The 72,089-nt window shown below is 33.3% G+C and overlaps 1 protein-coding gene across 1 annotated transcript; it reads right to left on the reverse strand.

The window, feature by feature from the left end:
- Positions 1-29,896: 29,896 nt before the first annotated feature.
- Positions 29,897-31,964, reverse strand: LOC120213545 (transcription factor MYB53-like). Its single transcript, XM_039211656.1, has 4 exons — positions 31,932-31,964; positions 31,525-31,800; positions 30,729-31,454; positions 29,897-30,002 (listed from the first exon to the last, which is right to left on the reverse strand). Exons 2-4 carry the CDS (start codon positions 31,788-31,790, stop codon positions 29,969-29,971), a joined length of 1,026 nt encoding a protein of 341 aa, XP_039067587.1. The 5' UTR covers positions 31,791-31,800; positions 31,932-31,964; the 3' UTR covers positions 29,897-29,968.
- Between the last annotated feature and the right edge of the window lie 40,125 nt (positions 31,965-72,089).

A 72,089-nucleotide genomic window follows, 5' to 3' on the forward strand; every position in this document is an offset into this window, starting at 1 on the left:
GTGATTTGATTGATGCTCCTTACTAATGAATTGAATATATGTTTTTTAGATGTTTGAAGCTAAGAGGAAAGATAAGGAATTCAAATTGTTAATAAGATTGAGATTTTAGTTGTCCCAAACCGACTGGAAAAGACTTTTGTATTCCATCCTTGAAAGGTTAGTTGTGTAAGAGATTTTCCTCTATTTTTTGGAAGGAATACCTCGCCTCTTATTGATGAAGAGGATGATATTTGGTTACAGCTTAATCATGAGCAAAACAAGGACAATATTCTAGAGAATTCTGTTTTTATTGTCTCAAGAAGACAAAGATGACCCAGAGAATTTGAATACGAAGATGACTCAAAAACATTTATGGTATACTTTATCTTTTGACAAACCTGTATTTTTTTAACTTGATTCTGATTCTACGCACTTGTACATAAACATTAAGTAAATTAAAGGAAGACAGATCCAATTAGAGTCTATCTCTAGTGATATAATAGCGATTAACCCTTAGGTCAGAGTTCTAGGGTAAGTCATATTTGTAGAGGATGTTCACTAGTGATTCAAAGAATTGAGTTTCCAGTAAATTCAATGGAATTACCTTTTGAGGAATTTGAGATAATCTTGGGAATGGATTGGTTATTTCTCCACGTCCATTTTGAACTGTTGCTTAAAGCGATTGATTTTGAAAGACTCGAAAGGTTTGAAATCATAAGTATTAGAAAAAGGGTAAATGTAAATCTATTAATTGATGTGATTTCAATAGTAATTGTTAAGAAGTTATTACTGCAAGGTGTGTCAAGCCTTCCTAGCTAATGTGGTAAATTCTTAAACCTTGAAGAATAAGTGAGAAGATATCCTGACTATATGTGAGAGTTCAAATGTAATTCCAGAGGAATTACTAGGTTTACTTCCAAATTGAGAAGTGGAATTTAAAATTGAATTGCTATCGGGTACTGTGCTTATATCCATAGCCTCGTATAAAATGGCTTATATTGAACTTAGGGAATTAAAAGCAAATTTTCAGAAATCGTTAGATCAAAGTTTTATAAGACCTAGGATGTCACCTTGGAGTGTACTAGTGTTATTTGGTTTGTGAAATAGAAGGACGGGTCTATGTGATTATGCATAGATTATCATCAATTGAATAAGGTGAGAGTGATGAATAAGTATTCTTTTCTAAGGATCAAATATCAATGATATTTTGGTCTATTCTAAGACAAAAGAAGAACATGATCATGATGCACATCTTCGTATCTTTCTTCAGACTCTTTGAGAGAAAAACTATATGTTAAGCTCTTTAAGTATGGATTTGGTTGTCCAAAGTTGCTTTTATTGACTATGTAGTTTTAGTAGAGGGGATTAAAGTGGATCCTAAGAAAGTAAAAACTATTGAGGAATGGAATACTCTGAAGAATATCCTTGAAGTATGGAGTATATCAATTGTGATATTAATAAGTGTCAAGAAAGTTTCGATACACTAAAGAAGATTTAAAAAAAAAACCTAGTGCTGGTGCAATCCGAATCAGGAAAGGATTATATAGTTTATAGAGGTGCATCTCATAATGGTTTGGGATGCGTATTGATGCAATAAGGAAAAGTTGAAGCTTATGATTCAAGGCACATGAAAGGAATTATCCTATTCATGGTTTAAAATTAGTAGTAATCGTATTTGTTTTGAAAATATAGTGATGTTATCTATATGGTAAAAGATGTTATATCTATACCATTCATAAAAGTTTGAAGTATTCGTTGACGCAAAAGAGTTAAACTCGAGGTAAAGAAGATGGATTGAGTTCTTAAGGATTATGATGTGATCATTGATCATCGTATAGGAAAAAGCTAATATAGTAGTCGATGATTTAAGTTGAAAGATATTTACTATCCTACGAGCTTTGGGTACACGACTGTCCTCAAACGAGAATGGTTTGCTAATTCCAGAGTTGAGATTAAAATACCTTATTAGAGGGATAAAGTATCTTCAAAGAAAGGATGAAAGTGCATATTAAGAATCGAGCAAGTAGAAAAGGGGGACCAAAGACTTTGAAGTTAAGTTTAATGGATGATTGTACTACGAGAAAGAATTTATATTCTAAATGATGTGAAATTGAAGAAGGAACTCCTCTCTGAGGTGTATTATAGTCATTCGACGATGCATCTTGGAGGAAACAAGATGTATCGTGACTTGAAGAGCCGATATTGGTGGCCAAATGGATGAACAGTTAAAGCGAACTATTCAAATTTGAAAATATGTTGGGCGTGCATAATTGAATTTAAAGATCATGGGAAAATATTTGCCTTAAGTATAATTTGCTTATAATAATAGTTATCAGTCAAGTATCAAGATGGTTTTTTATGAAGCATTATATGGAAGAAATTGTCGAATGCCCTTAAATTGGTATGAACTCAAGGATTGAAACATAGTTGTCCCTAATCTAATTAAGGAAATAGAATAAAGTGTAGATTATACGAGATAATCTTAAGATTACTGCTAAGCGATAGTAATCTTATTCAGATTTAAGAGAAAAGAAAAAAAATGAATATCAATTCGGTAATAAAAGATTTCTTAAAACATTACTTTAGGAAAAAGATTCTACGATTTGGATGAAAAGGGAAGACATGTCTAATACTTATTCTATATGTGATAGTGAAAGAGCTGGTCTGGTGATTTAGCACCTAACATATGTCCGGAAATGGATAAGATTCATAATGTGTTTCATGTATCGATGCTTCGAAGATACGTTCAGATTCTTCACATGTCATCACTCTAGAGAAAATTAAGATTCAATTGGATTTAATATACAAGAAAGATACGGTAAAGATACTAAAGCATGGAGAAAGAACTAAAAATAAAACAACTCCACTTACTATGTTAAGTTTCTTTGGAGGAATCATTAGGTCGAGAAAGTTATACGGAAAAGTAAATGAGATATGAAAAAGTAGTAGCCTCATCTTTTTGCATCAAGTACGTAATAAAATCTGATTTTTCAAAAGGAGGAGAATTGTCATATCCCAAATTGTTGATTAGTGACCAAAATAAAAATTTTGAAAGTTTAGTGGCCAAAGTATAAACTTAGAAAAGTTCAAGGACCAAAGTGTAGTTTTAAAAAGTTATGTAATATAGTCCCATAGATGAATGTTTACCCCAAGAATGACGTTTCTGTTGGTTTCAGATTTTTCGTACGGATTTTGTATTAAAAGCTATAAACGTAAAGTTCAGGAAAAAATTGAATATTCGAATCAATTAGTTTTTTAGATATTTTGGAGGCTGATAATGCAGGGTCAATAATTTCATTTCCATATCTTAATTTGGAAGGATTTAATATGGATCATTGGATTTAAGATAATTTATCCATGTTAAATATGAACCATTGGATTTAAGTGACTATATTGTAATTTTTGGAATATTTAAGGCAAAATTGGAAGATGAGAAATTTTTGGTCATGTTTAACTATGATAATGTAAGGGATGATGAAAGCTTGGTAATTTAGTAATTATCATGAAATTCAAGGGTAAAATGGTAAGGATGTTGAAAATTTGAGGGTAAAATGGTCATTGAGCATTTAATGAAATTTTAATTCCTTTATTTAATAAAGAAAGATGAAGAAATTTCAAGAATTTTGCTTCATATTCTCCCTTGGTTCCGTGAACTCCATACTAAGATCGTAATCAAAATCGAGATTTTAGAAAGCTTAAAGCCAAAGAAAAAGTTTAAGAGTGAAGCTTGAATCGCTAAGTAAGGTTACTAGTGAGGCATTTCTAGGTGAGTGCATTTTACTTACACTATTATAAGATGACATGAGGAAGACTTGCGATGAGTCAACCTCGAATAATTTGAAAGGAAAAATGATTTCAAATTGTTTATTATATTTTATGATATTTTACTAAATAATTTCTTTTAAATGATTTTGGGTATGAATTACCCATTGTACTATTATATGATACTTGATTTTGTTGATACTTAAAGTGATTATGATAAATGAATGATATATGATTTGATGAAAATGTCCATTTTAAATGCATTGAGAGTCATAGGTATAACGGGCATGCCATAGAGGTGGAGCATTTAGCACGTCTAACGCCACTTATGTGACGGTGGTGCTACTAGTAGTTGCATTGTAGTTAGCACGTCTGACGTCACCTTTGAGACGGTGGTGCTAGTATCAATTACATGGGACCTAGCATGTTTGACGTTACTTATATAATGGTGTTCCTACACATTTATATGCTCACCTAACTCAAATTCCTTGCATTCTCAGTAGTTTACAATGGGCTATGAAATAAATAAAATGAAAGGCACAAGTTTGCTATGAAATGAATAAAGTGAATGATACATGCATTGAAATAAAAAAATGAGTGGTACATGCTAAGAAATAAAAAAATGAGTGGTACATGCTATGAAATAAATAAAATGGAAGGCACAAATTTGTTATGAAATGAATAAAGTGAATGATACATGTTATGAAATAAAAAAAATGAGTGGTACATGCTATGAAATAAATGAAGTTAATGGTACATGCTATGAAATGAATAAAGTGAAAGGCACGGGTTTGATATGAAATGGAAATGTGCTAGTTGATCAATTTGATTGAAAACAAGATACATGGTACTAAAGTGCAAATTGTTTACAAGGTAGTTAAACAGCATATGGTACACTCGTATGTGATTCATGTGCTATGTATTTTCATCCATCATACATTGGACTGCCATATGAAATGATATGTGAACATACAGGTTCTATTGAATTGATAATAATATTTTTATTGACAACTTGGTTTGACGTTAATATTATTATATATATAGTTTTATAAATTACATGTAAGCTTTATATGTATGTTATGTTTTTCTATACACATGTTTTAATTTTACAATTATTAGGTTATAATGCCTCACTAAGTGTATACTTAGCGTGTGATGATTTTCACACGTAGGGAAAGAAGTGCATTCAAAGTAAGGAGCTAGGACTCATATACTATGTGCTTATGATAATTTGAAATAAATATGCTTGAATCTAGTTTAAATATACAATACTTATTATTATTGTTTATGAATAATAGTTTGCTAATTAGTATTTTGGTGAAAGTGATTATTATTGTTATTGAGATGAAATATTTTATGATCTTTGATAATAGTTGAATGATTTTAGAAAGAAATAAAATTTTACTAATTTAAAAAAAAAGGATTGTATTGAAAGTATTATGTGACACCCAGGACTCGTATTCGGTAATGTATACGGGAAATGGGTGTAACCAAGAAAATTCAGGCATTATGTGCTATTCTATTATAGTGACGATCCATATTTATTCAAGCAATGTACCAACCAAATGTTTAGAAGGTGTGTCCCCAATGAGGAGCAAAATGAGATCTTATTCCATTGTCATTCATCCTCGTGTGATGGCCATTTTGGAGGAGCAAGGACTGCTACGAAGGTCCTACAATCTGGATTCTATTGGCCCACAGTCTTCAAGGATGCACACAAAGTCTACAAGACTTGTGATAGATGCTAAAGAATGGGGAATATATCTAGAAGACATGACATGCCATTTCAAAATATCTTAGAGATGGAACTCTTCGATGTATTAGGAATAGACTTCATGGGCCTTTTCCCTTCATTGTTTGGAGATCTCTACATCTTATTGGTCATAGATTACATTTCCAAATGGGTTGAGGCAGTGGCTATACCGAGGAATTACTTCAAAATAGTCCTAAAATTTCTCCAAAAGATCTTTACAAGGTTTGGAGCCTTGAGAGTCATCGTAAGTGATGAAGGAACTGACTTCGACAACAAGGTCATGCTGAAGCACTTCAAAGATATGGGATGAGACACATGATTGCTACAACATACCACCCCAAACTAATAGACTAGTTAATATCTTCAATCGAGAGATTAAATAGATATTGGAGAAGGTTTTCAACCCCAAGAAAAAAGATTGGTCACCAAGGTTAGATGAGGCCTTATGGGCATACCGAACAACTTTCAAAATACCTCTTAGGATATCCTCGTTTAAACTCATTTATGGAAAAGCATGTCACCTTACTGTCGAGCTAGAACATAAGGATTATTGGGCCATTAAAAAGCACAATATGGATGCCTAGCTGACTAGAGAAAGAAGATTATTGGAGCTGAACGAGATGGAGGAATTTCAAGCCCAAACTTATGAGAATGCAAAGTTGTACAAAGAGAAAACAAAGAAGTGGCATGACAAGCATCTTTTTCTACAACATTTCTCTAAAGGTCAATATGTTCTCATCTATAATTCTAGGCTCAAGTTGTTTCTTAGGAAGCTCAATTCATAATGGTAAGGCCCATTCCATGTGCACAAGGTTTATCCCCATGGAGTTGTTGATATCAAGAACCTTGATGATGGGACAATCTTCAAGGCCAACGACCAACGATTGAAAGCTTACAACGAAGCCCTTATCTTGAGAAACAAATCCTCCTTTCTCCTCTATGATGCATAAGAGTTTGAATTTCTTTACTTTTTCTTATTTCGTTATAGTATTTTTCCACTTACTGTGTATATAAATAATGTTAATTATTTTTCTTTCTCTTTGCCCTCGAGTTCTTTATTTCATGTTATTTATTTACTTTTACTTGTTAACTCGTGTCAGATTTCTTTTCTAGTTGTAGGTGTCACGTGGAGGAGTGGTTCAAGAAAGGAAGATGATTCCAATTTGGTATTAGGATTTTGTCCTTACACTAAGAAGAAAGTTGAAATAATCCCACTTTTCCCAAACCTTCTTTTCCCATCCTTTTTACTTTTCATTAACTCCTCCACACAATCATATCATTTTTTTATATTCTCTCTCATCCTTTTTACTTTTCATTAACTCCTCCATCACATCTCTCCTTTTCCCAAAGCCTTACGCTAGCCCATTAATTCCTAACTTTCTTGTTAGTGTTTTTCTCTTAAAAACTCCTCTTGTTTTTAGTTTATTTTTTATTCCTTCAACTCGTTTTCTTCTTCTTCATCCCCAACCTTATAGAAAACCCTAAGCCATACTAAAAAATCTTCTTCTTTCTTTACTATGGTTCATTGTAAAAATGTAACTGGTACATCCAATAGTTCACAAGCCCAATTTCCAACACAAATCAACAAGTTTCAAGATGAGACAACAAAACAAAGGTTCCAACAAATCAAGAAAATGAAGGTTTACCCTGAGCAAGGGCTAATTTTTTTTTTTTTTTTGATAATGAACAAGGCTTTGACAATGAGTTGATGGAAGTTGTCACAAAACAAAACTGAAGAAAGTTCATGGAGCACCCTAAACCTATATTTGTGCCACTAGTGAGGGAATTCTATGCGCACCTTACAAGCCCTACTCAATCTAGTGTGTTTGTGCGCGGGGGGAAATATCAAGTTTACCGCTATAGTGATAAACAAGTTCATTGGGTTGCAGAATATAGTGGATAAACATATCTCTTTCATGGATGAAACCGATGCCAAAACTCATAAAGATATTTTGGAGGATTTATGCTTTAGGGGAACCCAGTGGGATCTAACTAACAAGACAGTGGAGAGGGGGCAGTTAAAACCTAAAGTAAAGTTATGGAACCACTTCTCAAAACCCGTTTGATGCCAACTTTTCACCACATAACTGTATCTCTCAATAGGATGCTCCTCTTGTATTCCATCCTCATGGGTCAGTCGATTGATGTGGTGAAATAATATTTGATGAGGTTTATAATTGCTTGAAAATGAAGTCAACCCCTTGATTTTCTCTAACATGATCATGACCTTCTGTAGGAAAAAGGAGATCTATAAAAACGAGGAAATGAGGTATTTCCATGACAATAAGGGTTGACCCAGAAAAAAATACCAAGGCTGAAGGGCTTTGATGAAGATGCTCTAGACGAGAAGCTTGATGGTGGAGCAAAAAACATTTGTTGCAATAATACTTGCTTCTTTGGTGGCCTAGACTTGACACACAAAGGCCTAGATGGAGGAGATGAGAGGCAACTTGAACATCTTCTTTAAGTATGTCAAGGAAAGAGATGTAATGTTGAACTCTTACTTATAGAAGATGCTACCACAAACTTCAATTGATTTCCCTCCCTTCCTCGAGGCCTTACTCGTGGCCCCAAGAAAGCAGCCTACGCTAAAGGAAGCCCTTACACGGAGCACAACATGTGCACAAAAGGAGTTTACTCTTATTGAAGCTGCAGACAGTAAGCCCCATCCCCCCGACGTTGTAGTTGAGTAAAAAGGAAAGTACCTATGCATGCCCCTCCAAGCTTAGCCCATGAAGAAGAACATGTCACTGTCGAGGGTGACATTAAAGAGATTGTTGACAACACTCCCACTCCTACAACAACACCACCATCGGATGCCACATCAAGGACAAGACATCATATGAAGCGAACAGTCAACCGAGTATGGATCACTCCTAGTGAGGAGGCTGAGGCCTCTTATGAACATGATCCACGACCACCGCCCACTATTGAAGCTAAGCAGCCCATAGTAGCCCTAAGAAAAAACATGTGAATTACATGGTAACAAAGACACCACCACCATCAAAGTAGGACCGTAGTGAGGTACCTCCATTTGCTTTACATGTAGTTTAGTTTTATTTAATTTTCATGCATTGAGGACATTGCATCCTTTAAGTTTGGGGGAGGTTCATTTGCATTTATAATTATAAACATATTTTGCTATGACATTGTGTTTGATTTAAAGATAATTTTATGAATGAATTGATGATGTTCAATGATGAGAATTGTTTACCACTATTGATTGACTGATTGTACATGACTATTGAGATTGGTAGAATTGACTGTAAGACTTGTTTTTTTATTATTAAACTTATACATGATTGTATGCTTTCTATCCTTAAGGGTTTTAGAAATTTTTTATGATGAAACTCTTGCATGCCTTAAAATGAATGATAAACGAATGCTTCAAAGGTTATTGTAGACTCCCCTGTGCATATTGAATATTTTGAATTACGAATAAATGGTACAACATAATTGTAGAGGGACACTTCGTTTTGCCTTGCTTGCTTGGATACTCTTTTAATAAATGACAACAATTGCAAATGAGTGAATAAAAGCATTCACGAGATGAATTTACCTATGAGCTCAGGGATGGAATGTTTTCTTCAATTTATATAAAGTTAAGGACGATAGGGGTGATGAGCTGACACCCCTCGTAGCAATGAAAAAAAAAAGAGAGAAAAGAAAAGAAAAAGAAATGAAAGAAGTTAGAGTAATCAAATAAGTGCAAGTTACTCCTATTACTTTAACGTATTTTCTTTCTTTTTCTTTTCTTTTGTTCTCTTTTTTTTCACTGCTATGAGGGGTGTTAGTTCATCACACCTATCGTCCTTAACTATAGATTAATTGGAGCAAACATTTCATCAACGAGCTAGTAGGTAGAGTCATCTCGTGACTACTTTCATTCACTCAATTTCCATTGCTTCCATTTATTAAATGAGTATCCAGGTAAAAAAGGAAAAGCGAAGTATCCCTCTACAATTATGTCATAGCATTTATTCACAATTCAAAATACTCAATATGCAAATGGAGGTACCTCACTAAAGTCCTTTGATGGTGGTGGTATCTTCTTTGCTATGTATTTGACATATTTTTTCTCAGGGCTGCTCAGCTTCAATAGTGGGCGATGGTGGCTGATCCTGGTAATTAGAGGCCTTAGGATCCTCAGTGGGAGTGATATATACTCGGCCAGCTACTCACTTCAGATGAAGCCTTGTCCTTGCTATGGCATCCGATGGTGGTGTTGGAGCAAGAATGGGAGTGTTATCAGCAATCTCTTCAATGTCACTCTCGACAGCGATAGACTCTTCTACATGGGCTGGACTTGGAGGGGTATGCATGGGTGCTTTCCCTTTGCTCAACTGCACGAGGGGGGAGCTTGCTAACTGCAGGTTTAGTGAGAGTAGGCACTTATTGTGCATGTGTTGTGCTCAATGCAGGGGCTTCCTTTGGCATAGTTTTCTCCCTTGGGGTCACGAGTAGGGCCTCGGGGAAGAGAGGTAAATCGATTGAAGTTTGTGGCACCATCTCCTTGAAGTAGGAGTCTAGGATTACATCCCTTTCCATGACGTACTTAATGAAGATGTTCAAGTTACCTCTCATTTCCTCCACATGGGCCTTTGTACGTTGATTCGAGGCTACCAAATAAGTAAGCCTTACTACAACAAATGTTTTCGCTCCACAATCAAGCTTCTCATTTAGAGCATCTTAATTAAAGCCCTTCAGCCTTGGTATCTTTTTTGGGGTTAATCTTTGTTTTCCTGGCAGTACCTCACTTGCTCATCTTCATGAACTTCATTCTTCCTATAAAAGACCTTAATCAGGTTGGGGTAAATCAAGGGGTTAGACTTCCTTTTCAAGAAACCATAAACCTCACCAACTATTATTTTCCCTACATCAATCGAAAAACCCATGAGGATGGAATGCAAGAAGAGCATCTAATTGAGGGACACGGATGTGTGGTTAGAAGTTAGCATCAAACGGGTTTTGAGGAAGTGGTTCCATAACTTTGAGTTAGGTTTCAACTGTTCCCTCTCAACTGTCTTGTTAGTTGGATCCCAATGGGTTCCCCTAAAGCATAAATCCTCTAAAATATATTTGTGAGTTTGGGTGTCGGCTTTATCCACGAAAGAGGTATGATTATCCATCATATTCTGCAACCCAAAGAACCTATTTATCGCTGTAGTGGTAAACTTGATCTTTTCCCTGCACACAAACACTCTAGACTGAGTATGGCTTGTAAGCTACGCATAGAATTCCATCACCACTGGCACAGAGCTAGGTCTAGGGTACTCCAAGAATATTCTCTAGTTTTGCTTTGTGACAACTTCCATCACCTCACTATCAAAGCCTTGTTCATTCTCAGAAGGAAAAATCATCCTTGCTCAGGGTAAACATTCATTTCCTTGGTTTGTTGGAACCTTTGTTTTAATTCTTTCTTTCTCGGAAGGAAAAATCATCCCTTGCTTTGTGACAACTTCCATCACCTCACTGTCAAAGCCTTGGTTTTGATTATTTCTTTTTCAACAAGTACTTCAAAGTTTCATGATCAGAATACATAACAATTCAAAACCAAGTGAATACGTACAAAAAATTTCTAAAGTAAAAACAATTGACAAAAGTTCTTTTTTGTGGAAGAATATTCGCATTGAGAAACATTCAAAGTACTGGAAGCGTAATAAATGGCATGATTTTTATTGTCAATTGGTTGTCCAAGAACTACTCCTACGACATAATTGCTTGCAACACATATGATCCTAAACAACAAATTCCATTGAGGTCGCCGAATGATAGGTGCACTTGTAAACAAATCTTTGAGCTTATGAAATTCATCTTTGCATTCTTTCCCAAACCCAAACTGAACTTGCTTTTGCAACATGTTTGTCAATGGCTAAGCAATCTTCGAGAAATCCTAAATAAACCTACAATAAAACCCTGCATGCCCTAGAAAAAACGTACTTCCCTAACAATAGTAGGGTAAGGTAAGCTCACAATTATGTCCACCTTTTCTTTATCAATCTCTGTCTTTAGTAGAAATCACATGTCTGCCTTGGGCAACCATTAAATGATACTTTCATAATTTAAAACTAAGTTAGTTTCAATGTATCTCTTCACAACCTTGGTTAAATTATTTATGCATTTGTCAAATGAATCCCCATATACCGTGAAATCATCCATGAAAACTTCAATGCATTTCTCAATATATTCAGAAAAATATACTTATCATGCACCATTAAAATGTACCTATGGCATTACAAAGGTTGAAAGACATCTGTCTATATGCATATGTTCCGAACAGGCAAATGAACAATATCTTTTCTGGATTGCCTTGAGCAATATGAATTTGATAAAAACCTGAAAAGTCGTCAAGAAGAAAAAAATAAAGATTTTCCAGCCAACCTCTTCAACATTTGCTCTATGAAGGTAAAGCAACATATTCTTTCCTAATCACATGATTAAGCTTCCTAAAATTTATACATTCGTAACCATTTTACATATGTATTCGCACAAGTTTATTGTTTCAGTTTCTTACCACAATGGTCACTACCTTATTTGGGACAACATGAATTGAACTAACCTATTTACTATATGAGATTAGATAGATTATGCCTGCATCCAACAGTTTGAGTATCTCCATCATTATCACTTTATTTATAGATGGATTCAACCTCCTTTGAAGTTCCTTGAAGGTTTGGCATCACCTTCAAACAGTATTCCATGCATACAAATCAATGGGCTTATACCTTTGATATCAACCAAGGTCCATCCAACTACTGCTTTATACTCTTTTAAGTTTTGAACCAACTTTTCATCTTGTTCAACTGTGAGACCTTTTGTGATTATGACCGACAATGTCTTATATTCATCTAAATACATGTATTTTAGATGATCATGTAAGTATTTGAGTTCTAACTTTGAGGCCTACACAGTAGAAGGAAATATTTTTTTAGCTTATGAATTTAGTTGTTTAAGAAATAATGCTTAAAACATTTATTCTAAGCCAGTCTCATCATAAATTTCTTCAAGTTCAGCTTGTGCACATAATTTTAGCTCATACTCAATGCTTTCTTCCGCAACGACATCCTACACCATTGAATCAATTAAATCAATTTTGCAAAGAGATTTCATATCATTAGGATACTTCATCGCATTGAGAATATTAATTTCACAATTTCTCCACCAAATTCCATCGAGAGAGTATTAGTTTTATATGTACTCATGAATGGTCTCCCTAAAAATATTGAAGGAGATTTTGATGATAAATTACCATCCATGTCCAAGATATAAAAATCCAAAAAAAAATGCTCATTAATCTGCATCAAAACATCCTCAACAACTCCAAGCGGATGAATTAAGAACAATCGACTAATTGAATTATCACAAAGTCCTTTGCAGGTCATTTAATTTTAATTCTTGGTAAGTAGAAAATGAAATGACATTTATTGAAGCTCTTAAATTTAATATAGATTATAGCATGCTCAATTTTTTTATTACCAATAATGCAAGATAAAGAAAACATACATGGATCCCCCCATTTTCCCAACATATTCCTTTACAAGATGGCTGACACATTCTAACTTACATAAACTCTCCCTTTTTATATCAACCTAATTATTTTATTGTGCACAATTCATTCAAAAATCTTGCATACTTAGGAATTTGTTTAATAGCGTCCACCAATGGTATGTTGATCTCTACTTTCCTAAATGTATCTAGAATCTCTTTGTGCTCATCTTCCTTTGGTTTAGACAACTTGCTAGGAAATGGAGGGAAAAGGATCTGAGATGAAATAGATAAAACATAATCGAATTTTTCCTTTTGTGACACTTAGGATGGAATTTTTTTTCCCTCTTTTTCTTTTCTCTTATCAGCCTTTTTATGTAGAGTTGATCCCGACGAAATTTCTTTTTCGCTTCTCAATGAGATTGCACTATATTTCTCCCATGGATTCATTTCTTTTTGTGAAGGTAATTTTTTGGAATTTTGAGCTTCCAATTTACTAACCGATTGGCCAAGTAATTTGATTACCCAAATTTGAATGCTCGTCCTAATTTCTTGCTAAAGTGCATTAGTTGTTTCCTTTGTTTCCCTCGTTCCCTTTTGAAGTGCATGAATAGAGTTAGCAAGGCTTTTAACAAGAATCCTTGAAAGACATACCTGAATTTGATGATTGTTATTGTGTAGCAGCTTGAATCGGCCTAACAAAATTCAAAGGAGTATATCTTTGTTGTCCTCCTTGATTCTTATAACATAGATTCAAGTGAACCCTCCATGTTGGGTTTTAATGATTAGAAAAAGGATTGTTCTTTCATTGGGGTTGACAAGGGAATCCACCTAAAATGTTAACCTCTTGTATAAAATCATGTTGTAATGTAAGCTACATATATGTTGGATGTCCTTGAATTGAACATATTTCACATGCTTTTGTTGTCTACAATTGTCTTGTTCCAATTTGACAAACCAAAATGGCGAAATCATAAATTTGATCTTTAAGCATGCTTACCTCATTAACTTGGCCAATGAATCTATTTGCTCTTGTACCAAATTTCTGGGAATTTTTGGACATGTTTGAAATTAACTGTTTGGCTACTTCAGGTGTTAGGATCACCAAATATCCTCCACTCTCCGCAACAATCATACTTCTATCCATTGATAACAATCCTTTATAGAAGCATTGGATTAAGAACTAGTCTGGGATTTAACGATGGGAAAAACTAATGTACAATCACTTGAAACTTTCCCAATATCCACACAAAATCTCTCTAGTGAGCAACGTAATGCCATAAATTTCTTTCCTGATGTTAGCATCCTTAGACACAAAAAAAACTTCAAAATAGTTTCTTCATCTCATTCCATGTCGTTATTGATCTGGAGGGTAGATAGTAGAACCAATCTTTTGCTTGATCTTTTAAGAAAAAGGAAAAACTCTTAGATTGATTTGCTCATTGGTGACTCCGTGTTGTTTCATTCCAAAGCATACAATATGGAACTCGTTCAAGTGTTTATGAGGATCTTCACCTGCAAGTCCATGAAAATAAATAAGTGATTTAAACTAGATCTTAATTTAAAATCACCTTCAAATTAGGAAAAGCGGTGCATAATGGTTGTTCATTTAAATCTGTTGCAACTAATTCCTTGAGAGTTCTATTTGACATTCCATCTTCAACTTCTTCAAAAATAGATAAGTGGCCAATAGTCAAATCTATTTTTGCTTCTTCTTTAAGTTGATGTTTCCTCTCTTAGTTTCATTTTCTCAATTTCAATAATATACTGCAAATTAGAAATTTGAGAAGAGTTAATCATAAAAAAATAATATAAAACAATGAGAAACTAAAATAGCTCTCATGTAACCACGCTAATTTTGACAGAATTGTTAAAGTCCTACAAATTAAACTTTATTTTTTATATTAACTACTACAGTAGTAGTGAGATCAAGTTGAATCTCAAGAGAGCTGAATTAATTAAAATATCATAGTATTAAACAATAAAATTAAAAATAGGGGTTTTGGATTCTTGAATTAAAACTAAAGATGAACGATAAAATAATTGAAAACTAAATATTAAATTAACAAAGATCGAATCTTACTGAACTTCCAATTTAAAGGTGTGTTTTTCGTTCGATCATAATTTTGATCATAGGGTTAAAGAACAATCTCTAATGTCTAAATAATTAGTCACTTATTCAGACAAGCCACAAGAAGTATAATTCTCTTTTTATAATTGATTAATCTACTTATTCGAAAAGATCACAATACATATTTAAATCAAAACTTATCATTAAACAATTGAACACGATAGTGTTCCATATTAAATCCAATGATAGCATTAAGAATCATAAGAAGGGCTAAAACAAAATCAATCAATTGAGATAGCTACAATTTAAATTAAGAGAAAATCGCCTCAGTGACCAAAAATGCCTTATAATATACGATTTTAACCAACTTTTTTTGGATTTGCCAAAATGACCAACAAAATCGCAATGCGAAATAAAAATCGCAACGCGATCTCCAGAATCGCAAATCAGTTCCCAGAATCGCAACGCGATTATGAAGAATCGCAATGTGATAGTACAAATTCGCATTGCGATTTTCCATAATCGCAACGCGAATATTAAAATCGCAACGCGAACATATAAATTGCAACGCGATTATGATTATCGTAACGAGTATCCGTAAAATCGCAACGCGTATCCGTAAATCGCAACGACAATACGTAAAATCGCAACGCGTATCCGTAAATCGCAACTAGAATACGTAAATCGCAACGCGTATCTGTAAATCGCAACGAGAATACGTAAATCGCAATGCGTATCCGTAAATCGCAATGTGAATACGTAAATCGCAATGCGAATACGTAAATCGCAATGCGAATCTGTAAATCGCAACGAGATTCTGACTATCGCAATACTGAATTTCAAATTCGCAACTCGATTTCTGAATTCGCAACAGGTTTTAATTTCGCAAAACAAATGTTTTGGGTATATAACTACGCAGCAGCAGCAACTCATAACCTAAATCCCTAAATCGCAACTCATTCCATCTCCATCTATCACTCTCTCCGGTCCGTTCCTATATCCAACGACATCCTTCCCCATCCGGCAACAGGTTTTAGTTTCGCAGCTCGTTTGTTTAGTAACTTAATTTACAATAATGAAATCATCTAATGTTGATCATGTTTGGATAGATTTGTGTTTTGGAGGGTCATGGGAGAATGTTCATGGTGTTTTACAATATATGCCTTTACCCATGAATCTTCAACTAAAACTGTCATTAAAAAATTTAACTTATGAAACTCTAATGTTACGTGTTGCAAATAAATTGAATTTAGAGCCCTTAAGTGGATTTAGGCTATCTTATCAGAGAAATGGTAAAGTTTATTTGTTAACCGACAATGAAGATGTTGAACAATTCATTGCTTACATTAGTGTTTCAAGTGATGATGTTACATTGCATGTTGTTGAACCTAGAAGTAGTGAAGTTGGGTTAGTAGCGGGTAGTAATCAACTAAGTTTTTCAACCCCAGTTTATGGTGCTCAAAATTTAATGGTTCCACCACAATTTCATCACCAAGCAAATATTGTTTCACCACATTTCCAATACCAAACACAATCTCAAAACCCACAACCTTTCCCTAATCCAAATCCCAATCAACTTTCAGCACCAAATTCCGGTTTTCGTATTGACCAGTTAGATGATGATGAGCCAACAGAAAAAATTGTGAGTACTAGTCAGTATTCGAAATTTGATCTTGGTCAATACCCGGACTTTGATCTTGGTCAATACTCGGATTTTGATGATTTTTCAGAAGAAGAAACAGACCCTGCGTGTAAAGATTTTGATATTGGTCAATACCCAAATTTTGATGATGAAACAGTTGTTGCCGAGGAAGATGTTGTTGATGATAATGAGGAGGAAGTTACGACTGTAAATGAACATGTTGAACATCCATTCTGTAATTCATATAACATTGAAGAAGAAAAAGAAGAAGAAGAAGAAATCCCCAAAGAAAAGTCCCCGAAGAAAATACCACGGGAGTATAACTGGAATATGCCAGAATTACTTCAGATACCGGAAGAAGAGTTCGTAGAGATAGCAGTTGATTGTTACACAAAAATTATTCGTATCAAGAAAGATGATTGTTTTGATACAAAGGAATACTTGAAGATAGCTTTGTATACGAAATGTGTGGAAGATGGCTATCAACTAAAAGTTAACAAATCAAGCAAAGATCGTTTCGAAACAAGGTGTATGATTGACAAAAACTGTGTGTGGCGTATGATTGCAAAGAGGATAAAAGATTGCGAAATGTTTCAAGTTAGGACTTTTATTGATAAACATACATGTTCAAGAACCCAAGTTTTTCCTCACCATAGAAAGGCAAACAAAAAGGTGTTGGGTGGTTTTCTGGCTGAGTTAATGTTTTTGAATGGTAGGGTATATCGGGGACATGAAATTATGACTGACATGAATGCTCGGTTCAAGATTAGTATCTCATATTCTCAAGCTTGGAGAGCCAAATGTTATGCCTTGGAATTGTTGAGGGGGTCGCCAGAAGCATCGTTTTCCCAACTGCCGGCTTATTGTCACAATTTAAAGCTGAAAAATCCTGGGTCGGTAACTCATATCAAAATAGATAGAGATGGATGCTTTGAGTTGCTGTTTATCGCCATTGGTGTTGCGGTTAGTAAATCAATATAATTTTGTTGACTCATTTTTGTTAGTTACATGCATTTCACATTTAAATGATTATATTTCTTGTGTATATGATTTTGTAGATTCGTTCGTTTATTAATTGCAAGCGCCCAGTTATTATAGTTGACGGAGCACATTTAAAAGGTCGATACCTTGGAGTAAACTTATTAGCAGTAGCCATGGATGCTAACAATGGGATACTGCCAATAGCTTACGGGGTTGGTAAATCTGAAACCTCTGATTCATGGACATGGTTTATGGGGCATCTTAGGGATTGTATAGGTCCTATTAGCAATCTGACAATCATATCCGATAGGGCAAACTCAATTGACAACGCTGTTAGAAGGTGTTTCCCATATGCTTTTCATGGACTTTGTGGTGTTCATTTGTATAGAAATCTAAAATCAAGGTCTGATGGTATAAAAAATCACAAATGGACATACTGGAAGGCTGTAAAAGCTTATCGGGAAGTGGATTTTAATAAGCATATAAATTGTTTAAGACGTGTTTTGCCTCAGTGTGCTCAAACACTAGAAGATGTCGGGTTTGAAAGATGGTCAAGAGTACATCAACTTGGAGCAAGATATGATTTCATGACGTCTAATAGTGCAGAATCAATCAACACTCTAAGTCGTCATTCCCGAAAATTACCCATTACTATGTTAATGGAGTTTTTTCGAGCCTCTATTCAACAGTGGTACTACAAGAAAACAAATCATGCAGGTATTATTTCTTTAAATTCGTAACTTATCATATATTTTACTAAGTATTATTTATTTAAATTTATAGGAACATTGGAACATCGTGTTACACCATGGACAGAAAAAAAGATAACGAAACGTGTTGTGAAGTCAACGTCATGGAGAGTTGAACCATGTTCAAACACTTTGTTTGAAGTACTGTATAATAACTTAAATGGGCTTGTCGATCTAAATGCAAAGACGTGTAGTTGTATGAAATGGCAAACATCTGGTTATCCGTGTGGCCATGTTATAAAAGTTTCTCTTCATCTAAACCAAGATGATTCAAGCGCATACGCTATGGATTGCTACACTACAGAAGTATATCGACAGACTTATGGCGAGATTGTCTACCCTATTCCAAATCCTTCTGAGTGGGACATACCAGATGAATTACAAACAGTTTTGCCACCAGCCTTGGACAGAAGGCTACCTGGCCGACCAAAAAGTCACGATCGTATACCGTCTAAGGGTGAAGAGAAGAAGAGATCGACATGTAGTCGGTGCAAGGAAAGTGGACATACAAGGTTGACATGTGATCACCAGTGCCATCACAATCATCTTTTCCTCTACCAAAATATGGATCCTCATCAAAATCTCAATCACAACCGGCTTCACCTTTTGGGACTGTTAACTTAGGTGATTTTTAAATGTAAACGTTGTATTATGTGTATATTATGTGTGAACTTTTAACATTTTCAGTTAGGCATGTATTAGTAACTTGAGTTTGAACAATGCTATGATAAGTTCAGTTGTTATCACTTATTAGATATTCATTTGACTATCGCAATGCGGAATTGACTATCGCAACGCATAAATGACTATCGTAATGAGAGAATCGCAATGCGAAATGAAAATCGCAATGCGAAATGAAAATCACAACGAGTTCGCATTGCGATTTTCATCTTTTCCTCTACCAAAATATGGATCCTCATCAAAATCCCAATCACAACCGGCTTCACCTTTTGGGACTATTAACTTAGGTGATTTTTAAATGCAAACGTTGTATTATGTGTATATTATGTGTGAACTTTTAACATTTTCAGTTAGGCATGTATTAGTAACTTGAGTTTGAACATTGCTATGATAAGTTCAGTTGTTATCACTTATTAGACATTCATTTGACTATCACAATGCGGAATTGACTATCGCAACGTGGAAATGACTATCGCAATGAGAGAATCACAATGCGAAATGAAAATCGCAACGAGTGAATCGCAATGCGAAAATGAAAATCGCAACGCGAAACTAATTTCGCGTTGCGATTTTCATTTTTGTATTGCGATTCACTCGTTGCGATTTTCATTTCGCATTGCGATTTTCATTTCGCATTGCGATTTTCATTTCGCATTGCGATTTTCATTTCGCATTGCGATTTTCATTTCCGCGTTGCGATAGTCTGTTTTGCATTCAACATAATGCAGATTGAAATCAGCAAATCAACTATTACATTTCAATCAATTAAACAAGCACAAATATTATGTATACATCAATTAAACAAATCAACATTTACAAATCATCTTTTACAAATCAATTAAACAATCAAAAAATAATAATGAAATCAACTTTTGCACCCATACATCCATTTCACGCAGCTCACTTCAGGATTAACCTGCAGAAACCAAACATTGAATCAACAACACTTTATACACATCTAAAACCTACAAACAACAAATTATTGAATTCTAGCTACTTAACCAAACATTTTCAAACCAAAAAGAGTAAATATGTTTAACAACACTTGCATTTGACTTACAAATTGTTTATGGACACTTTCATAACGCGGATGCAGGTAGGCAGCGTCTCGCATATATCGCTCTAGCCATAAAATGCCGAAACCACAAGCCTACTGCACCTCTATCTCTATCGGTGGGAGGTAGAAAATGTGTACTTCCTGTCGTCAAATGCTCCAAGCACATGCATACGAGAGGACCACAATCCCCTCTGGCTTCCTTCGTTTGTTGTGGTGCGGTCTCGTCTCTGCTAACTGTAATATTGAACTTCTTGTTTCCAGAACGAGTCCAATAATTTATCGCATCCAAGAATTTAGCCAAATGAGAGCTCCATCCCTTAATAATATCTCTTAAATTAGCCAATTATATGTAATTTATCATGCTGTCATATACTATTGCCTTAAGGGATGGGAGCTGAAGCTCGACGAGAATCCAATGTTTACTTTCCAAAACAGGGATAAACACTTGCAATCATAAGTAATAATTCATTCATTTGCGCACTTATTTATGAATACCTTTAAACTCAATCTAAAATAAATACTAACCTTATCTACCTCCCACCATGCAGGATAAAGTTTAGCTTGTCCATTGCCCAACGCAAATGATTCATCTCGTTGATTCTTCAAGTGAACGGCGTTAAAAGACGTCGGCATAATTGTATATCGTGTATTTCTTTTATTTTTCTTAAGTTTCCTAATTATTAGAAGACGCGAAATGGTTAATCTATTATTGAAATTACCAATAAACTTATCATCAATTTCAATATGAAAAACCTAAAATAATGCAAAAATTTCAAAATAAAAATAATTAAAAAAAACTAACCCTCGGAGGTTGATTTTCCATTTCTGAATGATTGTGAGGGATTTATGACCGTGAATGGTTGTGAGGGATTTCGCCGGAGATGGGGACGGAAATCTTCGGAGATGGGGAAGGATTTTGCCGTATAGAGTGAGAGATGGAGATGGGACTGAGTTGTGATTTTTTTAGGTTTTAGGTTATGAGTTGCGATTACGGGATATATTGTGGACGGTTCAGTGTTCCGATAATTAATATTCGTGTTTGGAATTTGAAAATAAAATACGCGTAGCGATTATAATGGCGCTTTAAAAATCGTGTTGCGATTTATGGATACGCGTTGCGATTTTACGTATAGTCGTTGCGATTTACGGATACGCATTGCGATTTACGTATTCTCATTGCGATTTACAGATACGCATTGAGATTTACGTATTCTCGTTGCGATTTACGGATACGTGTTGCGATTTACGGATACGCGTTGCGATTTTACGGATACTCGTTGCGATAGTCAGAATCGCATTGCGATTTATATGTTCGCGTTGCGATTATGGAAAATCGCAATGCGAATTTGTACTATCGCATTGCGATTATTCATAATCGCGTTGCAAATCTGGAAACTGATTTGCGATACCGGATATCGCGTTGCGAATTATCGATCGCATTGCGATTTAGTTGGTCATTTTGGCAAATCCAAAAAAAGTTGGTTAAAATCGTATATTATAAGGCATTTTTAGTCAATGAGGCGATTTTATCTTTAATTAATTTCATACTCTTATTTCCCTATATACTATCATGTCTGATGTGGAGTTTGGAAAAGAACTCTAACAAACACAAAACATGAGACTTATCCTTTTCTGTTTGTGTCAATTATTTCTGACAATTACGAATCACAAACTCATGGATAGTAATAGAAAATCCAATATCAAATTAAGAATTCAATTTAATCGAAATCCAAGATTCATAGTAATAAGAACAAGAAATAAAGATTACTTGAATTAAAGTAAAAATATTAGTTTAACAAAAACTTCACAAAATTATAGCAGAATCGCTTTAACCTTAAATCAGAAATAAAAGCTTAGTCATGGCGGAATAATATAACAAGAGATGAAAACAAGAAGTTGTGATGTAAAAGATGAGATGCTTTTTTTAAGTGTCTAGTGGCTCTTTATACGAAGAGTCAAACCCTAAAAAAAAGTTAAATCTCTTTTAATTGAGCTTTAATCCAATAAGAAAAGCTAAAATAAAGGAAAATTTAAATAAATAAAATCTTAATTAATAAAAAATTGATTTTTGATCAAATACTTCCAGAGTAATGAAAATAATCATAAATGTCGGCTCCTCGCGAATTTAGCTCCAGAAATTTGGATTCATTATGTTGGCGATCAGCCACGCTCACTCACAAGGAGTGGTCACGTCTTATAAAATATGACCTTTTGCTCAATTATAGTCTCTTCCAAAAGATTTGATTTTGACATGGGAAGCTAAAAATATGCACTTGAGCTGATTTTCTCTATTGCATCCGTATTTCATCTCCTAAATCAAAACAAATATTATTTTCACAATTAAGCTCATAATATAACTAGAGTATGAAGGAATTAATCACAACGAAGTGTATATAATTATAACCTATCAGGCGTCACTGAATTTAGTGGGAGAGAATGCCACAGACTGCTAGTCAAGGTCCAAAACCCATGCAATCTTAGGTGCTTGAGCAGTATCAAGCAACACGTCTCAAATCCCTCCTAAGTCGATTTGCACTTTCTGCCATCGATAAACCCAAGTCATCAAGTAAATAGAAATCTAGTCTAGTTAGGATTTTAACCTATCAATTAATTCAGGTATGCTTCCGTATTTAATTTATTATTCTTTATGATTTGACATGATTAGGTTCTGGTTAATTTTATTTTTATTATGAACCTTACATTATGGGTAGACTTACTTTGAGTCATATTAGGACTTTGCGTTGTCGATAGACTTTTTAATCCTATTTAATGGCGTTCAAGTTGGATTAGGAAACCATCGGTTGTAAGGAGACTTTAGTATAAAGAGAGACTCTCGCCACCTCAGTTGTCATCAAGAGTTTTATGAGAAAATAAAGATTAACACGAGCATTGGGGCTCAATCTCTTTATCTTATCGTTTTTGTTTCCCAAATATTTTCTTATTTTTTTTCTGCCGATTCAACCCATCATATTCTTTCCAAGCCATCTTATGTTTTTAAGACGTTGATCACCCAGGGTCAGAGGCTTAAGCAAACAACTCATGTCTCAAGGCCTAAAGCCACAAGGTTGCTAGGAGTCAAGCCCCGTGACACTTGCATTTGCATACTAAACTTTAATATGAACTATGAGATTTGTTGTTTCCTTATTCGGCTGATTTTGGATTATTCGTTATGGTTGTGCATGCATCATGTTCTCCTTAATTTTATAAAAGTCGATGAAATGAAGAATGTCGGAATCCAAGAGATAAAAATGTTACATTCTTTAGTGCATGCTTCATGCTAGATGGTATTCACATTCCTTCAGCAGGAGCGAAAAGAATATGCTGCACATAGATGCTCAGATTAACCCTGGGCTCTTGGTTTTTTTTAGTACAACCATGGTATCTGATCTATTGATTAACTAATCCGGATCGGGTATTGCAAAGGCAAGGATGATCCTCCCAATCCAATTTGCTCCATTTGCAAACACCGAGATTCAAACCACTGACATTGCTTAAGAATTCTAGTGTCTCATCTCACTAGACCAATTGATTGTTGGTTGGGCTCTTGGCTTTTAAGTTGATAGGAAATTATTCCATCCTAATATCATAACAATTCCATGTTGGTTGTGCATTAGAGTTGGTCTTGAATTATAAAGTGTTTAAACGCTCCCTTCAATTTCTAAGTTGCTATTTGTGAATAAAACCATGGGATCTAATCTATGTTGCTTTCTGTGAATAAAACCATGGGATCTAATGGACCAAAACAAACATAATCTAACTGTTTATATAACCAGATTGATATGAACCAAAATAAAACCTAGAAAAGGTTAATCCAAACACAATTTTCAATGTAATTGTTAAAAAGGCTGTTCTATGCCAAGAATGGGCTCATATCTTTTAGCAAATTAAAAAAAGAAAAATGCAAAAATGGTCCCCCAACTATAGGATATTCCTTTGTTGAGTCCCCCAACTATTAAAAGTTATAAAATATTCCCCCAACTATAGAATGTTGCTTTGTTGAGTCCCTCAACTAGTAAAAATTACAAAAATGGTCACCCAAAAATTCATTATGCTCCAAACTCATCCTTTTCCATTAAAAATTAACAGTAATTTGAGTTGGACGTTAGCATGCTAACTGAGATATGATAGTTGTTTGATATTATTAGATCATCTTTTATCATATCTCAATTAGCATGTTAACATCCAACTTAGATTGTCGTCATTTTTTAACGAAAAGGGAAGATTTTGGAACACAATGAATAGTCAGGTGACCATTTTGTAATTTTTAATAGTCAAGGGACTCAACAAAGCAATATCCTATAGTCGGGGGACCATTTTGTAACTTTTAATATTCGGGGGACTCAATAAAAAATATCCTATAATTGAGGTATCATTTGTATATTTTAGGGTAAAGTATAGTAATGGTCACTGAACATTTCTGAAACTTGCATTTAGGTCCCCCAACATTTAAAACTTGCAATACAGTCCCCCAACATTTATTCCGTTTGCAATATGGTCCCCCAACTTAAACCACAGTTAGAAAATTAGGATAAATTATATAAATGGTCATTGAACTTTTCAGTCACTTGAATTTAGGTCCCCCAACTTTTAAAACTTGCAAAACAATCATCAATTTCATTCTAAACCCCAATTTCCAAAGTAATTCAATTTTATTCTAAACCCTAAATTCTAAAATACTTCAATTAAATTCTAAAATACTTCAATTTAAGGTAATATAGGCTTGAAGAAAGAGTTCAAGGCACAGACACAACGAATAAAAATATATTTATATAAATGTATATTTATATTTAGATGTATAAATAAAAAATATATTCATATTAATGTATGAATCATTTATATTTTTTGAATATTTATTTTTAATAAGAAATTAAAATTATTAATTATATTAGAAATACTCAACTTAAGATTATATATAATCATGAATTATAAATATGAAAAATATAATTATTAAATTTAGTTTAAAAATATATAAATCTTAAATTTATTCTTTTAAAATATTGTATCAACTAATATTTAAAAAATATATTAAATCTATCAAACATTTAAATATAATATTTTTTATTGTAAAAAATATAATATTTTCCCATCATTTATTGCTTTCAAATTTTTTGCCGAAGTTCAAATCTCATTATTTCCATTTTACATTATATTCTTTTTTTTCTGGCATTGGTCATACTATTAGTATATGTATTATTGTATATCTCTTAACACAAACGATGGTGTTAGCTTAGTGGCTCCACCCTATATCTTTCATTTGCGTGACTCAGGTTTGAGTTTGCCCAAGACCCAAATTTTACTTCTTTGTAACTTAATTTTCTTCTAATTAGGAGGTGACATGTGTCACCAATAACACATATCATGATCATGTGTTAACACATGTAAGATCCTGATTAAATGATTAATTTATTAAATTTTATTTAATTTAGGACCAAATTGATAGCATATATAATTAGGTGGTAACACGTGTCACCAATGACACGTGTCATGATCATGTGCTAACACATGTCAGATCCTAATTAAATGATTAATTTATTAAATTTTATTTAATTTAGGACCAAATTGATTATATAAATAATAAAGACTGAATGTGTAATAATGTCAATTCCTTTGAACTGCCACATCATCATTTTTATCAATTGGTAACGACTAGTGGCTTAGTTGAAATAGTTAAATAATTATGTGGTATGATTGATAAATTTTATCAATTCCTTTTATATCCTAACTACTTTTTTTAATTAAAAAATTTCTTCAACAGATAAGAATTATACTATTATATTTATATAAAAAATACGTATCACATGAAATAAGATGAAATTAAATAATAATAACTTTGACATAATTGAATTTAATTTAAGTATTTTGGAATTTAGGGTTTAGAATAAAATTGAATTACTTTGGAAATTGGGGTTTAGAATGAAATTGATGATTGTTTTGCAAGTTTTAAAAGTTGGGGGACCTAAATTCAAGTGACTGAAAAGTTCAATGACCATTTATATAATTTATCCTAATTTTCTAACTGTGGTTTAAGTTGGGGGACCATATTGCAAACGGAATAAATGTTGGGGGACTGTATTGCAAGTTTTAAATGTTGGGGGACCTAAATGCAAGCTTCTGAAATGTTCAGTGACCATTACTATACTTTATCCTATATTTTATCCTATATTCTAAAAAATTCATTGAATGACCATAATGATAAACAAGGCCAACCCTTAGGGGAGCATCTTGAGTAGTAGCTGAGGGCCCCAATTTTTGTTTTATAATTGGGGCACCTTAATTTCTATATTTATAATTTGGTTCCCTAATTTTTTCTCAATTTCATAAAATTTTTAATTTTTTACTTTAATTTTAATTCCATATTTCTTATTGATTCATTAAATTTTGAATTAAATTTAATCATATTTTTCTCTCTTTTTCAAATCTCAATTTTAATTGATCAAATATTCCTTAACTTTTAGTATTCTCTAATCTCAATCTAACGATAACATAATAGATCATTCTTTATTATTCGAAATCAAGCTCCGTATCATACCCGCATTCAAATTTTTTATATTATTTCATAGTTGTATTTAAGGTATTTTCTTAATAATATAATGAAAATGACGTGATTGACAAAATTTAATCATTTTTATGATTTTATGATTTATTGATGTAATATTAAATTAATTACAAAGTAACTTTAATTTTATAGGGGTCTATTTTTGAGTTTTCGTTCAAGGCCCCAAAAATGTATGAGACGACTCTGATGATAAAAGGGAATATTATTCTCCTGAATATCTAGATTTGAATAGCTATATTTACGGACACTTAATAAAATTTCTAAACAAATACTACCTTATAATCACCTCATACTATTAAAAAATGTTCTCAAGTTTTATACATACACACAATGAGCATTGAAGTTTGATTATATCTCTTTATTTCCCCCTTTTTTGTGTTAATAAAATTCATTAGATATAGCATGAACCAAGCGACCTCGATGGTAAAGGAATTGTTGTTGTTCTTTAAAGTCTCGGGTTTGAGCAACTTGAATGTTAGGAGTGTAAGCGTTCAATGTCAAATGGTTGAAAATTATCTCTGAACAAATACTACATTATATTTACCCTAGATTAATAAAAAAAAAAAAAAGAATTTCATTGAATCTAAATCAAGTTTATATAACAATAAATCACCTTTCTTTCATGGTAAGATTTCATTTCCTTTACAAATGTACAACAACAAGAATAATAAATGTTTATTCCAAAGATTTACGTCATAAAATGTAGTGATTTGGAGCTGTTAAGTAACAATCAACATATTTGGCAAGGTAGGTAAGGGTTAGTTGTTCTATGAAAGGTCAAATAGGATATTTACCTACTAAATATAATCAAATCCCTTCATGACAAGGTTAACTTGTAAATAGGGATATCTCCCCCAAATCTCACTTATTCAATTATACTTATCCCTTATGCCCTTATGTTTAGAAAATCAAACACAGAATTGTGTTTTATTTTCATCATTTCCTTGTGTCTCAAGGAAAATAACTGATACAATTAATCTTAAGTTTCAAATTTACTGAAACCTTCATTGCATATATTCAACATTTTTCAACATCAGTAAACAAGTTACATCTCAGCTATTTATAACCCCTCTCTCATTTCGCCACACTTCTTTATTCTAGAAAGTTAGACTGTTAGGTTTTTGGATAGCTTGCTTTTAAAACATTGCATAACTTTTTTTTTAATAGTCATTTACGCACACCCACTCTATAAACGCAACTGTTTGAAACCGAAATTTCTAAGAAAAACAATACTTCTCTTAACTATTAAGGCCACTTGATGATTTAGTCTTCCATAAATTTAATTCTATTAAAAATAAAGTTTAATATAAACGGTCTGTTTACCCTAAGTGAATTGTTATTAAATTTAGGGCAAGGTACATAAATGATCCCAAACTATAGGACAATGTTTTATTGAGTCCCCAACTATTAAAAGTTACAAACATGGTCTCCCGACTATAGGACACAACATTGTTGAGTTCCTTGAGTATTAAAAGTTATAAAATGGTCACTCAACTATTCTTATGCTCTAAACTCGTATTTTTTTGTTAAAAAAATTAGCGATTGTTTGAGTTGGACATTAACTTGTTGACTAAGATATGAAAAAATTTGATCCAAGAATCGTTTGAGTTGTATTTTGTGGATCAACTCTCTGTTTATATTATGTCGTCAAACAAATTTTTGAAACATTATGCCATTGAGCTAGTGCTTAAAAGCAACGGTGGTGTCAATAAACATCATTAAAATATAATTTTATCATATCCTAAACAACAGGTTAACATCTAACTCAAACGGTCATTGATTGTTTTACGAAAAATGATGAGTTCGAAACATATGAATAGCCAGGTGACCATTTTGTAACTTTTAATAGTCAAGAGACTAAAAAAATCACCATATACTCGAGGAACATTTTGTAACTTTTAATAATCGATAGACTCAACAAAATAACGTCCTATAATCGGGAGACCATTTGTATCCTTTACCCTTAAATTTAATTATTGATAATGATAAACTCTTATTTTTATTTAAACTTCTCAATAATTGATAATCACATGATTGTTTTAATTATATTTAGAGTCGAACCAAGATAAACATCGTGAACGGTTCATGTTTGCAATTTCCCTTAAACTTTAGCTTTTTATGGAACACATTTTTTCTATTAAATGGAAATAGTCCTACCTAACGAGTAACAAATAGTCTTGACTTTTTATCATGAGACAGATATAACTATCTACTAGTTTAGCAACAATATGATTTTATAATTCATTTTTGGGTGCACTTTATATATAGAAAGAGAGGGGTTAGGATTTACTTACACAATATAAAACTTTTTAGTTTTACATAAATTTAGGATTGTTGGATGAGTGAAAATAGATGGCTAAGATTGACTCATTTATTTCCTAGTGAATAGCTTATCATTTCTTATTGTTAATCTCAGTCATCTATTTTCACTCTTCTAAAGGTCCTAAATTTGTGTAATACCAAAATAGTTTACATTGTGTAATAAGATCATATCCCTATATATATAATTTCAATTAGATTTATCTTTAGCACGAACCAATCGACCTCAATGATAAAGAAATTAATGTTATTTCTTGAGGTCCCAGACTAAAGCAATATGAATGTCAAGGTATGAACGTTCAATGTCAAACAGTTAAGAGTTATCTTTAAACCAATATTATTTTGTACTTACCCAAAATTAATAAAAAAAAATAGATGATCTTCATTAGATTGAGGCATTTTAGAAACATTTGTGAGCATATTTATTGATTGGTGATTGGGTGTGTGACTGAATATTAATACAAGTTCGACACTAATTTGTCCCCTTAAAACATATACATCCAATAAGGTCAAACCCCCTCGTTACTAATTCGAGAAAGAAACAGCTATTTTTCACTCATTTCGTGTATAAAACCATCTGCAACTAACTTGTTTTATATTCGTCCACTGCCTTTAATTTCTCCTGTGGTCCTTTCTTTCTGAAATTGCCATAATTACCAAAAATGTGCACCACTTGTTCCATGAATTGCAGAAAAAAGACAGTTTCAATCAAATCATTTCCATGGCTAATGTATTACTGAAAAAATCCAAGAACATTAACAGTTTAGAAACAAGTCTTTCTGAATATATACATATATAGAACTTTGTTTATTCATTACAGAATGGCCTCGAGCCTGATATTTTTTGTTGTTTCTGTTTAAATCTAATGAACCAATTCTTAAATGAGAAACAATAGCTGTATATTACTCATGATGTATTCAATCCCAAGGCTGCTTAAGAGATGGACCATGTCTGAGGTGATGCCTGGCTGCAAATCAGCAACAATGATGATGAATAAAATGAAAAAAAATTGTACAATAATGGAAAAAAATTAAACTAAGGGTAAATTACGCGTTTAGTACCTAAACTATCAACTCTGGTCCATTTTAATACCTAAACTTTTAATTTTTTTCAAAACCATACCCAACAATTAGTTTTTGTTTCATTTTAGTACCTCGTTGTTAAAAACTTAAGGGTACAGCATTTTTTATGGGTTACATCATAATCACTCAACCATTTTCTCATTCCTATTTTGGTACTAAAGTTTAAAAATTTTCAATTTAACTACTCAACTTTCAAATTGCTTATATTTTAATTACTCTAATTTATTTTATTTATAATTTTTGTGTCATGGCATTTTTATTATTATTTTATCAATATATAATTAAAAATAAAAAATAAATTTGGAAGTTAGAGTGATTAAATTAGGAGTAATTTTAAAGTTATGTAATAAAATTTAAAAAATAAATTTTAGTGACCAAAATAGGAGTGGGAAGATAGTTGAGTGATGAATGATGCAATTTACCGATAAAAAGGTGCCACGTGCAAATCACTAGTTAAGTTTTTTAACGACGAGGTATTAAAACGAAACAAAAACTAAACGTTAGGTATGGTTTTAAAAAAATGGAAAGTTTGGATACTAAAACAAACCAAAACTGATAGTTTAGGTAAAAAATACGTAATTTATCCATAAACTAATGATATATGTGCTTACTCTATGATATCTCTCCAAAAAGAGTCACGTGCTTCATCATCCACAAGATCTCCCCAAGCTTCAAAGGTGGTTGAAGTAGATGAAGGGTTAGATATATCATTTGGGTTGATTTTGTTGTTTTTGGTTTGGTTTGAGGCTGGAAGTAATGCTGGAAGCTGAGCTGGCCGATTTGAAGGTGGAATATTAGCAGCAGATGAAGTAGAAGATGGGAATTGATGGTTGTTGTTGTTGTTGTTTGAGTCTTTCAATGGCTGATGATGGTACTCACTGAGCTCTGATTGATGTTGAGAAGCTTCTATGTTTACAAAATTTGACTGCAATTGAGTAAGCTCATGTGCAGTTGCACCAAATGGGAGATTATTATTTTCTTGGAGATGGTAATTGTCCCTGAAACTTGGTCCTGCTAGAAAGTTCATTGCTTCCATGGTTGTAGTACTAGTACCCAGAACTTTAATCATGTTATGCAACAATTGGATTTTGGCAAGAGCATCAGATGGCAACATGAGAGCACTGTCCAAATGAAAATTACTCATCATGATCAGATTACTAAAGTTTGCAGCAGCAAGCAACTGAGGCAGGTTAGCTAGAATGTTGAGATCAGTTTTGGGCCGGTGAGTGACCGGATCGATCCCCATTTGAAGAAGCTTCTTCTTCAGATGTGTGTTCCAGAAATTCTTAATCTCATTATCTGTTCTTCCAGGAAGATGGGATGCTATTGCAGACCACCTGCCAAGCCAATTATTGCAGTTTTAAAACAAAAATAATAACCTAGAGTTAATGTAGTATTAGTGCTTACTTATTGCCAACAGCAGCATGAAGATTGATAATGGTGTGTTCTTCTTCCTCCGAAAACCTTCCTCGTTTAATATCAGGCCGGAGATAATTAGTCCACCTAAGCCTGCAACTTTTCCCACACCGATTTAATCCGGCAAGCTTTGGAAGCGCTCTCCAGCTTCCATGTCCATGTCTCTGAATGTAATCTATAAGAACTCGGTCCTCCTCAGGCGTCCAAGGCCCTTTCTTCAACCCATTTTTGACATTATTGCTAGGCAATCTCCCCATTATTCCTTCCCTGCAACAACAAAATCAGCATTTATATACATATACATATACATATAGATATACATATACATACATACATATATATATAAATACATATATATATATATATATAATGAGAAAATATTAGAAAGGTATTGAAACCTTTGGAGAAAATTGAAGAGCCGAAAGTTGAAGATATAGATAGCATCGGAAAGGTGACTGAATGGGAGCTTCTTTATATAGTGTGTTATGTTGAAGGAAAAAAACGACCAAAATCCTGAAATGGTACAATAGAGGTATTTGCTTTGTAGGATCTTATCATATCATATGTCATCTTAACATTTATTTCATAGAATCATTATGAAAGATAATTACCAAGTTACCCTTGTCTCGTCAACAAACAGGAATGAACTGAGTCCTCGTCTTCGCTAAAAATTTATAATTATCATTTATTTTTAAATTTTTTCTTTTAATTTTTTATTAATAATTTATTTTCACTCTTTAGAATTTAGAGTAAAATACACAAATGGTCCTTCGACTATTATAAATTACAAAATGGCTCCCCTACTATAGGGTGTTATTTTGTTGAGTCCCCTGATCATTAAAAGTTATAAAATGGTCACTTGACTATTCATGTGTTCTAAACTTGTTGATTGAGATATAATAAAATCATATTTTAATGATGTCTAGTGACATCGTTGTTGCTTTCAAGCACTGGCTTGACCATATAATTTTTTAAGCATTAGCTCGACGACATAATGTAAACTGAGAGTCGATCCATGAAATATTGCTCAAACGATTATGAGATCATATTTTATCATATTTTAGTCAACAGGTTAACATCCAGCCTAGACAATTGCCATTTTTAACGAAAAATGACAAGTTTGAAACATATGAATAGCTGAGTGATCAAATTGTAACTATTAATAGTCGGAGGACTTAACAATGCATTGTCCTATAGTCGGTGGACCATTTTATAACTTTTAATAGTCTAGAGACTCAACAGAGCATTGTCATATAGTCGAGAGACCATTTGTGTACTTTACCCTAGAATTATTTAAGTTTGTCCCATCTTAAAATTTTAGAAGTTTACTTCTAACATAAATCTTATGTCTGTCTCTATGTACAAAGTTGATATCTTTCTAATAAGAATTCAACTATAAAAAAAAGAAATGAAAATTTATTTACTCAAAGTTGTGTAATGATTTAAAAAAATCATATATATTAAAAATTTTAATTGTTACAAATCTCATAATAAGAAAGCTTGAACTTTAAAAATTCTAGAAATAAATTCTAAATCATAAAAACTTATATTCTAACTCTTAAATTTTAAAATAGATATATTTATGTAAACTAAATTTTACACCACTAATTTATTAAATAATTTTTCAAAAATAAATATCTAGTTAAAAAGAACAGATTTTTTTTTTGTTATTAACTAGCTAACAATCTACAAGTTTAAAGAAACTTTTAATATAATAAAAATATCTTTAATTGTTTTTTTATATATATAATTGAAGAACATTGCCAACAAAACGAGAAGCACGGTTAAGTCATAAACCAACGATGGAAATGTAGCAACTCCAACTATTGAGGATGCTAGAAATGTTTTATAAAAGAATGACACACAAGTTGGCGACAATGAAGCCTCCATGATAGATGCAGAATTTCCCACAACCCAGAAAATGCTGAAAACGCCCTTGATGACAAGCAACTCGTTGGCTTTTTGAGAGGAAGGTAAAATTGCTTGTGTTACTATTGTAGTTAGGCCGCCTGAGAGGCTTGAAACTTTGTATGCAGATTTTGTAACTCATTCTGCAAGTCATGATAAGCCTTGTAGTACGTTGGGTCGCATATGGTTTGTTGTCGTTAGCTAGGAAACCAGACATCTCAGATGGGTTTGAAGAAGAAGATGGGAGATAAAATTGGTAATTTCATTCTTGGGGCTCATCTTGACTGATTCGTTTTTTCCAGGTGGTGTTTCATGCTCATTGTACCAATTTTTGATGAAAAAATTAGGATTGTTGCGACTATTGGCAGTTCATTCCATGTTGTTTGGGTGAGAGGCGCAACTGGTTTTTCCACAGAAGAGAAAGATATGGCTATCGAGTTGAAAATGTTGATGAACAAGCATAAGGAGATAGATATAGAGAGAAAACCCAAGAGAAAGAGTGCTCCTCCATTTTTTAACTTTGCGCGGTGACTTTTATATTATCCCTTAATGTTGGTGTCAAACATAAAATATGATGATTATTTGTAAGTTTAGCGGTGACTTTTATATTATCCCTTAATGTTGGTGTCAAACAAAATATATTTAACTTTCAGACAGTAAATTATAAATCAAATGGACCTGTCAAGTTACGTCAAAATTTATAACTATCCAAAATATATTGTCCCTTAATGTTCGTGTCATAGGATATAATAATTATTTGTAAATTGACTGATCAAATAGATTTAACTTTCAGACATTAGATTGTAAATCACATGAACCTTCAATAATCACATCAAACACTTTTCATGAGGTTCAACAATTTTCATTAAACTACAAGTAAAAAAAAAAATAGAAAACTCTGGTTTTCAAGGGTCATTATGGGAAATTGGGAATAAAAAAATATGAAACAAATTATACGTTCCCAAATTTCAACACTATTTTTACAAAGACTTTCACTTGTGGACGAAGGCAATGGATTAGGGTACGTACGCACCATTTAGCCACATTTCTGTGTAATTTACGCAACGAAAAACACGTCAGCAACGAAACTTTACCAAAGTCGCAGTTAACCAATGCACGTATACCTAAATTTCTCTTCTATTGGTTCACCGGAGAAGAAAACTCCCTTAATTATAAGGGTAAATTATAAATTTCATCATTGAACTTTAAAAATTTTCAATTTCCTCACTGAACTTAATATATTGAGTTTTTTAACTCACTCCATCGTTAAATAGTTAACGGCTTTAAAACGATATCATTAAAAAAAATAAAATTTTCACCAAAATAATGTCATTTTACATATATATATATAACAACCAATTTATAACATGGTTTTTGAGAAATCGGACGTTTGACCAAAAAACCTCAATGTATTAAGTTCAGTGAGAAAATTAAAAAGATCTAAAACATAGTGAGTGAAATAGGAGAGAAAATAAAGTTTAATTACCAAATTTATAATTTACGTAATTATAAAATAACATTTAATCTTAATCTTATTTCGGTATAATTTAATCTTATGTTATTACTTAATTATTTTTTGTTTATTATATGTAACTATGTGTAAAAATGCACGCAAAGGAAGAACTAATTCAATCGTCAGATTGGACCCACCAAACCTTAACGACTTGTTTTGTCATTTCAATTTGATCTTAATTAATATATATATATATATATATATATATATATATATATATATATATATATATATATATTAAAATCAACTTGAAAAAGATCCAAACTATTTGGACTTAATTAGTATCTATGAATATGGCTAAAATAATATGAAATATATAAATATTTAAGTAAAGTACATAAATGGTCCCCCAACTATTAAAAGTTAAAAAATAGTCTCTCGACTATAAGACGTTACTTTGTTGAGTCACTCAACTATTAGAAGTTACAAAATAGTCACTTGACTATTCATATGTTCCAAACTCATCCCTTTTCATCAAAATTATGCGGCCGTCTGAGCTGGATGTTACATACTCATTGGGATATGATAAAGCCAGATCCCAAAATCGTTTTAGCTATATTTTGTGGATCGAGTCTTTGTTTACATTACTCCATCGAACTAGTAGTTGAAATGACAAGTTGTTTAGTCATTGCTTGAAAGTAATAATGGTGCATTAGACATCACTAAAATATGATTTTATCACATCTCGATAAATATGTTAACATCCAGTTTAGACGACCTTCAATTTTTAACAACACTCTATAGTCGAGGGACCATTATTATACTTTACCCTATTATTTTTTTATGAAAACATATAGAAGAAAAGAAAGTTGAAAAGTTGATGAGACGTTTCCTCCATATGTGAAAAAGTCCTAAGGCAATTAATCCCACGTTAAATGCCTCAATTTGGTGAACTAAAACAATTATGGTGATTTAAAGAATCATGGTACATGGGCGGAGCTATGCTTTAGATAAGAGTGTAACCCCCTTAGACCGATGTGGGTAACCCGATCCGATCTGGAGTGTCACATTAGGCCACCGGAGCAACCCACCGTAAAAAATAGAGGAAAATTTAAAAATCTTATTAAAACATGTAAACTCATAAAATCATTTATAAATACAAAAGTAATATTTACCAATATTCAGAAATAAAACATATTTTCATACTCGTATATAAAACAAAATACAACCTACAAGCCCCCTAATCACATGTACCATACTTTGTCAATAACGGCGGAGAATCTCCCTTACGGATGTCCATAGCTGCATTGATTCAATCCTTTTAACCTGTAATGGTGAGTAACAGGGTGAGCTTTGGAAAGCACAGTAATACAAAACTACCAAATGATACTGAAGAATGTGCAGATAACAGATAAGCATAAACTTCCTTATTGGTTCAGACATCTAAGGTTTTATTTATGTTGAGCGGAGATTCTACTGATATTTCAGGTAGTAACAGACAATGAGCGTTCAGTTCAGGGAAACATTTCGAATGAATAAGTTCAAGAGATCAAAATAGGTTATCTAGTGTGTTCCCACAAAACTATTGAAAAGATACAGATCTTTTTAAAACATGTTTTTCAAAAATCCTAATAATCCCTCCAACCGCTACACATCATAATGTGTAGGTTTCCCAGAACCATAAACCTAACCACATACCCAGTAAGGCCCTGAGCACAAAGCCGAGGAACCTGCAAATATACTCCCTCCAACAATAACCCCAAAATAAAACATTTTTTCATCAGTAAACGGAGATATCAGAAATCAAAACAGAATTCAGAGTATATCTCAGAACAAAATCTAGGTCAGAAATCAGAATTGAATTCAGATCAGGTATCAGAATAGAATTCAAATCAAAATTTAGATAAAACATTCATGTAATTAGGGAACACATTAGAGTTTCCAGATATTATTTAGAGATACTAGATAATCTTATCGGGCAGATAAACATTGATCTTCAGTATGCCGATAGAATGTCAGAATTTAGAATCACTATTGGAAGAGTTCATTAACTGACGAAATCATCAGTTATTCAGAATGTGATTTATCAGGATCATATCTTATTCGAACATTTTTTAGAAGCTCTACGTAATCAGAAGGGTATTCAAAATCATTTATATCTGAGTTACTTGTGTTTTCAGATGTGGCTAGAGTGATTTGAGCTGATAAGGGAGAACAAAGATTCATGACTTTTACAATCTATGTCGATTGATCGGATTATCGAACAACTCGAGATGAACAAATCCCAGAACTAATGATTGTCAACTGGTCAATTCATTGTCCTTCCAGTGTATTTACTCTTTAATACCAAAAATTATTGTCCATAGATCATATTCGAAATCATCGCTGAATAAATCTTCCAACGGTCTTTATTTCATTTCCAAACTTCCACGATATCATGAAATACTGACGTGCTTGATTGTAGTTCATGACCCATAAGAACAATACATCATGTAAGTTCATTAACATTCCCAGACTCATCCAAATCACTTATTTAATCTTCGATCATTGAGGTCACTTAGTTCATTTAGCAGTCAAGTCTATCCCGGTTACTTCTGAGTTTTCCTGAGTAATTCGGACGTTTCTGAATTTTGATATATATTATACTTTCATTCAGTTCAATTTGGTCTTTGTGGTTGATTTGTCTAACGAATATCCAAAGGAGACGAACAAGGATTCAAGTGGTATCTATACCATTCAGATATTGATATATCATTGGGTTGATTGACTCACTTAAGATGTGTTCCATAACTTTTAAGGGTAGTACAACACCTATGGTTATTTGGATTCCTTAATTAATCCAAGACATTTACTTAGTCTAGGCTATAAGGGTATTTTGGTCATTTTGGTTCTCAATGTTAATCCAGTCATTTCAAAGCTTGAAGATATCCATTCATTCTTGGGCTTGGTGATATTTTTGGGTCATTTCCATTCTAGGGGTATTTTGGTTATTTTATATATCCAAGGTATTTCAATCATTTCCTTCCATCCGATCTTATTATTTAATTCAAACTTATCATCTATTCCAGTCCTTTCGAATAATTCTGACTCAAGAGCACCCTCAATAAATTATTCTTCAGGTATTTACTCATGACTCAGAGATTTTCGGGTCAAGTGTCTTCTCAGATGTTATAAACAGATTATCAGGAATTTTCTGTACCAAGACAAGATCTTAACAATTAAATCAGTAATTTATCGGGTTAGGTACAAATTCTTAGGGTACTTTCTCATTCAAAGTCAACTCGGACTATTTTTACCTCTCAAGGACATTTTTGTAATTTCTTAACCAGATAATTTCGGTTTTAAAACTCTTAACAAGGATAATTATAATTTACATATCCAGGCTGATTCCTTAATCACTTAATCTCATAACTTAATTTAATTCCAATTGTCTTCCAATTTCTTATATTAGTCATCTGAGCCATATTTAGATACCGAATTTTTATCGTATTCGAATCGAGTGTAGAAATTAATTAACTACGCAGATGAGACCAAACATTTTCATTCATCCATTTACCAATATCAACATGTTCCATAAAGCATGAAAATGTAGTAATGTATTACCTCGATTTCTGTGGCATATCTTTAATTCAATGTTCAATAATTCCTCAGATACATATCAACATAATTTTCATAAAAAACGGAGCTTAATTCTGAAAAATGGATTGAATCAGGTGATTAATCAGTGAAAAACAACTTACCAGGTTCGAATTTGGTGAAACGAACCTAAAAAACGGACTCAGGATGTCGAAAAACGTCAGGATAGATGTACCTGAAAAAAGGCAACGGTCGGTTATAGGCCAGTCAACGGTCAACGATTCTGTCTAGGCGTTTCAGTTTGGTCCAGGCGGCTTGGTCCAAACCGGTCCAACTAGTCAGCTGGTCCTCCAGGCGGCCAGACGAAGCCCACGTACAGTGGCGACGCATTGGGGTATGTGCGGCGGTTTACAGACTCTAAAAAATTCTACAAAAATTTATAAAATTATATTAAGGGATTTTGAGGCACTTACCAAGCTCGGTTCACAATTTTGAACTACGGAGACCGGTGGACTCAAAATGATACAAGGAACACGATGGTGTGGGAGATGTCGAAAACGGAGCAACGATCGATGACAAATCGACGATTTTCACCGCGGTGGAGTTTAAAAACTTCGAAACTTTGTGTTGAATTTTATGATGAACATCGACGATTCACAATGATAAGTTTGAGGGGTTTTGTTCACCGGTCAACAACGAACACGATGATGGTTTCGGATCGACGAACGGTGGCCAGACGGTGGAGAAATCGGAGCTCAAAGGAGTTGACAGGGGAGAGGAAATGGGGAAGCATTATGGGAAAACAGACGGGGGAGGGGTTTATAATTCTAACTTAAATAAAATGGGTAAATTATGAGTTTGGTCCCCAAATTCCTACACTTTTCTAAAACTGACTACCAGTTTCAAAAACTTATAATTTACCCCTAAATTAGGGTATTACAAGGAGTGTCATTTATTTATTTATTTATAAACTTTATATAAGAATATTCAATATAAATTAATATCACTTTCATAGAATATGAGTCATTTTAAAAGTAATTGGCACCTCTTAAAAGAAATTAACATATATAATTGTTCTTTAGTTAAATTTTCATATATAGCAAAATTCACAATCTAGACATTTAGGCATACAAACCTACACAATTAAACATCAAAATTAACATGTGTACAAAATTGGACTCTCTAATTCGAGCTTACATTATTCTTTAAATCAATGAATTATTGAGTTAATTGTATCATATGTTCATAAACTATAACCCTTATTTTAAATTTGTCTTTAAACTTTTAAATATTGTAATTTCATCCTCAAAATATGACTCTTATTTTAAACTAGTCCTTAAAATTTTGAACATTCTAATTTCATCCCTAAACTATGACCCCTTTCTAAATTAATCACCAAACTTTTAAATATTCCAATTTCATCCCCAAATTCATCCCCAAATTCATCCAAATATGTAAATAGTTTCAACCATATTTTAACGTAAATTTTGTTTTTGTCAAACATATAATAATATAACTTGGCCTAACAATTTTATAAACAATGGATGTGATTAGTATATATGTATAGTTTGAGATGAAATTTGAATGTTCAAAAAGTTTAAGGACCAATTTAGAATTATAGTAATAGTTTAGGGATCAAATTGAAATATTTTAAAATTTAGGGAGTGATTTAAAATAAAGATCATACTTTTAGGACGTGCGATGCAATTAACTCTGAGTTATTTGATATTATCTGTAATATATGGCAATTACTCAATTTATTTTGTTTCCTTTTTATTAGTAGTTAGTTTCCATTTTTTGTGCTCATATAATCTGTATATATACTGTCCATATCAATAAGAGCAGTAAGCCATATATTTCTTCATCCTATTATCTTATTTATGGTATCAGAGCCACGGTTTGCTCTTTGATCTCCAACAAGCTTCTCATCCCCTAATTTCAATGGCTAATGAGAATAACCAAGTCATCATCCTCAATGCCCAAGAAACCCACAAAACCGCTAACCATGATCATTATCCATAACTCCATTAAACTTACACCCATAAACTATCTTTCTTAGAAGACCCAAGTGGAAGCCATTCTCATAGGCTATTACTTACAAAAATTCATTGATGGGCCCCACCTTACTCCTCCACCCACCATCACCACCAATATATTAACCCTGTATACCAGACATGGCTACGTCAAGACAAACTATTATTTGGAGCACTTGTCGGCACTCTTTCACCCTCTTTAGTTCCTCTCTTCACCCAATCCAAAACCTCCTATGAAGCCTGAAAAGTCCTTACTAACACCTATGCTCGCCCATCTCATGGCCATATCAAGCAACTCAAAGACCATCTTAAAAATATTGCCAAAGGTTCTCAATCCATTGCAGACTACATGCAGTCCATTAAAATACGGGCCGACGAACTTGCCACTCTCGGTAAGCCTTTTAACCATGAAGATCTGATCGAAAAAGTACTTGAAGGCCTTGATGAAAATTATCAGACTATGATTGATTCCGTCAATGGCCGTGATTCCACCATCTCTTTTGATGAACTCCATAAAAAACTCATCAATAAAGAATTGTCACTTCGCAACAAGACATGTCCCTCACCTCTACCGGCATCAACTCATCTCACCAATGTTTGCTCTACTCCATGGTCCGCTACCAATCAGACTCATCGGCTCCCTGGTTTCACATCCATACCCACTCAAGATATCATAAAAAGTTCTCCCAACAGAACTCGAGACAATCGTTCTCCTTCTCGTCCATTCCTTGGTCGCTGCTAATGGTGTAGTACTCAAGGTCATATAGTCTCCCGTTGTCCTCTCTTCTGATAATAATTTCCGTATGCACAACCACCTTCTCGTCCTAACAACTCATCACAGTATCGATTATCGTCTCCTCGGTAAGCTCAAGTGAATGTTGCACCCACCCATCCCTCCAACACTGCATGGCTACTGACAGTGGTGCCTCACATCATGTCATAAATGACCTCAACAATCTTGCCCTCCACAGTCCTTATGATGGAACAGATGAAATTATGATCGGCGATGCCTCTGGACTCCCCATATCCCACACTGGTTCCACCTCTCTTACCACTCCCTTTCACTCATTTTCCCTATCTAATGTTTTATGTGTTCCCACCATGAAACATAATCTTATTTTTATTTCTCAATTTTGTAAGTCCAACAATACTTCCATTGAGTTCTTACCCTCTTCTTTCCATGTGAAAAATCTTTGCACGGGGGCAATCCTTTTGTAGGGTCAGACTAAGGATAGTGTGTATGAATGCTCGCTCTCCACTACTCAGTCACCTTTAATCGCATTTTCCAGTGTCAAAACCACTTTGCCCGAGTGGCATCATAGGCTAGGTCATCCTTCTTTGTCAATCTTCAAAAATATTATATCTTTGTTTAATTTAGATATCTCTCACCCTTCCAATTTTAATTTTAATTGCAATTCATGTCAATGTAATAAAAGTCATAAATTACCATTCTCTACTTCTACTATGTCCACTTCTTCACCACTTGAAGTTATATTTACTAATATATGGACATCACCAGTCTACTCTGTTGATAACTTCAAATACTATGTTATCTTTGTCAACCATTTTACCAAATATATATTGGCTTTATCCCCTCAAACGTAAATCTGACACGCATGATGTCTTTCTGCGCTTCAAGGTCCTTGTTGAAAAATTCTTTAACTGACCAATCATAACTCTCTATTCTGATAACCGGGGGGGGGAATATCAAGCTCTCTCTTTATTCTTAACTATCAATGGAGTCTGACATCTCACTTCTCCACCCTACACTCCTGAACACAATGGGTACTCTAAACGTCATCATCATCACATTATCGAAATGGGTCTTTCTATCCTTACCCATGCATCTATGCCTCTATCATATTGGCCATTATCCTTTTCTATTGCCATCTACCTCATCAATCACCTTCCTACACCAACTTTAAACCACCTTTCACCATATCTCAAACTCTTTGGCACATCTCCCAACTACTCCAAACTTTGAAGTTTTAGATGTCTCTTCTATCATTGGCTTCACCTATACACTTCCCACAAACTCGAGTCTCGCTCTTCTCCTTACATCTTTGTTGGGTATTCCACTACAACAAATTTATCAATTGATAACAAAATTTCTATATGACATTATGAATAATGTCACAAAATATACTATAAACGTGACGTTTCTTTGTTTTCGTCATATTTAGTGGTTAATGATATATCGTTTATGACAATTTTAAAATAAGTCATTGATTTTCGTCACTATAATTTTGGAGCCAAAATTTACCTCCAAAAAAATCTGGTGGGAAACCTTTCAATGACGTTTAGACAAATTAGCGACATTCTAAAATCATCTCCAATGAAATAGAAATATTAGTGACGATTTATTATTATGACGATTCAAGTTAAAATAGTGACATTACAAATTTGTCACCAATAAATTTTATTTGTGACAATTTGATTCGTCTTAGTTTATATAAGAAATAAAAGGTGACGTTTTATTCATATCACAAAAATTAAGTTTAACATGACTAATGCAATTATTTTTCATTCATTGTTATATATCTTGTTTTTATATGAAGATTTAAAAAGGAGATAATATGATCGTCTCATTCAATGTTTAGCACCAATAATTATCATAAAAAAGTTGTCAAAAATCTTTTAGTGTCATATTAGATTTGTCACTAATTCAAATTTTTATTAGTTAGCAAATTTAAAATATTTTTAGATTTTAGACTCCAATCTTGATCGTTCTATTAGTTTTCTAAAAGTTGTGTGCTCTATAAATATTTTATATATGTATATATATTTAAGAGTTTTTTAATATATATATATATATAATATTTAAAAAGTCCTAACCATACGAAATAAAATTAATTCAATCCTTAAATTATTATTAAAATATAAAATTATTCTTTTGAAAATTTTGAAATTTTTTTAAAAATAAAAAAATATTAGTAAAATTATAAAAAATTGTTTTTAACTATAAAATATTACACAATTATTATAAAAATCATAAAATAATACAGAATTATTCTAGAATATTAAATAATTACTTAAAATATTTAGAAAATAATATAAAATGTAAAAAAAATATTAAATTTTAAAGATTCATCTGCCACACAACGTGATTTTATATTATACGTAACAATCATATCCTGATTTTGGGGGTCAAAAGTTTGAGTATTAATTATGTTAAATTATACGATAATTTTACAATTGAAGGGCTTGATTGTTGTAAATTAGATGTTCGTGGACTCAATTGTACAGAAAATATAATAGTGAAAGACTAAATTTAATGATTTTGAAATATAGTATCCAAATTAGGACGATAAGGATTTTTTTTAAATGTGTGATAATATTAAGGTTCCATTTCGTGAACCGTAGAAACATCTAGGGTCACACCCTAAAATATAGCCATTACATTATATACATTTTTATATTCCCATAGCCCTTGTTTCATTTTTTATTTTCTTTATTTTCTTGCTCTCCCTTCCATTCTCTCCCTCGTTTTACTCTGGCAAAACTTCATTTGCCTTGCTCCGACGTCTCCGTCATTGTTATTCTCTTCAAAGCTTGAAGTGCTCCATCACTTTCTCTAACCACGTTTTCACCGTTGTATTTGTTGTCATCATTGACACCTTCTACAGCCCTAACTTGTCCTTAACGCCAGTGATTCACTTCAGTTGCAGCGCCCTTGTAGCCGCGTGGTTCAACAAACAGCAGCGAGCCATCACCTCACTTGACCATCTCACTAAATTCGACGCTTTCTTTAATTTGTAACCCAAGTTCCCATAAATCGTGAATCCTGATCTGCATGCCAAAATTGTTGCGTGCCTTCTGAAACGTGTAACTGTGAGGTAAAGAATTATTATTATTATTATTATTTATGAAAAATATATATGTTATACATGTATCTGTTCGATGATATTAATGATATTGGTAAGTTTAATGTTCTGTTTCATGGGTTTTGCTCATTCTGGATTTGTTTTTTTTAACAATCTTGAGCAGTGAATATGATTTACATTCATTATTAGAGTTTTGAGATAGATTGTTGTCTGAGTACGTTGAATTAGCTTATGGGTTTTTCGTTGTAAGTTCCAAATTCTTATACACCATTGATTTCTTTATAAATGAGAGGGAGAATAATTGATCAAATAGATATTTTTATGATTAAATTATAAGCAGCTAGCTGTAAAGTATACTATTAGTCTTTTGTGTACAAATCAGACTTATCTTTTATATCTTTTTTCAAAGCGGAATCATTTGATTTTCTCTCTATTCCATAGAGTTGTGCAATTGGACAATGTGTTAATGACTAGATATAATAAAGAGAAAATAAACCCAGTGACCAAAAATGCCTTATAATATACGATTTTAATCAACTTTTTTTGGATTTGCCAAAATGACCAACTAAATCGCAATGCGATCGATAATTCGCAACGCGATCTCCGGTATCGCAAATCAGTTTCCAGATTCGCAACGCGATTCTGACTATCGCATTGCGATTTTCCAAATCCGCGTTGCGATTTTCCGACTATCGCAATGCGAATATGTAAATCGTAATGCGATTATGACTATCGCAACGCAATTCTGACTATCGCAACGCGATTCTGATTGTCGCAACGTGATTCTAACTATCGCAACGCGATGCTGACTATCGCAATGCGATTTTCAAAGCGCCATTATTATTGCAACGCGTATTTTTTTTTTAAATTCCAAACACGAATATTAATATATCAGAACACTGAACCGTCCACAATATATCCCGTAATCGCAACTCATAACCTAAAACCTTAAATCACAACTCAGCCCCATCTCCATCTCTCACTCTCTAAGGCGACATACGTCCCCATATCCGACGAAATCAGTCCCCATCTCCAGAGAAATTCGTCTATCTCCATCTCTCAGAGCCACCCTCACAATCATTCACGGTCAGAAATGGAAAATCAACCAAATCAACCACCGAGGGTTAGTTTTTTTAATTATTTTTATTTTGAAATTTTTGCATTATTATTAGGTTTTTCATATTGAAATTGATGATAACTTTACTGGTAATTTCAATAATAGATTAACCATTTCATTTAGATTGCTTATTAAATTCATTCGATTGCTGCCAATACTGCTAAATTGTTTAGTCTTTAAACCCTGTGAATTTAGTATTTGTATTTGTTTTGTCTTTTGGTTGAAGTAATGCAATCCATTCAAGTTTCAATTTTAGTATTTGAAATCGAGAATCGCAACGCGAAATGAAAATCGCAACGACAAAATCGCAATGCGATTTTAGTTTCGCGTTACGATTTTCATTTCGCGTTGCGATAGTCAAATTCGCGTTGCGATAGTCATTTTCGTGTTGCGATTTTCATTTTTCGTGTTGCGATTTTAAGTTTCAGAAACTATTCTTCTTTTTCAAATTGAAACTTGAATGAATTGCATTACTTCAACAAAAAAACAAAGACAAATACTAAATTCACAGTGTTGCAAATTTAAGTTTGAAGAATAAACTACTACTCTTTATGTTTATTGTTCTTGGTATATCTTCACAGTGTAGTTTTTGGTATATCTAACTTGGTATGTTTATTGTTTTTGTAGAACTTTTATTCGGCTCAATTGACCTTAAGAAATAAATTAAGCCTGGCCAAAACAATTGCGTCGAAGCTTTCACCTGCACAAAGAAAAATATTTGAGGATACTTGCTTCGGGCCATGGCTGAAAGTACAACATCTGGGTGGAGATGCTATGTTGACCCATCTATTTCTTCAAACCATGACTAGCGATCTACCAGAGACTATACAACGTCGTGATGAAGAGATATGGTTTGATTTTCCACCGGCGTATACGTGTTTTGGGCGGGAGGAGTTTTGCTTAATCACCGGTCTACGCTTCAGACACGATGATGTAGGTCGGTACACTAGACATATTACCCGCCTATCATGGTTATCCTGGGTTTTTCCTGAGCTGTCAATGGAGAAGCCGAATTTACACGTGGAAGACTTGACGAGATTATTGAATAAGAAAGATAGTTTTACTCAGATGGATGACGTCGATGTTTTTCGAGTATGCCTTCTAATACTTTTGTATGCCTACTTTTTAGGCAAAGAGGCCAGACAACCTATTCCTAATGATCTAATTAAATTGGTAGAGGACCTAAATGCATGGAACCTGTTTCCTTGGGGTTCGTATCTATGGAAAGCTACATGGAATAAGTTGTCTTCTGCCTTTGATGATCGAAAAAGTTTGTGTGGCGATGGTTCCAAATACACTTTGTCAGGCTTTATTTGGGCCTTTAAGGTAAGAATTTTTATATAATGTTTCCAAAATTATAATTAATTATTATTTAACAATTACTAATGTTTGTTATTATATTATTTGTAGATTTGGATATTTGAGGCCTTTCCTGCCATGCAGACATATGCATTAAAAACTTCTAATGATATTCCTATGGCTATTTCCTGGAAGAGGAAACGAACCTTGCAGCAATGGGAAGATTTACTACCGTATACGACAATAAATAATGTAAGTTAACACAAATACTACCATATGTTTATAAACAAGTTATTACTAGTACACGTTTAACTTTGTTTGAGCTTTTATATTGTTAGGAGTCAAACACTCCATTACAGAGGCTGACACCCACGGAAGCTGAGCTTGCCACTGATTGGTGGCAAGCTAGTAAGCATTTTTTTGATGGCACGGATGATGAGCAGCCTCCACTTCGAGAGCCATCACCTCACCCAGAGCCATCACCTGATCGACCCGGCTATACACCTCCACAACGAGAGCCATCACCTATTATATCACATCATCGAGCCTCTTCTCCACCATCACCTCATGATAGGCGACCGGAAAAGATGCCACTATGTTATCTCCCTGTTCTCCACCTCCACGGGATGAGTTAGGGGAGTTACGTGATGAGGTCAATGCCTTGCGTGAGGAGGTCGGTACTTTACGCGATGACAATGGTGCATGGCGTGTTGAGGTGTCTACTTTACGTGGTGAGGTAGCCACTCTACGTGAGATGGTAGCATCATTGCAGAATGAGGTTCATACTCTACGCAACGAGGTAAGTTTAATATTTTTCATATTTAACTTGATAATAAATTTACTCGTAATTTTACTTAGATTAACCATTTCACTTAGATTGCTTAGTAAATTCATTCGGTTGCTGCCAATACTGCTAAACTGTTTATTCTTTAACCCTATGAAGTTAGTATTTTTTTTTGTTGTCTTTTGGTTGAAGTAATGCAGTCCATTCAAGTTTCAATTTGCAGAAGAAGAATAGTTTACTTTCACAACGCGAAAATGACTATCGCAACAAAAGAATCGCAATGCGAAATGAAAATTGCATTGCGATTCTCTCGTTGCGATAGTCAAATTCGCGTTGCAATAGTCAAATTCGCGTTGCGATAGTCATTTTCGCGCTGCGATAGTCATTTTCGCGTTGCGATAGTCATTCGTGTTGCAATTTTAAGTTTCAGATTCTATTCTTCTTCTGCAAATTGAAACTTGAATGAATTGCATTACTTCAACCAAAAGACAAAGACAAATACTAACTTCACCGTGTTGAAAATTTAAGTTTCAAGAATAAACTACTACTCTTTATGTTGTCATTGAACCTGCACTAAACCTATATGTTGTCCTTTTAAATGTTTATATAAGTGATTACTTCTAGAATGTTATCTGATGCATTTTGTGAACAATGATAGAATAATGACTTGGATGAATACCGTGCAAGTTTGAAATATATTTGTCTTTGTTTTCACTGTTTAATATCATGTCTGTTTATTCACTGATTTATGTATTAATTTATTTTTAGTAGCCCGCTAAGGTGGATGCTCTACGTCGGGTTTTTCTTGCAAGACGGAGTTTATGCATCAGACGGCGTGCACGTGCCATTAAGTCTTTGTTCACCCCAATAGTGCGAAGAATCCGTAAAAAAAGCCTCACTCACCTGTCATCATTCAAGAGGCCTCCCCTATCGTTCAAGAGGCCCTTATCATCCCTCAAGAGTCCCCTCCCACCGTTCAAGAGGCCATTGTCATCGTTGAAGAGGTCCCTCCCAACATTCTAGAGCCCGATTCACACAGCGTAATATATCGAATTATTGAGAAACCCCCTCACGTGCCGGACATGATGGATGACTGTTGGCTTTCGTATAAGTTACCGACCAGTACCATTCCGGCAGATGAAGTGGAGAGGAAATAACTACTGGAAACAATTCTGGATAATACCCTTTGGGCTAAGACCGCAGTTGATTTTTATCTACATGAGCGGAGCCAAGGGTGTTATGCTGACATATACAAACTCAACGATGATATGCATTTGTTGATTGAACGGTCTTGGTGGGGTGTGTTATTAGGGGTTGAAGACAATGGCTATTTCGATGGGGGGTAAGTATTATATTTCTTCTTATATTTCATTTTGATTAATTTTTTTTTAAATTTATGGAATTCACTAATATATTGTAAAACATCATATTGATGCATGGGTGACACGTCTTCTAATAGTAATGAAATTGAAGTAAAATAAAAATAAAAAAAATACGCGATATACAATTATTCCGACGTCTTTTCACGTAGTTCACTTGAAGAATCAACGACATGAATCATATGTGTTGGCTAATGGACAAGCTAAACTTTATCCTGCATGGTGGGAGGTCGATAAGGTTAGTATTTATTTTTTTAAATATTTTAAAGGTGTTCATAAATAAGTGCGCAATTTGAATTATTACTTATGATTGCAGGTGTTTATCCCTGTTTTGGAACGTACTCATTGGCTTCTCGTCGAGCTTCAGCTCCCATCCCTGAAGACAATAGTATATGACAGCATGATAAATTACATATCATTGTCTGATTTGAGAGATATTATTAAGGGATGGAGCTCTCATTTGGCTAAATTCTTGGATGCGATTAATTATTGGACTTATTCTGGAAACAAGAAGCCAAAGAAGTTCAATGTTACAGTTATCAGAGACGAGACCGCGCCACAACAAACGCCGGAAGCCAGAGGGGATTGTGGTCCTCTCGTATGCATGTGCTTGGAGCGTTTGACGACAAGAAGTACACAGTTTCTACCTCCCACCGATAGAGATAGAGGTGTAGTAGGCTTGTGGTTTTGGCATTTTATGGCTAGAGCGATATATTCGAGACGCTGCCTACCTGCATCCGCGTTATGAAAGTGTCCATAAACAATTTGTAAGTCAAATGCAAGTGTTGTTAAGTACCTAGAATTCAATAATAATTTGTTGTTTGTTGGTTTTAGATGTGTAGAAAGTGTTATTTGAGCAAATGTTTGGTTTCTGCAGGTTAATCCTGAAGTGAGTTGCGTGAAATTGATGTATGGGTGTATAAACAACTGTCAGGGGTACACTTTTTTTGATTGTTTAATTGACTCTTAAAAGTTTGATTTGTTTAATTGATGAGGAAAATAAGAATTATTATCATTTGTTGCTTGTTTAATTGATTTATAAAAATTGATTTGTAAAAGTTGATTTGTTTAATATTGATGTGTAAATAATTCTTATTTGTGCTTGTTTAATTGATTGAAATGTAAAAGTTGATTTGTTGATATCAATCTGTATCATATTGAAGGCAAAAGACCTGTTGGAGGTACACTTTCGCAACGCTAAACTCAAAATCGCAATGCGAAAGACAAAATCGCAACGCGAAAGTCAATTCGCGTTACGATAGTCTAATACGCTTTGCGATTTTCTCGTTTCGATAGTCAAATACCCATTGCGATAATCAAATTCGCGTTAGGATACTCAAATTCGCGTTGCGATAGTCAAATTCGCATTGCGATTTACTCATTGCGCTAGTCAAATAGCCGTTGCGATAATCAAATTCGCGTTGCGATAGTCAAATTCGCGTTGCGATAGACAAATTCGCGTTGCAATTTTTGCGTTACGATAGTCATATTCGTGTTATGATAGTCAAATTCGCGTTGCGATAGTCAAATTCGCGTTGCGATATTCAAATGAATGTGTAATAAGTGATAACAACTGAACATATCATAGCAATGTTCAAACTCAAGTTACTAATACATGCCTAACTGAAAATGTTAAAAGTTTACACATAAAATACACATAATAGTCAAATTCGCGTTGCGATATTCAAATGAATGTGTAATAAGTGATAACAACTGAACATATCATAGCAATGTTCAAACTCAAGTTACTAATACATGTCTAACTGAAAATATTAAAAGTTTATACATAATACAACGTTTGCATTTAAAAATCACCTAAGTTAATAGTCCCAAAAGGTGAAGCCGGTTGTGATTGGGATTTTGATTTTGATTGCGATTTTGATTGCCTTTTTCTTGACACCATACGAGCTTTGGATTTTGATGAGGATCCATATTTTGGTAGAGGAAAAGATGATTGTGATGGCACTGGTGTTCCACATGTCAACCTTGTATGACCACTTTCCTTGCACCGACTACATGTCGATCTCTTCTTCTCTTCACCCTTAGACGGTATACGATCGTGACTTTTTGGTCGGCCAGGTAGCCTTCTGTCCATGGCTGGTGGCAAAACTGTTTTTAAGTCATTTGGTATGTCCCACTCAGAAGGATGTGGAATAGGGTAGATAATCTCGGCATAAGTCTGTCGATATACTTCTGTAGTGTAGCAATCCATAGCGTATGCGCTTGAATCATCTTGGTTTAGATGAAGAGAAACTTTTATAACATGCCCACACGGATAACCAGATGTTTGCCATTTCATACAACTACATGTCTTTGCATTTAGATCGACAAGCCCATTTAAGTTATTATCCAGTACTTCAAACAAAGTGTTTGAACATAGTTCAACTCTCCATGACGTTGACTTCACAACACGTTTCGTTATCTTTTTTTCAGTCCATGGTGTAACACGATATTCCAATGTTCCTATAAATTTAAATAAATAATACTTAGTAAAATATATGATAAGTTACGAATTTAAAGAAATAATACATGCATGGTTTCTTTTCTTGCAGTACCATTGTTGAATAGAGGCTCGAAAAAACTCCATTAACATAGTAATGGGTAATTTTCCAGAATGACGACTTATTGCGTTGATTTATTCTGCACTATTAGACGTCATGAAACCATATCTTGCTCCAAGTTGATGTACTCTTGACTATCTTTCAAACCCGACATCTTCTAGTGTTTGAGCACACTGAGGCAAAACACGTCTTAAACAATTTATATGCTTATTAAAATCCACTTCCTGATAAGCTTTTACAGCCTTCCAGTATGTCCATTTATGATTTTTTATACCAGCAGACCTTGATTTTAGATTTCTATAAAAATGAACACCACAAAGTCCATGAAAAGCATATGGGAAACACCATCTAACAGCGTTGTCAATTGAGTTTGCCCTATCGGATATGATTGTCAGATTGCTAATAGGACCTATGCAATCCCTAAGATGCCCCATAAACCATGTACATGAATCAGAGGTTTCAGATTTGCCAACCCCGTAAGCTATTGGCAGTATCCCATTGTTAGCATCCATGGCTACTGCTAACAAGTTTACTCCAAGGTATCGACCTTTTAAATGTGCTCCGTCAACTATAATAACTGGGCACATGCAAGTAATAAACGAACGAATCTACAAAATCATATACACAAGAAATATAATCATTTAAATGTGAAATGCATGTAACTAACAAAAATGAGTCAACAAAATTATATTGATTTTCTAACCGCAGCACCAATGGCGATAAACAGCAACTCAAAGCGTCCATCTCTATCTGTTTTGATATAAGTTACCGACCCAGGATTTTTCAGCTTTAAATTGTGACAATAAGCCGGCAGTTGGGCAAACGATGCTTCTGGCGACCCCCTCAACAATTCCAAGGCATAACATTTGGCTCTCCAAGCTTGAGAATATGAGATACTAATCTTGAACCGAGCATTCATGTCAGTCATAATTTCATGTCCCTGATATATCCTGCCATTCAAAAACATTAACTCAGCCAGAAAACCACCCAACACCTTTTTGTTTGCCTGTCTATGGTGAGGAAAAACTTGGGTTCTTGAACATGTATGTTTATCAATAAAAGTCCTAACTTGAAACATTTCGCAATCTTTTATCCTCTTTGCAATCATACGCCACGTACAGTTTTTGTCAATCATACACCTTGTTTCGAAACGATCTTTTCTTGACTTGTTAACTTTTAGTTGATATCCATCTTCCACACATTTCGTATACAAAGCTATCTTTAAGTCTTCGTTTGTATCAAAACAATCATCTTTCTTGATACGAATAATTTTTGTGTAACAATCAACTGCTATTTTTACCAACTATTCTTCCGGTATCTGAAGTAATTCTGGCATATTCTAGTTATACTCCCGTGGCATTTTCTTCGGGGACTTTTCTTCGGGGATTTCTTCTTCTTCTTTTTCTTCTTCAGGGTTATATGAATTACAGAATGGATGTTCAACATGTTCATTCACAGTCGTAACTTCCTCCTCATTATCATCAACAACATCTTCCTCGGCAGCGGCTGTTTCATCATCAAAATTCGGGTATTGATCAATATCAAAATCATTACACGCAGGGTCTGTTTCTTCTTCTGAAAAATCATCAAAATCCGAGTATTGACCAAGATCAAAGTCCGAGTATTGACCAAGATCAAATTTCGAATACCGACTAGTACTCACAATTTTTTCTGTTCGCTCATCATCGTCTAACTGGTTAATATGAAAACTGGAATTTGGTGCTGAAAGTTGATTGGGATTTGGATTAGGGAAAGGTTGTGGATTTTGAGATTGTGTTTGATATTGGAAATGTGGTGAAACAAAATTTGCTTGGTGATGAAATTGTGGTGGAACCATTAAATTTTGAGCACCATAAACTGGGGTTGAAAAACTTAGTTGATTACTACCCGCTACTGACCCAACTTCACTACTTCTAGGTTCAACAACATACAATGTAACATCATCTTGTGAAACACTAATGTAAGCAATGAATCGTTCAACATCTTCATTTTCGGTTAACAAATAAACTTTACCTTTTCTCTAATAAGATAGCCTAAATCCACTTAGGGGCTCTAAATTCAATTTATTTGCAACACGTAACATTAGAGTTTCATGAGTTAACTTTTTTAATGACAGTTTTAGTTGAAGATTCATGGGTAAAGGCATATATTGTAAAACACCATGAACATTCTCCCATGACCCTCCAAAACACAAATCTATCCAAACAAGATCAACATTAGATGATTTCATTATTGTAAATTAATTTACTAAACAAACGAGCTGCGAAACTAAAACCTGTTGTCGGATGGGGAAGGATGTCGTTGGATATAGGAACGGGTGTCGTTGGAGAGAGTGATAGATGGAGATGGAATGAGTTGCAATTTAGGGATTTAGGTTATGAGTTGATTTTGATGCGTAGTTATATACCCAAAACATTTGTGTTGTGAAACTAAAACCTGTTGCGAATTTGAAATTCAGTGTTGCGACAGTCAGAATCGCGTTGCGACAGTCAGAATCGCGTTGCGATAGTCAGAATCGCATTGCGATAGTCATAATCGCATTGCGATTTACATATTCGCATGCGATTTACATATTCGCATTGCGATAGTCGGAAAATCGCAACGCGAATTTGGAAAATCGCAATGCGATAGTCAGAATCGCGTTGCGAATCTGGAAACTGATTTGCGATACCGGAGATCACGTTGCAAATTATCGATCGCATTACGATTTAGTTGGTCATTTTGGCAAATCCAAAAAAAGTTGGTTAAAATAGTGTATTATAAGGCATTTTTGGTCACTGAGGTTATTTTCTCTATAATAAATGTGCCAAAAATTTTACATTCATCAGTGATAACCTTATGGTTTGTTTACCAGAATTGAAGGACCAAATGTTGTAGGATGAATTTGAATTATGTACCATTGAGGAATGCATTTGATTTGAAAGGTTAAAACTCACCTGCAGTTGAGCTGTTGAAAGAGGTTAGAATGACCACAATTTAATGTATTTGTCTTGCTAATTCAGACTATAATTACTGTCAGTTTGAGCTAATTAATCTTCAGTGTTCAGTTGGAATCTATCAGATATCCTACATCCATTTGAATTAGAACAGTAAAGCCCTTTTATTATGGAAACCTGCTTACAACATATATTAGCAATTTAGATCCACCATCTCCGTCGCATTGGATCTAGTATTTCTTTTTTTGTTTGTACATTGGTAAGTGGGTGTTGTCAAACAGAGTTATTTTATTTACTTGGATTACAGACAGAATGAAAGGGGAAATGCTAATTGGCCTTCGATTAATATATATATATATCATTACTTTTTATAATAAGTGGTATATGGGTGAGAATAAGAAAAGCATTAGAAGTTTGACTGAGTTGGCAGATAGCAATAATGATATTTTAATAGTATTTGATGCAGATGTTAATTTTGGAGTTATACCAATTTTTAGTATTATTTTGAAGGGATTAAGAATTTTATTGAGAATTACTAATTTGAGGATCATTTCTGTAGGATATGGTCGAGTTGGGCTAGGAAAGTCTTAAACCCTCGGCTCGAAGGTAAGTTGATTGAACCGGATCATTTATGTTGTGTTTTTTAAAATATTTTATTGCACTTCAAAAGTTGTATAGTGGATTTTACTGATTTATTCTAGAAAATGAATTTGGTTTTAAAATATGTGATATCCTGGATTTGGTTGTAACGTATAGTTCGGATAGTTCGGATTTTAGGCGTTATAGTAACCCCTAATGCAATCGAGCCAAGGCATCATCTCCACTTCACCCAACACTTAAAGTTTCATTCTCATTAATTCCAAAATCTGATAGCTTTTCCCAGGTAATGCCTCTTGTCATTTTTGATAACTTAAAACACACATATTTCGTTGTCTAGTATTATAAATAAATATAATGAAATTTGAGGTTTTCTCCTTTTTTATACTTTGGCTAGGCAGTGAATGAAGAGAAGGCAAGATTGAGAACACATATAGATTCAAGGCTGCCAAGGTGTGGGAGAAGATGTAACTCATGCAAGAGCTCTAAAACCATTCATAAGCAAAGTTGGATGCTTTTTATTTTAATTTGTAAAAAAATATAGGGTATTATTGTAATTTGAAAAATGCAGACCTTTTCATGTAATTTATAAAAATTATAGGTATTATTGTAATTTATGAGAAGTTTTTTCTTTGATTGTAATTTATAAATAGTTTTGGTATTTATTGTAATATTAAAAAGTTGACTTTTATTGTAATTTATATAAATATTTAAAAATTTTATTGTAATTTTATATATTTTTTATTTTAATAATATTTATTTTAGAAATTTACAAAAAAATTGTGACGATATTGTTTTGTCATTTATAAGGTAAACTTTAATATTATTAGTGACGATATAAATAATTAATGACAAAATTTTATTTTATTTAGTGACTTAAGTAAATGTCACTGAATTTAAATGACAAGGTAACATTATACATAAATGTCAATATATGTTTAACAATGTGTGACGATAAAAAGATACAACGTCACACTAGACATTTAGTGACACACCTAGGGTGACGATCGTCGTGTCATTGAATTTAGTGTCACAAAATACAAATAGTGACGTTAATGTAAGTATCAATGACAATATCTTCAACGTCAAAAATAAACAAATTTGTTGTAGTGTTCCCCCATTCAAAGTGCCTAAATCTTTCTTGACACATCTACTGGTCATCTATACACTTCCCGACATGTTCGCTTTGTTTAGTCCATTTTTCTTTTTGACACTTCTCAAACTTCTCTTCCTCGTGCCACTCCATCCACCGTTTCTGAGTGATGCTCTATGACTTTACCAGTCGTGACAACACTATCCTTGAATACCATCTCTACTCCCCCACAGAATCTGCCAGCTCCTATCAGCCCAAGCGAACCCCAATACCCAACTCAAAATAATGCCACTCGCATCACACCTACACCAGAGCCCGCCAATCATTCTAGTGAAACCTAGAACGACCTTGCTGGTGACCCACTGCCCTCGTCTCCTCACAATGACCCTAATCCACCTCCCGACCCCTCAGCCATGCCTCGTGTTATAGTCACTCACTCCAAACACAACATCCATAAATGAATTAAAAAGATTAACCTTATTGCCCAACTCCAACCATCTTCACTTGAACCCACCACTGTTACCCAAGCCCTCAAGGACCCTAAGTGGCGACAAGCTATGTCTGAAGAGTTTGATGCTTTAATTCGTAATGGGATATGGGAACTAGTGCCATTTCATCCCACTCAAAATTTGGTTGGTTGTAAGTGGATCTTTCGCACTAAATATCTACCTAATGGATCTATTGATGGTTACAAAGCTCGATTGGTTGCTAAAGGCTTCCACCAATGCCCTGGAGTTGACTACTCTGAAACTTTCAGTGAAGTCATTAAACCTACCACTCTTCGTCTTGTTCTCAGCCTTGCGGTTAGTCAGGGTTGGTCACTTAGACAACTTGATATCAACAATGCCTTCTTTCAGGGAACTCTCACTGAGGATGTGTTTATGTCTCAACCTCTAGGCTTCATTGATCATGACCATCCTTATCATTTCTACAAGCTACGCAAGGCTATTTATGGCCTCAAGCAAGCTCCCCGTGCTTGTTACCATGAGTTGTGCCAATTTTTTCTCCAATCTGGCTTCACTAATTTAGTTACTGACACCTCCTTATTCATCTTCAACAATCGTTGCATCACTCTTTATCTTCTATTCTATGTCGATGATATCATTGTCACTGGGCATAATGCTGACCCTACACAAGCCTTCATTCAACAACTCTCTCAGCCCTTCTCTCTCAAGGACCTTGGCCCCTTGACATACTTCCTAGGAGTGGAAGTCACCTCCCATAACAATGGTTTTTTCCTCAATCAACGCAAATACATTGCTGATCTCCTTAATATAACTCACATGAATAAAGCCAAGCCTGCTCCTACACCATTATCAGCTAGCCCGACTCTCACTTTACAATCTGGGACTCCACTATCCGATCTGACCGAGTATCGAACAATTGTTGGTAGCCACCAATATCTCTCACTCACTTGGCCCGACGTTGCATATGCGGTCAACAAACTCTCTCAGTTTATGCATCAACCAACCAGTGACCACTGGAATGCGATCAAGCATCTACTGCGGCATCACTGTGGCACTTTAGAGCACGACATCACACTCTGTTAGACATCCCCACTAGCACTTCATGCCTTTTCAGACGTTGAGTGGGCAGGTAACAAAGACGATTTCACCTATACTAGTGCATACATAGTCTATCTCGGTCACAATCCTATTTCTTGGAGCTCCAAGAAACAGCGTACAGTGGCTCGCTCTTCCACTGAGGCAGAGTACCGATCGGTGGCCTCCACAGCTACTGAAATTCGATGGATTTTCTCTCTCCTTACAAAACTAGGTGTCACTCTTCCCAAACAACCAATTATTTATTGTGATAATGTTGGTGCCACAAATCTCTATTCCAATCCGGTCTTCTACTCGTGCATGAAACATGTCTCTCTCGACTATCACTTTATCCGAGAAACAAGTCCAAAATGGTTTGCTTCGAGTGTCACACATCTCTGTAGCTGATCAACTTGCCGATGCTCTTACCAAACCTCTTGCTCGTCCTCAGTTTGACTCTCTCAAGGTCAAGAGTGGACTTGCTCCATGACCGTCCATCTTTCAGGGGCATGATAATGATATACAATCAAGTTGAGAAAGTAAAGGGAGAAAATCAAGGGATTTTCACGTTTGAATATTTCTTTATAATTATCTGTAGTATCTGGCAGTTAATTTATTTTGTTTCCTTTTTATTAGTAGTTAGTTTCCTTCTTTTGTGCTCACATAATTTGTATATATACTGCCTATATCAATAAGAACAGTAAGCCATATATTTCTTCATCCTATTATCTTCTTTAAATCTTCTTAAGTTTCAAGAACAAATACACATTTCAATTGAATAACACATTTAACATAAAAAATAATAATCAAAGATCCAAAACTAATATGTATGACTTTAATCTTCAATTTAGAGTTTTCAGAGGTCTTACCAAGCCTTGAAACTAAAGATAAATATCTCTATGATAGCTTGAGGTATAGGCTCTCAAAATCTATGCCTGGGATAATCAATTACTTAAGAGATTTCCAATTTGATCCTTAAACTTTTGAATATCACTTTTCAGTTTTAAATTTAATCTCAAATCGAACAATTATTTAATCTAACAATTTAATTGATTGGATACATTCATCCAATGATTAAAATAAAGAACTTCAATCATCGAAAAGATTTTTGATTGTCAGACTCAGAAAAATCTGGTTTGGGAAAATCAAGGATATTACAATTTATAATTTTCTTCTTTAAAAAAAATTCATCATTGAAATTTACCTAAAGAAAATAGATGTAGATACTGCCATGTCATACTACCTTTTGACTCTCAAATGGAATCCTTAGATTAATGATTTATCTAGAAAACATTTACTAATATAAATCTCGTATTTCATAATCCTTTCACTTCTCGAGCCAAAACTTGCATTGGTTCTTCGTCCTAGGTCAGATTAAGTTGGATTTCTATCGATAAAGGTTTGATCACATGAGATAGTTCAAATCTAAACATGAAATATGTTATGAATTTGACTTATCTCGATAAGCAGAGTTAATCGATAGGCCACAAGGCCAATTCTTTTGACGACTTCAAACTAATCGATGAATCTGATGCTGAATTTTTCTTTATGCAAATTGGTGGATCCTCTTCCACGAAGAAAGTTTTTGGAAGGACTTATCACTGATTGCAAATCCAATTTTTTATGCTTGAGATTTACATAGGACTTTTGTCTATTAAAGGCACTCTTTAAATGGTCTTGAATCGATTTGATCTTTTCTTTGGTTTGTGGATTAAATTAGGGATCAAATACTTATTTTCGCCCATTTCGGACCAACATATCATATTTCTACACTACCAACCAGAGAATGCTTCAAATGGAGTTATCTAAATTGAAATTTGATAACTATTATTGTAGTCAGAGTTGATTAGGGGTAGGGATTTCTCCAGTCCAACCTCAAAGTCGATTATTCAAGCTCATAGCATATATTCTATAATCTACACAAGATGCAATGATTATCATAAATGGATTTTAGAATTTAGAATAATTATTAAATCCACGAGTTATTTATCTAAATAACTCTCTTGGATTGTTTAGTCAAATAAGGATGGAAGGCAACACTCAAATTAATTCATTTCCCTATGGCTTTGTGTAAATATTTCCAAAATTAAGATGCAAGTCAAGGATCACAGTCTAAAATATTAGAGATAGGAACATCATGAAGTCTCATTATCTTATTAAAATACAATTCTACCAACTTCTTTACACTAAAATGAGTTTCGATTGGAACGAAGTGGGCGAACTTCCTGAACTGATCAACGATTACCTAGATTGAGTCATTCTTTTTCTAAGATAGAGGTAAATCAGAGAAAAAATGTATTATGATTTTCTAAATCAGAGAAAAAATGTATTATGATTTTCTATCATAGAGACTTGATTCTTGGCCTCGAATAATTGAATGGTTAGACATTTAGAAATTAACTCAATTATAGCTTTATTTATTCCAGGCCAGTAATAGTGTTATCAGAGATCATGACAGATCTTTACATAATAAGGATGAACAAAAAAGGAGCTTGAATGAGTATCACGTAGAATGTTAGGTTCTAGATCAGAATTATTAGGGATATAGATCAGATTCCTAAAGTAGTAGAGTTCTTTAGAATTAATAGATAATTCTAACTCATAGTTGATGTCAATTCGACACCTAATGGCTTTTAGCTTATTGTTGGAGGGTTAGAGATCTCAAATTCATTGAAAAAGATAGATTGGATTTAAATTTCATCATAAAGTTTTATATTCTTCTTTATTTAATGATAGGCATTCATAACAATCAAAGTTATAAGACAAAAAGATTTTATTTTACGAAGGAATTTAGAAAATATAAGAGATCTATGATAGAAAGATTTAGGGTTTTGTGATTGAGCACATCAGCTGAGACATTGCTTTGCTCGCATGATAGTCGATTATTAGATCATATTCTTCCAAAAGTTTGATTAAACATATTTTTTTGAGGATTCATTTCTTTCTAGGTAACAATATATTTGAGGCTTGAATAGATGACACCTCTCTCCATATAGATGATAGATCCATATTTTTACATCAAATATGACCTTGCCGGTTAAAGATCCTGAGCCAGGTAATCCAATTTCTGCGGTTTAAGCTATCAAAAAACACAAGCCACAATTTTTCCTTTTTACATCAAAACACTACCGAGAGTACTATGTCTCATATCACTGGATACAATAAAGTCCTTACCCAATTTAGATTATGTTATGATAAGGGCATTCATAAAAATAATTTTGAATTGATCAAAATGTTGTTGTTTCTCTTACAAACTAAATATTACATCTTTATTGGGAAGTTGTGTCAACTAAGCATTCATTCTATAATAACAAGATAAACCGAGGAAAATTCAAACCTCACTCACATTCTTTGGAGGTTTTCCAATCCAAAAAAGCAATTTTTTTGATCTCATGGATTCCAGCAGAGGACATAATATGATCATAAAACGAAACTTTAGATAGTTAGAATTCACATTTTTTAAGATTAGGAAAAATTTATTTTTCCTAAAATTTCTGAAGGACAATTCATAGATTTTATAGTAATCATCCTCGATTTTAGAGTACACACGGATATAATTAATGAATAAACCATAAATTAATTCAAATAGGATTGAAAAGCTCGATTAATCAAATCCATAAAGGTAGTTGAGGCGTTTGTGAGTGTAAATGGCAAACTCAATTAACTACCTTGTTAATCCCTAAATTATTGGTGACTATGATTTTAGTTTTTCTCGGTTCTAAAATCATATTTTAATTTCAGATTAATTAGGAACACATGAATGAGTGTGTGGTTCCCAGATTCACTAATGCAAACACAAACTTATAAAATAACTCAAATATATATATATACAATTACATTTGAGGTTTCTTATTCTTTAAAAATATAGATACTATTAAAGTTGTATTTATAGTTTGATGAGGGACATAGCAATGAATACATATAATAACATATTATTAAATAAGTTATATATAGATGTAATAGTTCCCAAGAAATTGGTCAACTTGTGTTTTTCTTTTTTCTCATCAGAGAGTTTATACTTAAGAAAAACTTATCTTCTTGGAAGATTTCAACCTTCAAAGCAATCTTCAAAATCTCAATCTTCTAGGTAATTTCCAACAATAGATTATGGGGTTAATCTTTCAGAATATTTTTCTTCTAATTTTGGATTGATTTTTATGGATATTTTGAATTTATATTATTAAAAAATGTAGGGTTTAATCTTTATATAAATTAAAAAAAAATCTATTGTAATTATGCCGTAACTGTTAGGGTTATCATTCTCATGGTGCGATAATGGGTATTTATATATGAATGGGAATAGTTGTTATTCTTTAAGTTCTTGAAATCGAGCATGAAAAATGTCAGGAGTGTGAGCATTCGATGTAAAATGATTGAAAGTTATCTTTGAACGGATACTACCTTATACTTATCTCAAATTAATCAAATAGAAATATATATGGATGGCAATAATTATTTACGCTTTACAATTTAATGTGCAAAAAACGATTTACAATAGTTTTCTTTTAGTAATCATATATATTCTATTAGGCTTAATAAAAAACAGTTTGCGAATGGAGCAAACATGGTCGGGAGGGTTTCTCTCGCCTCTGTAATATCCAGTCTAGATTAGTCAGTCAATAGATCTGATACCAGTGATTAATTTAAAAAATATTTTTAAACGTTGCTTATTAAGAAAATGATTATGAAACAAATAAATTCGTATTTTGGTTATGTTTGATATTTTAATAGATTCGTTGAAATAAAATGTTACCAAAGTGATCTCTTTGCGTAAAGTTAATTTATTTAAAATATTACGATGATTATGTATTCATGTAATTCATGCATTTATTAGTTGATCCAAAGGAAAATTAATATTTAACTGAATTTCAAGTGATAATTGTGGTAATTAATATGTGAAAATTATAAGGTATTTTATGTGAATATTACATTATTTCGATGATTAGTCTATTGTTTGATATATTTTGTTGTCAATGCATGATTACTACAATTAATGACATCTATTTTAAAATTTTCAATCAAGTAATATTAAATTTAAGCTCCACTTAAACTCGAATTTATCTTAATCATAGACACCTCAATTTGCACGATAATATTTCAATTATTTGACCACAAAAACATGGATGCGCTAATTTCTTAACCGCATATAAGCTCATGCAATAACAAGCCAACATCTTGTGTTTAGCTGAAGAGTCACATTAAAGAGTAAAAGATTCACACTCAAGAGAGAAAGACATAATGACAAAAATATCCCTTAATATTTATACAAATAATCGTTTTTCATCCTATTCTAATTTTTAGTGTTTTACCTTCTAATATTTCAATTTTGATCAAAACATATCTTATTAGATGAAAATTGTTAGTTGACCACTTCAATCTATGTTGCTAGAGATGTGATATCAGGTAATCATTCATGTTTTAGTCGGATCCTGTCAGGTCAGGTCAAAACGAATACAGGTTGAGTCAGATCAATTTAATGGTTCAACTTGGATCAATTCATGTCCAGGTTAAATTAATTCAGATCATTTTCAGGTTGATTTGACATCAGATTCAGTTTGAGATCGGGTTTGGTTAATTTTAGTTCGGATCGATGTCAGTTCATATCAAAACGATTCAGGTCCGAAGCCATTAAATACTAGGTTAATTTAGGTTCAGATGGAATTCAGTCAGATCTCGTTTAGATCGGGTCACAACATTGACAAACAAAATTTAGGTTAGATTTACCAGATACGGATTGACTTTAGGTCTGGTCAGTTTAGGTTAATTATTTTTCACCTTTCAATATTTCATGAATGTCGAAATGTAACTTGTAATTGTATATTATTTAGAATAAATTTAAAAAATAATAATTATGAGTCAATTTTGATAAAAATATAATGTAACACACTCAGATCGATGCGGTTGACACAATCCAATCCGAGATGTCACATTAAGGCCACCAGAATGACCCACAGTAAAAATCCAGAAAAAATTTAAAATTTCTCCTTAAACGTGTAAAATCATAAAATAATTTATAAATAAAAGACCAGTTCAGAAAAACATTCATATATTACAAACAAAATTAAAATCATACAAGTTCACACTCACTATAAAATCAAATTTGACATACATGCCCCTTAATTACACTTGTACTATACTCTTCAACCCAAAACAATGGAACTCTTATTACAGAAGTCGATAGCTGAATTGGATCAATTCTTTTAACCTGAAATGGAGAGTAAAAGGTTGAGATTTAGAAAGATCAGTAATACAAAACTACCAAGTGAAGCTGAAGGACATGCATATAATAGGCAAGCATAAAAATTTCCTTATCGATTCAGACATCTATAGGTTTTTGGGATGAGCTGTGGTTCCACTGATATTTCTTCGAGTAAAAGACATGAAGATTTCAGTTCAAAAGAAACATTTAGAGAACCAAGTTCAGGAGATCGAAATAGGATGCCTAGCGTGTTCCAACAAAATAGTGTAATGTATATAGATCATTTAAAATGTTAGTAGTTTAAAACATATTTTAAAACCATAATAATACCCTCCAATCGAACACCTTTATGCAGTTTCCCCATAATTGCATCCATAAGGACTTACCCTAAGCACACAATAAAGGAGCCACCCTAAGGGAATACCTTGGGGACTATGGGCCTACCCAAGGGTCTCTTTAGGTCCGTAAGGAATTACTAGCTTGATTAGAGTCGAACCTCCATACTCCAGAATCTGACCCATACAGTATCCACCAGAAATCAAATTTAACAATAAACAGTTATATCAAGATCGTGATCCAATAAAATCTCGTAAGAGTGATAATGAAATAAACCACATAACTACCCTCAACTCATACACCATATGCAATCCCATGATTTACCCAAGGGAGTGCCTTGGGACCTTAAAGCCTACCCAAGGTCACCTTAGGTACGTAAGAAATTACCAGCTTGATCAGAGCTGAACCTCCATACTCCAGCCTACCCAAATGATACCCCAATAACTGGTTCATACAATAAACAGTAGATTCCATGATCAATAAATCATGAACGATTATATTTTTTAAATGAAAATAGGTAACCACAGAACACATACCATGTAGCCATAGTTCATAAGACAATTAATCAGTAAATCAATCATTTCAGAAAATCACTTTTTAAAACAGGTAAAACATTCACATGTCACATAAGGAACACACTAGAGGATCCATATATTCTTTGGAGGTACTTGGTATTTATCAGGTAGGGAGCCATGAAACTTTTGTAATTTAATAGGATTTTAGAATCAATATCCCTATAAAAAGGGCGTTTGATAGCTAACAAATTCATCATTCATTAGAAAAGTGATTTATCAAGATCATATAATATTTAGATATTTTTCAGAGGCAATTGAGTAATCAGGAAGGCATTCAAAATCTTTTACATAAGAGTTATTGAAGATCTAGATATGACATGAGTGTTCCCATTATTCAGGCAAATAGGAGTATTTCAAATATTTTAATTTTTGATGGATTCTTAGTAACTTAGTCCAATAAGGGTAAAAAATGGTAGTTTGCATTATTATGAATTTATACCGAATTATCATTATTTCGAGTCAAATCGTACTAACCGATCTCCACTTTATAAAACTTGTCAATATTCTAGACTGATATACTTCATGAATAATCACTTATTAAAATTGATTACACTGGTTGAATTGGTCACTTTCAGAATCACCACTAAATGGAACTAGAGGAGATGATCGATAATTTGATGGTATTATATTTTTCCTATGATGTATCAATATCAAGAATACCTAGTATACTTGAGTTATGCTCCATAACCTTTAGGGATGATACAACATAAGTTTGTTTGTGTTTCTAGAATTTATCCAAATACATTCAATTATTTCAAGTTGTCAGGATATTTGAGTCACTTCCACACTCGGGGTTTTTCAGTCATCATAGAGTTTAAGGTATTCTAATCAATTTTAGGGTTCAGGGGTATTTTAGTCATTTGAATATTAGAGTTATTCTAATATTTCACAGCTCGATGGCATTTTAGTAAATTCTTTTCGATCCAAACATATGTACCTTTTTTGGTAATTTGGTTAGATATATCCGTTCAGAGTTATTTGAAATTTTAGGTATGATAGGAGTGATTCCATTATTCAGGAAATCAGGGGTATTTTAGACATTTATTTCTTGGAAAATTCTTAGTAATTTAATCTAATAAGAGTAGAGCAATGATTTGTGGTATTCAAGATTATATATTAAACTATTAGGATTTCGAGTCCAATTGAACTATGGATCCCAATATTGAGATAATTATAAATCATTTGGACCATGATACTTCTCTAGTATTCACTTCTTAACACTGAGTGCACTAGTTGAAATGATTAATATTAGGATCATCGTTGAATGGATCTTAGGGAGACGAACATGTATTCCAATGGTGTTTATTTCATTTTGTGTTGCAACGGTATCAAGAAATGTCGATGTAATGGATTCGTGGTTCAAAACCCTTATTGATCGTACAACATATAAGTTCATCAACGTTTTGAGACTTATCCAAGTCATTCGCTTAATTCTATGTCATTGAGGGTACTTAGGTCATTTAGTAGTCAAGTTTATCCCAGTCTCTTCAGAGTTTTTAGAGTAATTCAGTCGTTTCCACAATTCAGATACATATAATACTTCAATTTAGTTCAACTTGGTTATATAATAGTCATTTCGAGTAATTCAAAGGTGTAAAATACCTTCGGTAATTTAATCTTCGGGTGTTCGCTCAAGAAATATAAATTCTAGGTCATTTTGATATTCGAGGTTGATTTATTCATTTTGAAGCTTAAGGGTATTTAATCATTCCGGGGCTTGGAGGTACTTTGGGTCATTTTACACTTCAAGGGTATTTTGGTCATTTTACACTTAAGGTGAAATTTATAATTTCATAATCAGGTAGTTTCGATATTAAAGTTTTTAATGAGGATAAATAGAATTTAGAGATTCTGATGTTATTTTCTTTTTCGAATAATCACTGAACATGAAATAATTCTTATCAGTCTTCTTGTGTCTATGCAGGTAGTCTGAGACTTATTTAATTTAATTTATTTATTTTGCAATCAGATATAGTTTAGAAATTTTAACTACACACATGTAACCATATTTAACCATGCATTTACCAATACCAATATGTTCCATTCAGCATGCATAAGGTAGTATTGTATTACCTCGATTTGTTTGCTCCACCGATCGAACATTTAAACTCCATTCGATCGGCCTCAAACTTTAATTCCACGTCTCATAATTTCTCATATACATAGCGAATGAATTTACGTCAGAAACAAAACTTAATCGAAAAACAAAATTAAATCTGAAGATAAAACACTGAAAAACGGTGGTGGCTTGGTTTCCCATCGAATGCAACAAACGTCAATTCTCGACGAATGTCGACGTATCAAGGCAAAAGACAATGAGAGTTTTGGTCGCACAGCACCGATAGTCCTAACGGCGGGCGGTGCACGACACTTCTGATCGGAGCTTAACCGACAGCGAGGGTAGTGGTTTGGGTCAACGAGACTTCACGATGAAATTGATGAGGTTTGGCTTGCTCAACCGGGGGTTATTTTTAATTGACCAAAAAATGGGATAATTCAGAGTTAAATCCCTAAACATCCTACAGGTTCCAAAATTGAGCTGCAAACTTTTAAAAATTTGTAATTTGGTACTCAACATTTCTCTTGTTACGACTTTAATTAGTTACTTTAAATTAAGAAATTTAGCCCCTAAATTGGGATGTAACATATAATTTGAACTATTAAATTGAACAAACATTCAAATAAAAACAAAAATTTATATAAATTAAAAACACACTTGAATGAGTGATCAAATAGAAATAATTATAAAATATGAAGTTGAAATTAATTTAAAAGTGGACTAAATTTCATCCATTTAAAAAGTTGGTAAACAAAAGTTTATAGGGTTTGGAGATCATGATATAATTTATAGAATTTGAAATGAAGTTTATTATGTGATTTATAGGGTTTGAAGTAAATTACAAAAATATAAATATGTATGGGTAAATTTTAGTTACAAATATAATTTTAAGGACTAAAGTGAACAAATATGAAATTATAAATAAAGGAAGTTTGGGATATATACATAAGTATACATAAATATAAACATATATATAATTACATACATATAATGTATGTATGGATGTGTCGCAGCCGTCTTTCGGGTTCGCCCGAAATTAGGTTTCGACTTGAATAAATGAGTTAGAGTCACCACCGATCATTTTAAAAATATTTAGGTTGATCAGACACCATCTTACCTAATCTGCATTTTACTTGAGATATGTCAGATTCGGGTGTCGGTTACAGTCTACGAAGGATTAGCACCCTTTAACTGTCCTTTTGGTACCATCTTAATTTGTCGGTTGTCTTAATTGCGAAAATTAAAATTAAAATATTCGATTCGAATTACTTACCTTTGATCGATTGAAATTACATCTAAAAAGTTGAAAACGTTAGATTAAAAAAAATCAAAGAAGGAAACATTAAATTTTAAAAAATATATAAAAATGTTAAAAGAAAAATAAAATAAATGAAGAAAATATTAAATTTCAGAAAAGAAAATAATAAAATATAAAAATTTTAAAATAGAAAATAAAAATAAAACAAAATAAAATAAAGAAAGAAGTGGGAAAATAAAAATAAAACAAAATAAAAAAAAGAAGTGTTAAATTTTAAAGAAAATAAAAGAAAAAAATAAAGGATCAAATTAAAATGAATTAAAATTCATGGATTAAAATAAACATAAAATAGTAATAAATTTGAAAAGGTATATTAAAATAAAATAATAATAAATAAAAGGGAAATATAATAAAATAATAAATAATAGTAGTAAAGATAAGAAGGATGTTTTTAAAAGTTGTTTTTAAAATAAAAGATAAGAATTAAATAAAAAGAAAATAATTAAATAAATAATTTAATGAGATTGAGTTAAAATAAACTTATACTGAAAGCAGCCTCAGACTTTAGCTTTGCCTCAAATTCCTCGGATCATCGAAATATATCTTTACTTCAAAATTCACGTCAGCTTACAAGAATAATTATTCGCTGCCGACTCGGATTATGTTGTTTCAACAATAACTGGTTCCGATCTCAGTTTCCTTTTAGCAAACAATTTGCTAAGTGTGTTATCGGAAAGTCGAATATTCTTCAATAAGCAAATCCTTCTTCAAACGTTAACCATAGCGACATCAAGACCATTGTCGAAATCGTTTTGATTTGAAAATTAAGCTCAGAAAAATAGAGAGAAAATTCCGAAGCGATTTAGGTGTCTTACAATTCTCACGTTTGGAATTGAGCCTTCGTTTTAACGTTCGACTTAAAAGAAAATTAGCTAAGCATGACCAAAGTCAAACTTAGCAAAATAAATGAAATTTTAAAGAAAATAAAGAAGTGTGCCAAAAATAGAGAGAAAACTAGAGAGAAAAAGAGATTTTATTCTCAGATGTTTGTGTTTCTAGGCTTACCCTGAGAGGGTATTTATAGCCTTCAAATTCTTAAAAACAAGCTAAAGATAATTCCTAAAATAATAGCTTTATCCTAATTAAAACACTTTAAACTATTTAAATTAAAATACCTAAAATAAAGATAAAATAAAATAATATTTAAAATAATATCCTAAATCTTAATTAAAATACTAACATCTATTTAAACTAAAATAAAAAAGATAAAGTATAATGTTTAAAATATTATCCTAAACTTGAGTTTAATTCAAATCCGAATTCCAGAAACGTGAGACCAATCCATTCGTGCTTCTAGAAACGCTGACTGGACCTTTTAGAAATTGCCACGTCATACCGTGTCATGCCCAAAGTCATGCCCATGTCTCCAGCTGTGACAAAATAAAAAAAAATTGCAGAATGCACTCATTTTACTACTAATTTTGGAGAGTAAGACTCGATTCAGAACACTAATCACTTGTCCACTCGATTGGGTCTTTGTTGGACCTCTTGGACTATTTTCGACTTGTTGGACCCCTAAAAAAAGAAGAAATAAAAATAAATAAATGAATAAATAAATAAATGAAAAGAAAAAATAATATTATATATATTTTCGAAAAATACTTTCAAAACCATATATTATATATATGTTTTCAAAAACTATACTATAATAATATATACAATAAGCCCTGGATGAAAATAGGTGTCTATAGCTGCCCCTCTTTGTCATTTTTCGTGTAACAAAAATAGACAAAGATAAAAGAACATAAATTTTTGTTCAGTATGAAGGGTCCTTGTGTATAATATCCTCCATTGTGGAGTTGAAAATTAACTCTGATATTGCAATTAGGAATAACTCTCTGTTAAATTGAGTTGTGAATGACTCCTCCGTCGAGAAGATGGGCTAGTCTTGAAATGATATACTTCTTCATGAAATTGAAATTGTAGTTCAAAATTTGAATCGGAAGGTGGATTTTTGTTGTCAAATCGTAGTCAACCTTGGTCTTTTTCTCAGTTTAAAGACCTCGGTTTGAAAATTCAACCGGGAAATAGTTCCTTGATACTACCATGTGGTTGATATTACCTCAAGCTGAATGTAATCGAATTCGAAGATTTTTATTGACAGATAGCCTTTCTCGCCTTGATGTATATTGTGAATTAGGTTAGGAGATAGTTCCTTGTTGCTAAATCGCAACCAACTTAGGTCTTCCTCTTGACTTAAAGACCTCATTTTAAGCTTCAATCAGAAAGTAGTTCCTCGCTGCTACCAAGCTGTTGATATGTCATTGAGCTTAATGGAATCGAACTCGAAAGTTTTTGCTGACAGATAAGCCTTCTCGCCTTGAGCTATGCTGTAATAGATTGGGAGATAACCCCCTATTATTACAAATGACTCTTTTACTGTGAAACTAAGTCAATCTATTTGGGCACGATATCCTTCTTTGTGAAGTTGAAATTGTGGATGGCTCATTCGCTGTGAAGTTGAGCTTTGAATTGGATGGCATTCGTTGTGAAGTTGAAATCCAATGTCGAGTTGTAATGCTTTGCCAAATTGGCTTTGGGTTGGATATCCTTCCATATGAAGTTAAAATCCAAACTTATTTTGAGTTCAATATCTTTCATTGTGAAGTTGAAATATAGCTCGAAATCTGAACTGGAAAGTTGTTTATTAACATACAACTTTTCTCGACTTAAGCTATCTTGTAAATTTCCTCCAAATGAAGGATGGCCCCCTTTGTGGGTCTAAGCTAATCATAATTCTTTAGATGACTCCCCTTCACGGGAAAGCCAAGTGGTATATTCTATCAGTCGGATATCATCCATCGTGGAGTTGTAATCTGGCTTGAAAACATTAACTGGAAACTAGCCACTCATCGTTGAGTTAAGCTGAACTGAATCCATTCTGAATTGGCTCTCGAACCCATCTAAAGGTGATTTTGAGATCTGTCGATCGTTCAATAGGTCAAGTTTGTTGAGGTGTAGCTCCCTACCGCTGGGTTAAGCAACCACTATCGATCTTTTTTGAAGGTGCTTTTTGAATCGAGTATCTTTTGTCTTGAAGTTGAAACTTGACTCTTAAGCTGCAAAAATTATGTATATGAAAAATGATAAATGTGATGCTCTTAAGTATGTCTAAGATGTATGCATCATGAATTAGTTCTTGTTTAATTTCTTGGGTGGAGTCTCATTCTTTGTTTGCTGGTCTTGTCCTTGGAATTGATCATGCCTCAGCACTGACAACTTCATGGTAAATTTTTGACATTTACTCATTTGTTGGCTTAATCCAGTGATCTTGCACTCCTGATTGTATGGATCAGAGATTCTTAAGCTTTCTCTTTGTTTACTCAAGGGATTAAGACTCTTTTATCTTTCAATTGATGATCAACTACTGGAACTGGCTGAATCATCTTCGTAGTTGACACAATGATATTTAGTGAAAGGCCTCCTTACATGGCTTAGAAGCTCAAATGGCCATTGTTTCATCCAGGGCTACCTCTTTCAGTGTCCGTAAAATTATTCTGATTGTCATGGGAAAAGACTGGCGAACAAGAAGGTATAATGCCTTGAAATTAGATCAAGCAACCTCGGTGCTTCTTGTGAGTTCTGTACTTCTTGTACTTGCAGATTATGTTGAATTTCTTGCACGGGAATCTTGGCAACAAATCATGTCTTTACTCTAAATGTCATTAAATTTCTCGTTTTCTTCCTTTCACACTCATTTGGGTTGTGATTATCATTAGAGCTTGTAGTCTTGTTGTTTCTCTTTGATATGACATCTTCAAGTGCAACAGTAAACTCATTCTTCAGGAGGGACCCGATAGTGAATGAATTTCTCATTGTCACAGGTTAAACTCTTTCCGTCCGACGTATTGCTGTAGGTATCTTGCACCTTACTAGACGACCATCTTCATAGTAAAGAGAGACCGTGTTGGATAAAGTAACCATCTGTATTGCTCATATGTACTTGTTCTTTGCAATGTCAAGCTCTG

This window comes from Hibiscus syriacus, unplaced genomic scaffold, assembly GCF_006381635.1.
Source record: "Hibiscus syriacus cultivar Baekdansim isolate YM2019G1 unplaced genomic scaffold, ASM638163v2 tig00110030_pilon, whole genome shotgun sequence".
Taxonomy (NCBI): Eukaryota; Viridiplantae; Streptophyta; class Magnoliopsida; order Malvales; family Malvaceae; genus Hibiscus; species Hibiscus syriacus.

What these genes read in the sequence shown, in the direction of transcription:
- LOC120213545 (XM_039211656.1), bottom strand. Translation starts at nt 31,790, where the DNA reads ATGGGGAGATTGCCTAGCAATAATGTCAAAAATGGGTTGAAGAAAGGG. An exon ending in CATGCTGCTGTTGGCAATAA is followed by an intron (nt 31,455 to 31,524) that starts GTAAGCACTAAT and finishes TTGGCTTGGCAG; the next exon opens with GTGGTCTGCAATAGCATCCC. An exon ending in TTTTGGAGAGATATCATAGA is followed by an intron (nt 30,003 to 30,728) that starts GTAAGCACATAT and finishes GCTGATTTGCAG; the next exon opens with CCAGGCATCACCTCAGACAT.